The sequence below is a fragment of the Cyanistes caeruleus genome, chromosome 8 (assembly GCF_971803275.1).
Source record: "Cyanistes caeruleus chromosome 8, bCyaCae1.hap1.1, whole genome shotgun sequence".
Lineage (NCBI taxonomy): Eukaryota > Metazoa > Chordata > Aves > Passeriformes > Paridae > Cyanistes > Cyanistes caeruleus.
In genome coordinates, this window is record NC_141708.1 from 14,849,864 (window position 1) to 14,920,454 (window position 70,591).

The 70,591-nt window shown below is 38.1% G+C and overlaps 2 protein-coding genes across 6 annotated transcripts in view; both read left to right on the forward strand.

The window, feature by feature from the left end:
- ADGRA1 (adhesion G protein-coupled receptor A1) overlaps positions 1 to 22,648 on the forward strand; it is a 258,986-nt gene extending 236,338 nt beyond the window's left edge. For all 4 annotated transcript variants that reach the window (XM_086901196.1, XM_086901197.1, XM_086901198.1 and 1 more), the window contains 2 exons: positions 14,788 to 14,883; positions 18,023 to 22,648. In XM_086901196.1, the coding sequence (XP_086757322.1) occupies positions 14,788 to 14,883; positions 18,023 to 19,244 (1,318 nt within the window). In that variant the 3' untranslated portion in view covers positions 19,245 to 22,648. The remainder of the gene's footprint in view (positions 1 to 14,787; positions 14,884 to 18,022) is intronic.
- A 10,022-nt stretch (positions 22,649 to 32,670) lies between these two features.
- LOC147651883 (uncharacterized) lies at positions 32,671 to 57,187 on the forward strand. Of its 2 annotated transcripts, XM_086901199.1 has the most exons (7): positions 32,677 to 32,775; positions 38,251 to 38,443; positions 40,793 to 40,839; positions 40,991 to 41,621; positions 41,991 to 42,081; positions 51,152 to 51,227; positions 54,131 to 57,187. In XM_086901199.1, exons 1-4 carry the CDS (start codon positions 32,753 to 32,755, stop codon positions 41,163 to 41,165), a joined length of 438 nt encoding a protein of 145 aa, XP_086757325.1. In that variant the 5' UTR covers positions 32,677 to 32,752; the 3' UTR covers positions 41,166 to 41,621; positions 41,991 to 42,081; positions 51,152 to 51,227; positions 54,131 to 57,187. The 2 variants fall into 2 exon arrangements, with proteins under 2 accessions (XP_086757326.1, XP_086757325.1); XM_086901200.1 differs by lacking the exon at positions 51,152 to 51,227 and having other exon boundaries at positions 32,671 to 32,775; positions 40,991 to 41,200.
- The last annotated feature ends 13,404 nt before the right edge of the window (positions 57,188 to 70,591 follow it).

The following is a 70,591-nucleotide window of genomic DNA, read 5'->3' on the forward strand; positions in this document are numbered from 1 at the left end:
AGTTGGCAATTTAAACAGCTTACCTGGAAGGCTGTGGGAACCCTGTCCCAGGCAATTTGTTAACATAGATAGGTAAGACCAAGCCAGTCATGACAGGTGTTTAATGTGACCCTGACTCAGAGCTTCTGAGTGGACTAGATGATCTCCTGATGTTCATTCCTGCCCTACAATTCTGTTACTAGTAAACCAAGGATTTTTCCTAACAGTGTTTCCATTTTTCAACCCTTATTTGCTGCTGAATTTCCACAGCCTCGTTGGTCTCATAAGAAACTTGTGTTTCATTATGCAAGCGAATTCTGACAGAAGAGACTTTGAAACTAATGTGTTCCAAATATGCCTTCAGTGTTTGGAAATGTTATGAGTCTTGTAGAAAGTGGCTGCTGATCCTGCAGGTATTTTAATTCAGGTACCACCTAACTATATAAAACATAACTGAAAATTAGGGCACCTTCTGCTCTGAAACACATACCCTCATATTGGATTTTCAGTGGGAGTTGCACATATTTAGTCACAAGAAGATTTTTGCTCATAGGTTGAAAATACTGCTTATTGCTGCTTAAAAATAAATTTTGGTAAATCTTATGTAATTTTAAAGACTCAGATTAAAATAATTTAAATATATAATATCTAATATACTTTAGTAAAATAGAATTTCCAGACTAAACTGTATGCCTGTATTGGCTGAGTACTCATTCAGACAAAGGGGTAATGCCATTATTATTGGATTACACTTAGTACCCAGAGAATCACTTGGGATTTTAAGTTTATCAGAAAATGAACACTGGTGAGGTTTTCTGTGAAAGAAAACTTGAGCACACAAGAGACCTGACTTATTTATCTATTGATAATGAGAGATACCTAATATTGTTTTAGCTATTAATTATGAGGTAAGGGAACTATGATTACAGAAGACCATTTGTGTTTACTTTTCAATATTTTAAGCAAAGTCAAGAAAAAGTCATGAGTGGTTACTCACATGATTTTGCTGCTTCATCATACTGGATGAACTTGTAGACATGTCCAGAAAAAGGAAAGTGCCTCTACATGGAGAGTTCATTTCCAAGAAATATGTGTGCCTACCACTTTGGAATTCTGTATCTGGAATTACTGATGTCTCTAAAACTCTTTCTCATAATTCCAAAAGATAAGGAGCAGGAATTGTGGGCAAATCACAGCCTCTGTTATTTGTGGAGTAGCTGCCCCATGCTGGCTATCATTTATAGCATTTTGGACTGTTTAATGTCAATTATTAGACTCATGTTATTGTTTTATATAAGAATGGTGTTGAACTTGTCTACTTGTGTATCTCAGTCTTCTCAGTTAGAGGTGTTGAAGAAGCACCTCAGTTATCCATATTCCCTCTTCATTCTTCTAAGAGAGTGCTTTCCAGCTACAGAGAACATTTCCTTCTGAGGTTCTGGCATTGCTGAATCTGATAACAGTTATTGTACCTAGCAAAGCTAGGCAGCCTTTTGCCCTGGAAAGCTGAACAATGAGGTGCTCTTAGAGTTTTCTGAAGATGGCTGTTTATTCCTTTTCTAACCTCTTTTTCCATGTTCATAACTTTCTGAAAATGACATATCATTTCTCGCTTTTAATTAATAATTTTCAATTTATTTTTATAAAAATAACTCTATTTCTGCTTTTCCTTTTCTTTCAAAGTTTCATGTTCACTTGTGGTTGAGTGCTCAAAAAAGCCCTATGATTATTTTAAAACTTACCTTTTGACCTTTTTATAAATGACGGAAAAAGTTTCTTTTTGCTTCTGGTTAAAATCTGGGATAGGGATCACCAGAAATAGATTTCTGTGTATGTCAGCTTTTAAACAATAGGAAAAAGCAAATGTTCATGCCATCATCATACATAAAAGACTTTCCATAGCTCAGTTTAGTAATACAAAGACTGACAACAGCAAAACCCCTCAACATTAAAGTTAAAAATCAGGGTTGACATTCATGAACTCATGCAATTGTACCTTTGTTTCTTACTTTTCAATAGGGTGAATTAAGGATAAAATGTCAACCTGAATTTTTGTCAATAAATCTAAATCTCCATGGTTTTGAGGAGTCAAGTCATTAATTGAACAGTACTTTCTATGGGTTAATAGCAGGCTAATCTGTAACATTTTTTCTAATATAAAAAAGAATACTCTTTGCAGATTGAATTACATTCTATGGACTGTGAAAGAGAAAGTGTTCCAGAAAGAAGCCAAAAATCTTAAACCTATCTAAAAAATAAGTTATTTTCAGCATATTTTAATGCTTCCCTGCTGCTTGTTACATTTAATAAAACCTTCTTGCTAAGTTTTAAGTTCTTGGCTACCTGCATATCTGTCAAGATGAAAAATCTGAAGTTGTAGAAATGGGTAATATTACATAAATTCTAATGTAATATTTTCTCCACAAAAAACAAAAAAAGTCATCTTTTTCTTTTTTGCAAACTTTAGGGATGAAACTTCACTCAAGTTCTTTACAGGGTAGATTGGTTTCTGAAAAAGAGTAATGCAGTTGTGTAGTACAAAATCAAGCAAGTCTGCATCTCATTTGGAGTTTGATCAAAGCAAGTGGGGATAAGGCACTTTGATAAGTAATGGGTGCACAACCTATTAAACACATTAATGGTGTTTATACATAGCATAAATTTCTCCTTGGTCTCAACTGTTCTTGGCTGGCTATAGCCACAGGTGTAGGCATTGATGGGATGTGAAGTGGGGTGCCTTTCTGAGTAGGATTGTGTCCTGTCTTGGTTACATTTTGATAATATATTGTACTGTTCTAAAGAGCTCAGACTTTAGAGACATTTATTTGAAAATTTATATTGGAAGTATATTTGAGATTTTAAAGTATTTGAAATACATTTATATTGAAAATTATTCAGAATAAATTTGAAAATGTAGGAATTTTCAAGCTATGCTCACTCACCTGTGAATTAGTCCACTCTGGGTAGTTCATAAGTTTCAATTTGCATATTGATGTATACTAGAAGAGCAGTGGTTGAAAGAAGCCTTCTCTCAGCATTGACATCTGGTGTGGATGGACCTTTACAAGACTGAAAAAATAACAATAAATAAGTTAATCATAATGTCATAAAAGTAATAAGATTGGCAGAATCTTATTTTTTAACTTTAACTTTCCATTCAAATCAGATCCAGCCTGAAAGTGAGCTCAGGTTCTGAACTAGTCCAGTTTTGAAAATCTGCAGGGACTTCTTCCTCTTGTTCTGGCTCTGTATCCTGTCAGCTTTCATATGGAATGGACCACAAACATGAAATGTAAGGCCAGAAATAAATCACAAAAAATCACCCAATCCCACCAAAATTTAGGAATATCTTATAAATTGAAATACATGGAAACAAAGCTGCCATTACTAAGGATTCCTGAGGGGAAAAAAGATAGGAGGTAATGAAAGGTGCTTAAAAATGTTGGAATGACACCAAAAAAAAAGTAAAGGAGAGAAGTTATTCCCAATTAATCAAATTAATAGATTTTCGATTCCTACTATTTTCTTTTTGTTCATTAGGGTGTAAGTAATGGTTGCATGTAGTACTAGTTTCATGTTCCAAATGTTGCCAGCTGTAAAACTGGGTTATCATTCATGGATGATGACAACTTTTTTGCTGTGTCTTCTTATTCTGAGAAGGAAAATAAACTCAAGATTTAGAAGTGATTACATAAGAGAGATGCAGGAAAAAATCTGGTTGAAAAAAACTGAAATGTTTTATCTTTGGATTTTGAATTTTTTACCTGACCTATATTTTGAAGCTTCACATTTTAGATTTCTGGTGCATAAATTTTCAGACTCCATTCTTTGTGGGCTGCAATTTAATTGTTGAGGAAAGCATTCTATTCTGTCCTGCTGCTCTATGTAAGAACAGATATTTTTCTCTCAGCAAGTAATTGTGAACAAAGACAATATGAGGGTAGAAATAAAAACAACCCAAAACCAAGAAGGCACATGTTTAACTTATACAGGCACCTTGTACATAATACTTTATTTGCAATTTTTCATTGTGCAGTCTTAGTAAATAAAGCAAAAATGTAGTGCCTTCAGGATCTATGTGTCAAAGCACTGAGGTTATATTTTAGGATTTTAACATCTGTGCCTTGCTCTGGCTTTACCTGACTGTTTCCAGATGGTTTTCTGTGTGATTGAAAGCAGCTTCAGTGTGAATGAATGTCATGTCTGATATCTAAGGCTACTAATTTTTTCTTAACTTTAAAAGATGCTCCCTCCTTAACTCATGACCTGTGGTAAACCCTAAAAATACTAGAACTATTAAAAAAAAATCAAAATATTTTAAAATAGGAACCAAATTAAAACACAGAGTCCCTTCCTTTACCACAGAGGTCTTTAGAGGAATTCAAAACCTGTATGTATTCTTTTCATGTCTGAAATAATTCCTTTTGGGGAAATGTTTGATCTCTAAAAATGTGGGTTCAATAGCTGAAAGCATGGTAGCTGAAAAGATTCAACAGAAAGGGTTTTGTGGTTTCCATGGATCTTCTGCGTAAAGGCTTTTCAATTTTAAATGGCCCTCTGGGTTTGCCATGGAATACTTCTTGTAGACCAGGAAGATTCAATAATCAAAATGGTATTATTTTTTAGTATGTGGTTTCTTCATGTCTTAAACAAGACTGTTTGTCCTCTCACTTTGCCTGAGGATACATCTTGCTATAGCTGTGTGATTAGATTTTAGATACATGCAGTTGAAAATAAACCAAATTACCTAAATAAATGGAAGGTAGCAGTAAATTGTGATTAGCACATAATTGTAAAACCAGAGATGCAGAAGCTTGAAACACTAAATGTTTAAATTTGGGGATGTAGCACCTAATCATTAACAATACTTTGACAATGAGGCATTTATTACCTTATTAGTAAAATGCTCAGAAACAGTGAGACTGCTTTAATACTTTGTAGTATTAATATTCAAAAGCCAATAGAGATACTTCCATGTATTTTCTATTCACAGTCTAAATACGTCTTGAGTGTGGTGTATGGGTGTCATTTAACAATATGCAGAGGATATGCTGAACAAATCTAGAGGGATGAAATTTACCACTGTTCTGTACACTTCATAAGAAAACACTTTATGAGGACATATCATCCTATCAAACATGACTCAAATATTAAAAATATGTATGCTGCACAGTGGCTGTAATGTGTATAATTTTGAAGTCTTTCTGAGAGGGCTCGAACAGTAACAACCCAGTCACTGCTGTGTGACAGAAACCAGCTGATGCATTCAGCAGTTTTGCATACAGTTATGTCTGAAGCTGTAATTTTCATTTTCGTTGAAAAAAGACAGTTTGGGGTTTTTTTGCAGAAAAGGCAGATTTCATGGGGCAACATTAAATTTCCTAAACTGATTACTTTAATGGCTTATATCAATCAAACAGGCTGTAAAAGATGTTTGAAATGTTTCAGAGCCAGCTGAAGAGATAAATATGCTTTTTAGCTTTCTCACTGCTATATTCTCTCTGTAAGTAGTAACACTAACAGTCATAATTCAGGAATCAATAAACAAAAGTAAGAATTGTGGTATTAATGTAGAAAAGCAGGATATTTTTCAAGACTGAATTTAAGATTCCTATCTGCTAATCTTTGAACCATTAAAGTTCACATTTTCACATTTCGCCTGTAATTGTCTGTAATGGAAAAAATGGGAATTTATTCTTATTTATATTTTGATCTCGTTAAAGAAACAGTTTGTTTAAGGATGTGTCTGTCATTGAGACTTTTCTTGTCTAATAACTCAGCTGCAGTTGGTCTGAGATCGATAGAGATCATTAAACTTCTCTAGGTTCCACATGACTGGCTGGGCAGGTGAGTAACGAAGATAAATACCTCGACATAAGGGAAGGCTGAAGTTAGAGCGATGGCAGAACTGTGGGAAAGATCTCAAAGCAACCTTGTAATGTTTTAGACACCAAAGACAAACATAAAATTTGTAGGAAATCAGATTTTAGTTTTCCCCATGCCCACACAAAAGTTCAGCTGAGAAAGCTGATTCGTTATCTCCTGCCCTCTAGAACAGGGGCTTAATTTTGCATCAGAAGATACAAGGCTTGCCAAACGTGCAAATTAACAATGCAGTTTCTTTGGAGATGCACATCTTTGAAGTGTTTCTCTTATTTTTCACTTTCTTCTAAACAATTTTAGCTCCCTCTGGCACTTTGGGCAAAGATCATGACCTTCGTATAAGATCATGGACTTATATAAGAGAAAAAGGAAAAGAATACATGAATTTAGAAGAATAGAATTAGCATGATCTCTCTAGAGCAATTCCTCACATTTTCCTGTATTCTCTTTTCATTGTCTGTTTGCACACATTTGTCTTAAATGCTCAGCTGAGCAAATCTAAGAACAAGACAGCTGGGTCTACCATTAAAGTCCCCATCTTCATGACGTTAATTGCTTGGTCATTAATATTTTCTGAATGGTTCTCTGCATGTACAGTGGAAGAGTTTAACAGAAAATAAAACTGAGAGTATTATTCCTATTCCTATGTTACCTGCGAATCTCATGCAGTCAAAATAATTTAGCTGTAATTTGGCAGTACAGCTCATAATAAAATTAATGCTTCAAAATATCTTCTTTTAATGCTACAAATACACTTCATACATTCAAATACAATTCAAAAATTTATCAAGTAGTGGATAAATAACCTCTGAATCAGCTCTCGAAAGTTCTTGTTCTGTGAAAGTTAAAAATACTGTATTTTCAGGTGATCTTAGAATTACAGAACTTCAAAGGAAGGTTGAATGTTTTGCTTAAACTTTTTTTAAAATTACTGCAGAAGAAATAACATTCTTCTCAAGAAAAAAATGTTGCCTAAAAAGCAAGTGAGTGTCAAAAACTCAACAATGCATGAAACACAGGGGAATTCAGGAAGTTAAGTTGGTGACTGCCATAGTAAAACATGGGATTGACATAAATTCCTTTTTAAAAGTATGATTTAAAAATTTAGTCATAGGAGAACATTGACCAGAACCCCTTGTCAGTGACTTTCACAGTCAAACCAAATTAAAATATATGTCCTTCTGATAATCATTTTATTTGGTTCCTTTGGCAGCCTTAATGAAATACTAGCTCAAGTAAAACCAAAGAAATCCATATTTTCTGTTTAAAATGCAAGGTACTGACAGTCATAGGACATTGATACTAATATAAAGTGATCTGAGTATTAAATACGTGACAATATAGGAGTACAGCACTTATTATCTTTACATGCTATACTTTTCATTTCACTTTCATATTATATAAAATGCCATTGTCACATATAGGCTCCTATCACAATTTCTTGTCTTGATGAGGGTTGATAGTTAATGGTTCTTTTCTCCCCCTTGAAAGGGAGAAGGACATCCTGGTGGTAATTGACTTTCTAGAGGTGTACTGCAATGCTCACTGAAGCAGTTGTGTTTGATTCAGTAGACTGGAACTGCAAAATGATTTCAGCTAACAGCTCTGCGCCAGAGCAGTCAAATGCCTGGAAAAATGAGGTAGCAATAAATACCTCCAAACAAGAGTATCAGCCATTTTACTGCTAGAAATTAACTGGAAGCAGGATTGAAAGGGCTGTTGTGTTCTCTAGGGATAAAATGATTGTGTAAATAAAAAATACTCAAAGCATGAGTATTATTTCTCCTCCCATGATTTCTCCCCAAGCATTACCATAAACAGTGTTCTCTCTATAAGCATCATATCTTTGAACTTTTTCCAACACTGAATCTTTAAGAAATACTAATAAATATATTTTCTTTCTCATCAAAATAATGCTTAATATTTTACTTACTTTTTCCTTCAGAAGTGCATTCAGGATGGATTCCTACTTACCCTGACTTGAGTTATTTATTCATTAATAACAGGAAGAGAAGTCAATAGAGCTAAACTGCAGCATGGAATACACTGTAAGAATCATCTCTGTCTGATTTCCAGCAGCCCCCAAGGTGTTCTCCAATAAAACAGGGAAAAAAGTCAAGGTGTCTCTTGCTTCTTAGATACAATAGCTCTTCAATTAGTCTAGCTCACCAAGAGACAATACAGTTATCTCTATGTAAATGAATCTCCTTTCTTTTCTACATTTTCTCTGAACATTTTTTGAGTCCCTGAATTCATTTTTTTATCTTTTTGTTACACACGTTTTTATTTTTCTGTCCTCTCTGCAGGCTTAGACTGTCTCACGTGGTCCTGGTAAGGCAAACTGCAACTGTACTATCAGCCTGTAAATTCCTTTTCATCTGCAAAGTTCAGGATAAGATGTAATGGCCACACTCCCCATCAAGGGTGTTAACCGAGGAAGGTGAATATAAATCACTCCAGCACAGCCTCTTGGCTGCCTCCACCAGCAGGAGCTGAAGTCTCACCCTGCTTGAAGCATCACCTGCCCTGGGTGGAGAGGCAGAGACAGAAAGAATGCCCAGGGCAGTGGGAGGGGCATGGAGAGGGTTTGATAGGTGAGGCTTCAGATCTTCTGACCCTGACTAACATTGTCCCTCTTTATTGCCAGATTCCCATGACTCTTTAAGGACAGGTGAAGAAGGGTATTTAAACTCCTTTCTAATGGCCAATTTTAATCAAAAAACAGAGGCTAGTTTTGTCAAAGAGAGGCCTGGACATCTTAAGCTGAGAAAGCAAATCTGCAGACACCTTTCTTAATCAATTTTTTACTTCATCTTTCTGTGGTATAGAGTCTGCCTCTAAATGGAAAAAATTATACATATTCTCACGAGGACATTATGACAATTAGTTAATTAATGTTTGCAAAGCTCTTAAATTGTAATAATATCTAGAAAGAAGGGCTATATATAAAATACATTAATAACTACCTGTCTAGTGACCTTTGTTTCTTCTGTACTGAGTGAAATGTCTTATGGGGAAAAAAAGTGGACTGTGTACAGGCAGTTAAAGAGAGTAACAATATTGACACATAAAAGGTGATAAACAGGGTTTTCACACAACCCTTACTTCTGCTGTTACTTACCATTTAAAGCTTGACTTGCAAAAGTAGAGTTTGTTTTAGTATTATTAGTAGATTATTTTTCTTTTTTAATATGTATCCTCCATATTTAGATCTCCTTTGCAGACAGGAAAAATGCACTGAAGGAAACATAGGTTATTTCTCTTCAAAAAGGTCATTGAGAAAAAAAACTGGTATTTGTAAATATGTTTGTAAGTCAAGACTATCTGAGAATAGGATTTTAAATTGTTGGGCTTTTTCTTAAAGGAAAAGTGTATTCCCAGAATCCCATAATTTCTAAAAGCCTTACTTTTATTTTAACAAAATTCCCAGGAAAAAGGACCACGAAATTACGTGATGCATGAAAAAATCAGGAAGAATAATTTGAAATCAGGCTCATAAATTCAGCTTTCTACAGAGCAGCTACTTATCTGTCTGCCTGCCTCCTGGGTACTTGAACTGTGGCATCTGGTTAGCTCTGAAGTTAATGACCATTTTCTATATGAATTATTTTCACAAAGATGTTAAAACCAAATCCCAGCTCAAGGAAATGGGAAAGTCATCTTGCTGTGACTCTTCTTTTATTTTGATGTTTATTTTGAAAGTAGCTGGTCTTCCTATATGGACTGTGCCCTAAATGTAAGTAGAGCTAGCCTGATAATTTTTTTTTTTTTTTTGTACTTTGGGTAGAAAATGAATTAATGCTTCAGTGGTGTCTTTATATATATCTAACATGTGCCTTTCTAGATTTGTGCATGCAGAGAGGAATAAGGTTAAATATATGTACATTTTAATCAAGTAATATCTGCAATAAATACTATTTCAAGCCTTTTAAATCACTTCCTGATACACTGCCATTTTGTCAGCCTCTGCAGAAAAAATCCCATGTAGTCAGTCTTGCATTCCACCCATAGAGACAAGTCCCTTTCTGGAAAAATTCAGAGTCAAGGTTCTTAGTCTGGAAAAAATTTGGACTAGAGAATAGCCAGACACTCAAGCAAGAAATTTATCACCGGGTAGAACTCTCCTTTTACTTGCTGACTTACTGAGTAACATTTATGAAAATAAACTTAGCAGAATACACTGCATGTTAAGTTATCAGAACGGATGCTGCCCTGCAGGCTATTGCAGTCATTCTTGCTGACATTATCCTGTTTCTATCAGATTGGCTGTGTAGCTCCCAGTGTTTTGTGCTAGAGTTCGCCTTACAAGAGGAGTTCTTGCCAAAAGGAAGCTGGAGAACAGTAAGGCAGGACGTCAACAGAGGGGCATCACCTCCAGCAGTGTCTGCTGCTCTGTTGGGGGGGTTGTGTTTGTGTCAGTGCATGTAATGAAAAAGATTGTACTTGCTGGTCTCAGGCAGCCCCTGCAGCAGAAAATTTGAGGTTCTCTGTAATGTTCAAGGCATGTGATTCCTGCCCTTCAGGTTAGTGCCCATCAGCTGATTGTGTCTGCCCAGCTGTTTTCAAGCTGTAGGTGTTGCTGCACTGCAGCTGAGAGGTGCAGGCACATCCTGCTGAGGCCTACCAGGCTGGTTTTAATCTAATTAGCTTGGATAACAATGTTAGTGAAGATGTGATGGAATGAGCTTCTGTAAATAAATGTATGCTGATGTAAAAGCCTGCTAGGAATCATCAGGACATCCCTGGGTGGCCAGCAACAACAATGTACAAATCTGAAAACCTCTTCCCAAGGGCTATTGAGGCAATGGCTTGGCAGTTGCTTCAAAGCCCCAAATCATCCCACTGATAGTTTATAGTTTTCCCCATAAAACAATTTGAAAATGTTATATAAGTTAACTGCTTGTCAGGAGAACATTTTAGCTGGAAAAAAAATTTTAGTTTTCTCCCTGGGGTTTCCTAGTCTTTAAAGATTTGCATGCATGGCTATCATGACTACAGCCAATCTCTGTGTTGTCTGCCTTCATCATAACAGTCACATCACTGTTCTTACTGCTGCATACAGGGTTCCAGTACTGGTAGTCTGAGTATCACCTGTGTGTGTTCTTGAATGGTAGAAGATGAAATTAGCTCAGGGTTACTGCACGTTCTTTTTTGAAGAGGAGACGGCCCACTGGTGTAAGGAGAAAAATTAGAAAATTAACGCAGAAGTAGGAAAGTTAATTGGAAGACAAAGCTGGTTACTGAACCAAAGGACATAGACTTTTAAAGCTTTAAAACTCCAAGATAGTTGTAAGAGGAAATAGTAAATTAAAAGTAGGCAAACAGTATAGGAAAAAGATTTATCTTTTTAAATAAGAAAGTATTCTTGGGGTGGAGGCAAAGATGGTTGAAAAGCATGTGTTTTCTCAGTCTACAAGGTTCACGCTTCTGGTACAGCTTTATTAGTCCTTTAATCTGTGGATAAGCATTACTGGATAGGAACATCACCCCTTACTTTTCCACTTGTATGGCTGAAAGACCAGAAGTTGGCTGCAGCAGCATAAGAAGCAGAAGCCAGCATCTCTCTGGTTACAACCCTTACACTTTAACTGGGCCAGGATATCTGCTCTGTGGACAAGCCCAGGTGCTGCTATTCCAAACATCAGTGAATATTTTATTAGGGATGCACAGGGAATAGCACTCACAGGCTCCTCCACAAGTCAGGGATTGGCAAGGCTCAGTGAGTACTGGGAAGACACCACCCTGATCAGGGAATCATTCACATAACATTATGTCCATCTTGCCCCTGCTTGAACTGAGAGAGGGGCAGTTGGGTTTCTTGGGCTTGGAGACAAAATCCTGGTTTGCCCAGTCCCTTCATGTACAGTAACAGAGAACAGAGAGGTGCCTTGTGTGCAAACATGGGATGGGAGTTAAGGAGTCTCATTTCCTGCATGGCCTTGAATACCTTATCTCTCCTTGTTTTTTCATCTGTACACCAGGAAACAATATTGTTTATTGACCACACAGGGTGTTGTAAGGCTAAATTCATTCAATTCATTCATGTTTAAAACCCTTTGCTAAAAGGTTTCCTAGAAGTATGAAAAATAGCTATTCATTATCTATATTTTTGTCACTTTTTATTTATGCCCTATCAGTTCTTCTGCAGCTTTTTCTTCAGAATTATTTGCCTTATCTGCATGAAGAAGAAACTGATAGCAAGTAATGATTGCATAAAAAGTAATGTTTGAAAAGTCTGGTCTAAATTTATTCATTTCAAGTGTACTTCCTCACAACTAACATGTATATGAAACTTCTTGATCAATGTATTTTCTTTGGTGACTTAACAATATGGTCTTTCCTTCTTTATATACTGTTTAAGGTATCCACAAGCTAACACAAATGGACAGGAGCATGCACTTCTGCTCTTACAATTAATTTGACTTCTGTATCTTTGATTGTATTTCCTATTTGGTCTATTTCAATCCTATTCCTCTCTTGCTGACTTTTCTTCTATTCGACAGCTTTTATTTCTCTTCACCCTTCAAGAATCCTGAACCCACCAATGAAGAATCATTTGTATACACTGTCATTTCTATTTGCTATTTTCCTTTTTTTTCCTCCCCCAGTGAGACAGGGCAGGCAGTGTGATGTGTGGGTATCAGGACAGTGCACCTCAGGTACACTGGAACATTTGACTTCACCTTATGTCATTTCTAGGATGTATTTTCTTGCCCTTAGCCCTGAGCCACAACAGGAATTTGGGTGGATTTTGCCACATTTCTGCAGCACTGTGTAGCTGAAGTGCTTCCAGAGCATCTGTTGCTACTGTTGTGTTCAGCAGCCTGCTGGAAGTGTGGGCTGTGAAGTAGCTTATCTAACTCCCAAATACTGGCTTGTCTGAAACTTTGGATAAGAATTGATTTATATGTATGTATCCAATCTGTAAAAAGTGGTGTCACTGCAAAAAATGAAATTATAGGTTGCATTTTAGGTAAATTCTATGGTGTAATCACTTCAGATGAGTTCAAAGTGCAGTTTCCTGTACTTGCTTCAGTATTCCCATTTTTTCTGCTCCTCACTGTTTCTTAGATGAATTAGGATTAGCTTTTCTATGCCTCATTGCTGTACCCTAGTAATTTCCTGAATTTCGAAAATACCATTGGAAATGTCTTTGTTAAATATAATAATAAGCTATTAAGATAGATTATTCAACATGCTCAAGTCAAAAGATATTTACAATCATCAAACTGCAGTGAATGAATGGATTTTGTAGGAAGACAGCTTGTTCATTGGAATTTGTTGAGCTCTTCAGAATAAGCCAAGTTGAAGAAAAAATATATACTCAATGACTTTGAATTTATAAAATCTGAAGGGCTTCCTGATGAGTGCAAAATATGATTTTCTCTGGTCTGTTTGCAGTTTAGACCATTAGGACAAAGATTGACTGTAAATGCTAAGAGGAAATTTTCTGAGTCCTGACCCATGATTCTGCTTTGGAAGGAGATGGGAAAATAGATTTAGAAATTCTGACACTAATTCTGGGCTGAAATTAAATGCTGATCTATTCAATCTTACTATTGCTCTGTTTCTCTAAAAATCCTACCCTGAAATGACTGTGAAGTTTCCTAATATTTATAATATGTAATAGAAAACTAGTGGCTAGATTGTGATCAGAATGTGTCCCACACGTTTCCAGGTTCCTCTTAGACCTGAGGGGCGTAGCAGCAGGGACTGGCAAGTGTCTGTGTCCCTGCTTCCACACACCAAAGTGGCTTGAAAAGAAACTCATTTTGTCTGCTGACAGAGGAGCATTGCTTAAGCCAGGAAATGAGTCAGGATTTCAGAGAACCAGCTGAGCTCCTGGGTGCAGTGGAACATTTTCCTTTTGCCACTGAGCACCGTCGCCTCCAGCTGCAGGAATGGGGGCTGGTGCTCTCCAGCCCAGAGTCCGCAGCGGTGGAAGTGCTGTGCTCCAGGCGTCATTTTGTGTTTTGCTTATAGAAATGGAAAATGTGATGATGGCTCATTTTGCTGAATTTGGACATGGGCATGAAGGATGCCAATTCCATGAGATCCCCTGGGATTTCTAGGTAGCCTAATGATGCTGCACTGTAAAGGTGCTGCTTTCAATGGCCTTTAACCAGTGAAAGGCTGAGGAACTCTGTGCTTTCTGTCTTACAATACAAGTCTTTACAGAAAGACCAACACTTTTCAGATCCTGCTGAAGCCTTGGAAGCGCTCACATTTTAATGCAATTGCAAGGCTGGGTATTAAAAGAGTGAAGAAAAGGCATATTCAAAACCCTCCCGATTTCTTCAGATTTTTCCCTGTGGAGAAATAAACCAAAACATTTTACCAAGTGGAATGCCCCTTTTCTCATTGGTTAACTGAGCTTCCTTTCTTTTGTCATGTGGGAGACATGAAAAAGTTTGCCCCTTTTCTCTTTGGTTAACTGAGCTTCCTTTCTTTTGTCATGTGGGAGACATGAAAAAGTTTCTGTGATTTCACTGAATTTCCCTGGTAGCATTTGTATGTTAAAGTCAATAAAGGTGCTTTGCCCGAATATTTTTAATTAATGGTGCTTTCATATTTAATAACTATTAAATATAAATATCAAGGTGAGTGGAATAACTTCATTTAGTATTTAGGTTCTGGCATTAGACAATTCTTTGTTTTTCATATTGCTTCAATATTGTCTACATTTACTGAAATTGTAAACCAAGTGTTTGTTAAAAATGGGTCGATATAAATATTAAATATTAAGCTTTCTGCTCTTTACTTCATAAGTACAGTTCTTATTGTGACAATACTTCATTCTTTGCTTTTATGGTTTTAGGGACTTGTTTAATATTTTAGCAATATTTTATTCCCAAAATACTTCAAGAATGTACAATTATTTAAAAAGTCAGGCAAGTTAAAATATCAGTTATTATCTCTCAACAGATTTTACCTGATTAGTGGTGGAGTTCCATTCATTATATGTGGGATTACAGCAGCAACCAATATCAATAATTATGGGATTGAAGGCAATGCACCATAGTAAGTATAAGCTACTATCATAAAACTTATAAGGAAGACAGATTCTGTTTCTTATCCAAATAAATGTAGCTGACTTTATAAAGGGTACAAGCATGCAATTTGGGATGACATCTGTTACAAAATTTTATTAAATATTAGCTGTGAAAGAGCAATGTCTTAATCTGGAGCTTGCTGCTTCACCTCCACCAATTTGACTCCATTACTGGCGGTACAATCACCTTTCATTTACAGATTTGCTCTCCATTTACATCTGAATAACTGAAAGATATTAAAAATACCTGATGAATATCATATCTAGTGCAGCTATTAATTATTTAAATATTTTCATTTAATTTTCAACCCTGATTTGATATCCTTCTGGCAACTTAGAGCAATTTAAAAGTAATGATGTAAGAAAAGGACAAGTAAAAATCTCTTCCCCACTCCCTCCACTCCCATCCCTCCATAAAAACCCAAATATTTTGGATTTTCACCACCTGGAAATGTTGCAGTTATAATGTCTGTCAGTCCTGTCATAATCCTTTTGTGTCCTTGTGAGTAGATAGGTGTTTCAGTAGACCTCCACAAGCTCACCAGGCATCAGAGTGTCATTAATTCCTAATTCTTGGCATGAAGCATGAGGTATCCATAAGTACAGTAAGTCTTTCCCTAAAAGCCTAGCAGAAAGTGAATTAGACTGCAAAGTTAAATACAGTGTGTGTAACAGATCAGCATGGCAGTGACTGGCACACTAATGGATATTTTAGTACTCTGGCAGCACTAATGCTCTAGAGGACATCACTCTTAGTTACTGCTTTGGGCATCTATTGTAACACATTTGAAACTGGTTGTGTTCTGGGCACGAGAAGTGGCTACCAAGGAGAATGGTTCATAACTGAGCATCTGGCTCCTTAAAGACATTTTTATAGGTAATTGAAATTTAAATTCCAGTAAGAAATCAGTGCATACCATGGCTAACGGTATGCTTTGCCTAGGGCACAGCTCATATTTATATATTTATTCAAATTTATCCAATTAAACAACCAGCTTATAATCAACAGTGTATTATAAAGCTCTATTATTTATGTTCATAGATATAAGACATTTTTCATTTTGGTGCAGTTACTGGGGTTCTACTTCTTTAATCATATTAATGTAGAAAATCAATACCTGCTGCCACCATGTGCACAGAAAACAAGGGACAGATGAGGAATGGTTATAAGAATGAGTAAAAAGCTTCTAATTCAATGGCAGCACAGTGAGTTATGTGCCTTATTCATTTTTTATGGTATTAGTAAAGTAAATATAGATGCACAAACTTGAACTTTTTTTTACAGAATGGATTTTGTAAGTGATCCACAATGAAATTCTACTTGAAATAACAGCATCCCATGAGACTGTTCCACTCGGGAGCATTCCACTCTCCACTTTGCATCAAATATGCAGCATTCAAATGTATTTCAAGTATTCACGTAGCTTTGTGTTCTCTGCTTACCCAATTAAATATAGGTGGTAATTTACCTATGTTTTCACAAATATCTTTCAGGGAACCTTTTCTTGTGCCTGCCTAACAGTAAATTATATAGTCATTGGAGTGTTTCTAAGTTCACGTGGGCATGTTTCTGCTTAAGGTTCAGATTTCAAAAATTCAAAGTCATTATTCTGCAGTTTCTTGCTGTAAAACCCCATGGGACTGTCTCTATTTAGCTGAGAGGTTCTCAGCCTGGGAGAAAAAGTCATTCTACCCTTTTTATAGTAACTTGTAGATAATTCCTGCCTAGACAAAAATCTGATATCAGAAGTTTCCTCACTGGAACTGGAGGAACTGCAACTAATCACACACGCCTAAATGAATATGAAGTGTCACACAGTGTCACTTTTAGAGCTGGAATCATCATGACAGATCACCTGGTCTGTCTTTCTGACCCAGTGGGAAATTAGCTATATCCAAACCATTCCTGACAGTTATTTATCTGAGGTACTTTAAATGTTCCTGTAATGGATAGACCACATTTCATTCCAACAGCTTATTATCCTAATTGTCCTAACAGCTAATAAACTTTTAAAAAAATATAATTTAGATCTTTCTTGCTGCAGTTTAGGCCCATTACTTCTTGTCCAAGTCCAAGAGATAAAGTAACTTATTCCTCTTTCCAGAAATCCATGGAATATTTAGGCTATAAGAACCTAGTAGCAGCTATACTAGGCTATCCTGCCTAGTATACAGTTCTCTGGCTGTAACCATGGCTAAAAGCAGATCATAGAGAAGACTCAAAATGAGGCAAATATTCCTTTTCCCTCTAACCCATGTTTTGCCAGTTTCCATCAAGGATTAGTGTTTTCTTCTCCCATGTTTATTTGATCAGATCATTCGTACTTAAGCAGTCCTCTCATTCTCATGCTGTGAGCTACTTTAAGCTGCTCTAAAACAGTTATGGTTATATTATTTAAAGCCTAGAAAACCATAATCATGCTACAATGGTACTATGCTACTAACATATCACAAAGAGACCATCAGTTTCCCTAATTTTTCTGAGGACATTCAAATTGACATGGATGAGCTCCCAGGAACTTTAGAGACAGTGCAGAATTCAGAAATGGCACATATCTTTGAGGTCTGCTTACTGCTGAAAGCGGTGACAGTTCAACTGGAAGTCTTTTTTCAGCTTCTCTTGGTACTCAGGCTGTTCTCTGGAAAGAAGAGAATTCTACAAGAGAAGTCTCCAGGCTGAAGAATTTGTAGCAATGTTCATTGATACAAACCACTGAAATCTGTACATTTCTATTGCTCACACAGAGTGTATAAACTGTGCCTCATTTGCTTTTTAATCAAAGTATTAGTGCTGACATTTTAATAGTAGAGAAAAGGGTCGACATAAATGGTCTTATACTTCATTGCAATTCCGGAGTCTAAACTGACCTACATTTCTTGGAATTTTTCAGTTTTAATAATCTGAAAATTATACCATATATTCTATTCAATTAAAAAAATTAGGAAGTGATGCCTCAGCTTAATTAATATTAAAGACAGGCTCCCTCCCTCCACAAGTTGAACTTCTGAGATACTGTTGTGTCACGCTAGTCAGACAACAGCCAGTTGCCCATCACATCTAATGTGGGCTCTGAAATGTTCTTGACTCTCTCTTCTTGTTGTTTTCAGTTGCTGGATGGCCTGGGAGCCCAGTCTCGGTGCGTTTTACGGGCCGGTGGCATTCATTGTGCTGGTGACCTGTGTTTACTTTCTCTGCACGTACGTGCAGCTGAAGCGCCATCCTGAACGCAAGTACGAGCTGAAGGAAAAGACAGAAGATCCACAGAGAATGCCAAGTACTGACGTGGGCCATGGTCACATTACAGACCCTGTGTCCGTTCCCCAGGCAACCTGCCCCATGATTTCTTCTTCCTTATTGGAAAATGAGCATTCCTTTAAGGCTCAGCTTCGAGCCGCAGCATTCACTTTGTTCCTGTTTACTGCCACTTGGACCTTTGGAGCGCTCGCAGTATCTCAAGGGCATTTCTTGGATATGATATTTAGCTGTCTTTATGGAGCCTTCTGTGTGACCTTGGGGCTTTTCATCCTGATCCATCACTGTGCAAAGCGAGATGATGTGTGGCATTGCTGGTGGTCCTGCTGCCCATCCAAAAGAAACACCTACTCTGTGCAAGTCAACGTGCGCCCGAAGGTCAACGTCAATGGCGACACTCAAGTTCACGCACCTTGTCTGCAGGAATCGCCGTGCCCCAACAAGTCAGCTGTGTTTAATCACCCAGCAGCGAGCCACTGCAAGCTCACTAACCTGCAAGCGGTTCAGAACCACGTTAACTGCCTGTCGCCCGTGACACCTTGCTGTGCAAAAATGCACTGCGATCAGCTGCTTGATGACGAGGCTCACATTCACGTCCACAACGAGGGAACCTTCAGACCCAACATGCACATTCACAGATGTCTGAAAAGCAGAACTAAGCCACGTTACTTCAGTCGGCACAGGTCAGCAGGGGAGAGAGAGTACGCCTACCACATCCCCTCCAGCATTGACGGCAGCATCCACAGCTCGCACACAGACAGTCCCCACAGCACACACGAGAGCCAGGCAGGGCACAGACGGGCCTGCTGCTCCAAGAGCGATCCGTACCCCACCGTCAACCAGCCCGAAAGCAGCGACGCGAGTACTGTAATATACAGCTGTGCTAAAATGCCAGACAGTGACACTGTGCACCACCCAGCTCACTTTGAAATGCACCCACGGACACAGTCATTGCCATTTAATACAACAAATCACAACGGAATTCTCAAGGGAAACATGCATGAAGCCATGATATACAGCTCAGATAGTACAGGAAATATCAAAACTGGCCCTTGGAAAAATGAAACTACTGTGTAGTTCGTGGGCCATCATAATGTGTGGGGTTTTTTTTCCCTAGACCATCATTATCTTTGTTTTTATTCCAAAATAAGTATGGTGATACGTTTGCATAGCTCATCAGTAAATTGTACAGGTTTTCATTTTCTTTGTAAGTGTCAAAAAGAGAGGGATAGTGACAGTTTTAAAGCGAAATTATTTTTAAAAGGAAGTTATATAATTATTCTGAAAGATAATGAGAAAATGAAGTCTAGACAATTGAATAAGAGAGGCAATATCCTTTTGTTATACAGAATGACATTTCTTTAAAAACATCATTTCCATTCATTGTTTTCACTTTTTTTCTTTAGTAACTTCAGACACTTTTTATAAACATATCAGCATCTTAAACTTTTACTTATTTATTTTTGTAGAAAAATATTATTACTGTGCCATGGATTTTAATCAGAAGTGGCTATGGTAGAAATGATAAACATGATTTTATAAAATTGCAGCTTTTTAGATATACAAAAGTGATACTGCCTCTTAAAACCTTCTGTAGCATATGGCCTGTAAAGTCATAATGTACAGTCTCTGTTCTGTCCTTTTTCTTGTTGGAGAGAAGTGCTAGGTAATGTCTCTGTTACATCCTTGGTGCTGTATTGGTTGTATTTTGCATGACATATGTCAGGATATACCATTTGCTGTTTTCTAGTGTTACATGTGTTTAAAAAAAAGAACAAAAAAAAGTGTGGTACAAGGCTGTGAAAAACCCTATTGATATTAATCTAGAGCATTATAAATCTACAGGAAAAAAAAAAAATCACTCTGCACTAGTTTAAGTGGCACAATCCTTTGTATAAGGTTATATGATAGCTTTGATAAGGGTCCACTCTAATGTCTTTACGGAGCATGCACTACTCATTGTATGTGGCACTGTGCGGTGTAATAGCAATTGTCTCAATAAGTTTTACACTTCTTTGTAAAGTATGCCTTTTAAACGAATCTGTAAGCTGTTCCACAGTAACCTTCCCACATCTGTTAAGGTAGAGCAGTTTTACCATTAACTCTTTGAGGACTACAGTTATTTTCTTAAAGTAGCTTATTCTAGTTCAGAGATACTGTATATATGATATTGTCTATTTAGTTACATGATCAATGTAGTCCAGAGTTGCCAGGAAAGAGGAAGTTCAGTAATTTTCTAAAAACACACCTTCTTAGAATCCATCTATTAATTTCACTACTTGCTTTCTGAAAACCCATTTCCTCCCCTAGCAAAATTCACATTGTCTTAATGCTTTAATGCAAATTTGACCTTCAGACAAGTTCTTTATGTTCATGATTTCTGCTGAATTGTAGGGCATTCCAGGGTCAGTAACATTCTCTATTAACAAGGTTCTTGGCAAGATTTTTTTCATGTTTCCACGAACATCTGGACACAAAGCATCAACTCACTGTACAGAACTGCATCAGAATGATCACTGTAAGAAACAAAACTGCTTTTTACAAGTAGGGAGGGTGCAGAATAATAATAGATTTCAGAAAGTGAATGGGGGCATAGAGCTGTGAGGAAAATGTCTACAGTGGAAAGTGCATGCAGAAATGAGAGAAAAAGCAGAAATTCTGTATGTTCTCTATTCCCATTCAGAGGTTTCCTCCCAGATTTGCCCTAAACAAGGACAGCCACACAAGAAAGTTTGCTATGTTGTCTCCACACAGACTTATGTAATTGCTGCAGGGAGGAAATAGAAAATTCCATTGAGAGACCATCAGTCTGCGATTCTTTGTGTCTATGTGGCAGAAATCTTGACCATACTTCAGCCCCATATTTTTCTGTTATTAGCAGTTTATTAGACTCTACCTTCTTTTTTTTTTTTTTTTTTGAATATGTAGGAATAAATTTCCTAATAGTGTACATAAAGATGACAATTATAATTGTTAGAATGTTATAAAAACATGTAAGTCAGATGAATGTGTTCTGCAGTGTTGCAGGTGGGAATTAGTACTCAAAGGGTTAATGCTCAGTATCTGAGTGCAAGAAATCTTGTTTTTCTGTATTTTTGTAAATTTGAAATATATATTGTAAACTCCAGCAGTGCAATGTATCCATCTCAGATTGTGTATTTTTAAAAGGTGAGCAAGAAGAATGCACTAGGTGGTTGTCAAGTTTTAAGCCAATATTCAAGAGTTTCATGACTGCTTCTTTAGCTAATACAAAAAAAAAAAGACAAAACACTGAGCTTTATTATGTATATGCTGTATATGCTTGAACTGTCTCTAAACTAAAATACAGTATTTTTCTTTGTTTGCATACCAAAATATTTTCTGTTTCATAATTGGTTTCTTTTAATATTACTTTTACTCATTCCACATAGACAGTGAGCCCTAAATAAGCATAGAGATAATGTGAAATCCACTTCTCTGTGTCTCAGCACTATGTATATGTATATTCTGTAAAATTGTAGGAAGTCTGTGGACCATTATGCAAAATATCACACACACACAGAGCCAAGATGAAATACTCACTCTGCAAGAATCCACTCAGTAAGCTCTGTTATTCAGCTTGTGTTTTAATCACCTCTGTTATTTTGTCTGAGAGGCCAATTCCATCTTCATAATGGCTTACAAAAAAGTAAATAGGTGCTGCTTTCCACAGAATATCTTACGTGATAAAACTCTCTGGAATTCAAACGTAAAATATTAAAACACTTTTCTTATTGTGTTAAAAATTAATTTAGTAAATATTTCTGGGCTAAATTGGAAGAGATGTGTTATGCAATAATCTGTTTGCACATTATTTTTTCAGAAAATAGACAGTATATCTACAGAGTAGGAGTCATGATATTAAATAAATATAAAAATGTTTTGTAACATCAAAATTGACCAAAATGCTTTTTATGCTTTTGACTTTTTTTTTTTTCCCCTTAAGATAAATGAGATCATTTCAATGCTTTGGAAGTCTGGTTTTGATTTATTGTGGGGTTTTGGTCAATTATAGTCAGTGAACCATTACTATTTTACCTGATTTTCTTCCCTATAAAAATAAAGCAAATGAAATAACCAGAGTATAAGAGATATATTGTCCTAGTAAATTCCTCACGGACACACCTAACATATTTTAAAATCAGTTTTCATTTTGGTGATTCATTGATAATAAAAAAAAAATGGTTGAACAGATTTTACTGTTCACTTTCTGTCCAAGATTAAGCAATAGGAATTTCACCCAAAAAAAATATAATTTTCGGGGAATGATGCAATCAACAGAAATCTGAATAGCTGCTCCCAGGATAAAACTATGCTCTTGCTGTAGTGTTGTTCTCTGCATATAGAAATTCCAGTTTCCATGACTGAATTTGAAGTCCCATAGGCTGTTTACGAGAAGAATTCCTACCCAGCCTCATATATTGAATTCAGGTGTAAAAATAAAGCATACATTTTTCACATTATGCCTGGTCATATGTGTCATTCCCAAGAAGTCTGGTGATTGTGTCTGCACCGATGTGACCGAGCAGTCGCTGCCAGTGGCCACGAACAGCTGTTCTTCACCACTCAGCTGCCTGCCAGCTTCCCTGTGAGCACTGTGTCCAGATGTTAGCCCACCACGGGAGCTTCACTGGGGCTAGAAAGCATTCATCCCATCTGAACCAAAGCAAAGTCTGTGCTTAAAGCAAAATCAAGGCCACCTCTGATGGACAGCACAGGTAATTGGGCAGCCCCCGCTTGAACACGAAGCGTTGAAGGCAGATAAATGTAATGGAAGTGGATTTAAGCAGTTTTAAGTTCTCCTCCCTCTGTCTCTCTGAAACACCTGCCTGGTCAGTCCACTGCCTACAGATAGCTACCAAATCCAAACAAACCCAGGTGAAATTAGACAGTTGACCTAAAACTCCTGGTTAGCTGAAATGAGTGAAACAGCACAGCCTAGTTAACAATCAGAGAAGCCCAAGGTGGAGAAAACCTCTTTGGATGCTCTGTCACAAAGATGCTTCAGGTTGGTTATGTGTGGAGACATGGAACTAAGTGGCCTGGATGCCTGAAGATCTGAAATTGCTCTTGTGCAGACACTGTTAAGGCTTACAAAACTGATTTCAACTCCACAGAGCCAGAAGTAGCTTCCGCTGTAAATTATATGCCTTTTTAGAATGAGGAGATTATCTGACACTTCACCATTTGGGAAAAAGAAAGTTGTCATCACAATCAGGCTAATAATCTTTTTATCATAGGATCTCCTTTGCATGGAAACAAGAAAAGGGAGACCACCTGTACTCCCACTGAGTTTTTGTTGCCTATGAAAAGGAATGTCAGGCTGATGAAGACATTGGCAGCTCAGCAGCTTCCTTGCCAGAACATAAATTCAAGTTCCTGTAGCAGCATCCTCCAATTCAGAAAGAAGCTGTAGAGCGCAGCTGGATCAATCAGAATTCATTGGCTGAGTTTAAAGGCTGGCTGGCTGAATTCAGTTAAGCAATTTCAGTAGCAACTTGGTGCTGTAGGCAGCTTTTACTTGCTTAGTTAACTCCACAAGGAAAGGAACTCTCGGTTTGGTTGTTTGGGATTTTTTTGCTGTGCCCAGTTGACTATTTTCTAATTAGTAATTGAACACCTAAGAAGAAAACTTACTCTACAAATTACCTTGACTATAAGCCATGGCTTTGTGTTCCCCATTAGGGGGTCTGTGAAGGTGCAAGTGAATCTCTATTCCCTTGCCTGATCAGCCTATTAACCTGAGTGGTTTTGGGAGCCAAACAAGCAAGCATCAGTGAATTCAGGAGAATATTAGAGGGCTCAGTTCTCTGCAGGGAGGGTAGAAATTTGCAAACTCTAAAGCTATTCAACCTCAAATGAATATCCTGCCTTGAAGTTGTGCAGCTGGCCATGCCTCTGAGGTAAGGGGTTCTTTGTAAACACGGTGTCTGCATACCCCATAGGTACTGCTGTCTCTTTACATTTTGATCTGTTTGAATTGTGTAGTGCCTTGCAGTCTGAACAACAAAATGACTGACTGTTCCCATCAGCCCATCACTCTGCTCCAGCTGTTTGCCTTAACCTGCAGCACACTGCTGGGCAAGATTCTCCAGCATAGTCAGTGTTTTCATTCATTCTTGATTTGTTTCCCAGGTACTCAATAACACCTGAGGAAAGCAGCAGGAGGAGTTTATTTTGGGACTAGGGGGAATTTCTGGGAGAAGAGAAAGCAATAAAGCACATTATTCATATTCTTCTCACACTACTTTCTTTTGTTAGACCATTTGTTAGTGAGCTGTAAGCAGTTACAGTCACTTATTCCCTGATTCTTTCCATTGCAAGACCTTGTTCTCTGCTAATTAGAACATAGCTGAAAGTTAAGCATTTAGCATGATTTATGCCCTCAGCAATTACTGCCCTCAGATGGATGATTTTACAGAGTTCAGCCAAAGCAGCTGCAATGTTTTCAACAAAGGCTTGATGAAAGAATGTCTGTCCACAATAACACCTTTCAGTGATTTTCTAATAGTTCTGTCTTCAAGGACCATTATTTGAAAACTTTAAGAAGTATGGCTATTATAAGAAAAGGGCATCTCTTACTGTTTCTATAAAGTAAGTGGTTCAGTACAGATAATTTAGCCACTAAAAATATCACAATCTATTACTGTGAAGTGTCTCCCTTCTTTGGCTGTGTATGCCCTAGCTGGGACCACACTCACTCATCTTGTGCTGCTGCTGCGAGCCCTAGGGGTTCTAAAGGACCAGCCCTATGAATTATTCACTTCAGCTGCCCTCAGCTAGGATTAGGTTTGAAAACAGGGAGCCTTGGTTCTCATCTTCACTGCCAAATGGGCCAGTTTGCCTCCCCTTCATGGGCACCATGATGGAATGGAGGCAAGGACTGACTGGCTTCTGTAAGGGAGACAAATGCTGGGCTAGAAGAAATCAAAAAGACACTGAGGTTCTAACACTGGATCAAGTTGAGTGGAGTAAGTTGATCAGAAGGAGAGAGGTTGGTATGAGTAGGGAGCTGCAACATGGCTTCAGGAGTAATTTGAAGGGAAGGAAAGCAAAGGAACAAAATTTGAAAGAGGAACTTGGAGGCTGGAAACAAACTGGGACCAAACTGGTCACTGGGGGAGAGGAGGAAGAAGGTAAAACAATTATGGGCATAATGTTCCAAGGTGGGTATGCAAGTCAAGCTTTGTGACTCATCTGCATCAGTAAATATCTAAAAACCTACTAGGAAAATGGCTATTCAATTATGATACTGTCCTCATACAAAATGACTGTATTAGTGCTGTCAGCCATTCCAGTAATGTGTCAGAAATCTGGGTATTGAATCACAGGTGCTCAAAGCTGTTGATTAACCAGATATTTCATGTCCCACATGACAGAATATCTGTATTTTTAATGTCTTTTGAAATCCAGGAGCTATCACAAAAAAGACAACCAATTTCAAACTGTGTGAGTGAAGCTGAAAGTCAAACAAACCAAACTGAGGAACTGTTAGAATTAAGGCTGTCTTTGCAACCTCATTCACAGCTTCAGTCTGGCTTTTGATGTTGTTTTTCAGTATTTGAGTTCATGCTGCTTTCTAACACTTTGGCTTTGATGCTGCACATTTAGTGTTCTTTAAATGTGTGCTTTTTGTGTACATCTAGAGCTCATCCAGTCATTTCACTGTAAGCTTTCTTTTCTATCTTTTTTTTTTTTTTCTTGGTTTGTTGGGGTTTTTTTCTTCCTGGAACTTAGAGAGAAGAGGTTCTTAGAAGAATTTTGATGTTGAAACTTCCTGGTAACACAAATTCTGCTTCTCTATCCTTCCCTGTGCTGAGTGCTAGAATGGAAGAAGTGAACTGATGGATTTTCCATTGAGCTTCTGCTTGTTTGTTTTTTGTTTTGTTTTTTTTTCAAAAGTAGTTGTATAATTGTCCCAAGTGTTGTCATTGCTATCAGGAGAAGGAGCAGGCTGAAGTCAGGAAGTGCCTGCCTGACTGTGCAGTCTGCACCTTAATGAAGATAATTTGTGTTGACACATGGGCTGTCTGTAAATCCCATCTTCCCTGCAAAGGAGCCTAGGCTGGATGGAGTAGATCCCTGGGGCTGCTGAGAAGGGCATCACATGCCCTGCCCCTCCAACCTGCAGGATGTGCCTGCTCTGGAAGCTGGGAGATGGACATCTGTCTCTGGCTCTGTGCAGTGGCCTCCTCCAGCCAGCAGCTCACCTTGCACACCGGGAGAGCTTCACTGCAGCTTTAGGTCATTATACATTATATATTCTGCTGTGAGCTCCAGGAAGGTCCCTTTTCTTCAAACTCACACTTCCTTACTAACCCCGAGCCCACTGCCCAACCAGAGGCTGGAAAGTCCCAGTTCCCTTGACAAGATGGCATAAGAATGCAACATCATGGAAGGGTGGTTCCTCTCCATCTGCAATAAAAGATTGTGAAACCTTCCCTGTGTTCCTATATACGAGGAATGAAAAAAGCAAGGAGGAGAGACTTAAATGGCCATCTAATCTCTTCTAGGATAATAAGGGGAATAGTTTAAGTGCTGCAACAAACAAAACAAACCCCCAGCCATTCTGAGTCAGTATGGAAGCCTTAATTCCAGCATTATAACGATGTTGTGTTCCACCTGACAGCACAGCACAAGCAACGTGACACCCAGTCAAGGGCTATAGCACATTCAAAATAACTACACTTCACCCACAGTGCTTTTCCCTGGACAAAAATAAGCTGTACACAGTTGTACCGTGGCAAGATTTTCTGCATCTTTTGATACACTGGTGGGCTGTCTTAGATTAAGGACCCATTTAGTGTGGACATGCACTTAAAATGTTTTTGTAATACTGGAGTGAAAAGAGGGAAAGTTACTTTTTTTTTTTTTTTTTTAATTACACAAAAAGTCAATCATCAGTGTTACACTGAGATGTTATTTTTCTTCAGTATGTAGATCACACTGAGCCAGAGAGCTGCATAACAGAGCACTACACCAAGAGTGAAAAGCAACCACAGGAAGTGGGGAAAAATAATCCTCTTACTATCAGCAGTTCTCAACTTTATCTGTAAGGGAATGATTTTAGATCGTGCAATCTGCTTCATTAGCCTGTTCATCTTCCCAGTGTGTTATTAAGGTTCCACTTGCTTAACAAAACCAGGAAGATCAGAATATGCCAATCAAATCTGGAATGACTTAAACAGTCTGTGGTATAAGTGGCTTACATATTTCATTGTAGGTTGATGCAGGGAAACTGCTGATACAGACAAAACATACAGGTTATAATTTCAAAGGCCCTGGAGCTGTAGGATGAAAAAAATCTTTAGCAAAAGTCCTTTTATTTAGTAAGAAAGAAGTAAGAAGAAAATATCTTATGTAGGAAATAGGAGTTTTGAATTTAAATAAGTTAAACAATGAAAAAGACTGACAAAGAGGCATTTTGAACAGCTGAGCACAGGCTTTCCTTCTTTGTGTAACCGCTGCTGGATGTGAGGAAATGTTTAATTTATGCAGTCCTTAGTCAAACTTTTTTCATTTTAGATGTAGAGCTGGGCAACTTTCCTTTGATTGCCACAGGTTTTAGACTTAAGTGAAGAGCAAAGGCTCAACATATGGTTTAGAACTAATCTGGAGACTGACAAACTGCAGACCTCATTAAATGGAGGCTTTCTGTCATAGCATGGGGTCACACCCTGGCATGCATTCACAAACTGAAGGATCCAGAGGACAAGGGGGTGGAAATGAAGGAGAAATGGAGGATAAAGGGGAGGAGGGTGCTGTGATGGGCTTTTGAAGGGACACAAGGGGCTGCTGAAATGGTGTGATCTTAAAAGTAACCACAATCCCTGGGTGAGTAAAGGAGGGTATTGAGCAGGACCAGTGAGCCTGCTTCTCTTGTGATGGTAACTCAGGAAGGATAACAAAAGATTAGATGATATTTGGACAGTAGCCTTAAAGATGAGCTGAAAACACGCTTCAAGGAAACACGTGTAATGTGTTCACATTATAGAGAGAGAGGGGAAAAATAAATTGAGTGGTTTAATCACTGTCCACAAGTAAGTAAATGGGTAGAAATTACTTTACAGAAGGGTCTTTAATCTAGCAGCTAAGGTATGAAAAGATCCAGTGATTAGGAGCTGAAGGTAGCATTTCTCTTTTAATCTGCAAAAGTAATTAGCTTCATAAAAATTTCTTAGTGATATGGTATGTTGAAATTTTTACCTCAAGAGAGCATATCTTTTAGCAATGCATTTTTCCCTTCAAACACAAATTTTTGACCTTGGTGCTATAAGAACTACAGGGTAAAATTTTCCACGCAGTTTACATTATATTTGATGTTCACTAGATTTAGCCTCAGAAAAAAATATCCTCCTTTCAGATGGGTATTGTCGAGGTGAAGAAGAATAGGAAGGACAACGTCTGCCTGTGGAGAACTTATGAAATTGTGTTTTATTCCAACAACCTTGACTTTGACCTTCATGGCACTTTTCAGTTTAAGTGCTATTTTTTTTTTTATTATTTATGTTACCTGGAATTTATTATTCCAGGTTCTTTGTAAGCTGTACATTTGAACGGAAAATATTTATATTCTGCAACATAATAAAGTTCCTAGCTACTGCTTATAATTAAAAACTCACTTAACTTCTGACAGAAACCACAATGGTGCTTGCTTAACTAGATGTTACCACTCTATCCTCTAACAGTCTGCATTAAATCAAACTCCTCCTTATCTTTTCTCTAGCACATAATGACCAAACTTCGAGCTATATTAAGAATTTGATGTTTCTAATTTATTTCCTTTCTTACAAAGTTCTCAGTGTTGCTGATAGTAGAATACATTCTTTATAGTCTTCCATTTTTCTGTCTTTCCGGTAATTGATAAAATAATTCCAGCTTTCTCATTTACATTGAAGGTCACAAAAGTTTCCCAAAATATTATTCCAATTTCTAAGTCCAAAATTTCATTTTCCTTACTCTATATATGTACTTGATTTTGATGTAAAATTATTGAGTCTTTAGTCTCATGGGAACAAGGTAAAGCAACTCTGTGCCAGGATCCCAAAGTACTGCACAGAGATTGGCATCTTCTGGCCAGACACAGCCCTGGTTTTGCACTTACTGTTTGTGCAAAGTCCCAGAACTTGGACCTGTGGATATCTGCACTCCTCAAACTGTGATGAACAGGATTTCTGTTCCTGGACTGCACTAGGAGATGGTCCTTTATTGTTCCTCTTTCCAGCCTCATGCACAGTATTTTTTCATATCCTGCTTTTCATTACTTTGGTTTGTGCACTGACTGCTCACAGTTTTATTCCACTCGCTTTTTCTTGTCTTTCTAGAAAGGCAGCTCAGCTTCAGTGCTGACCTCAGCTTACCTGGCAGCCCCAGGTCTTCTGCTGACAGGGTAGGTCATAGCTGTGATCTGAAATGCTCCTTGCTTTCTTTTTTCTCTCCTCCCAGATATGAATTTATCCATGGAGATAATTAAGCTGCAGTCCCCACACTCTCTCCTTTTCTCCTGCCTGCTGCAGCATGCTGGGTCCTATGACAGCATCACTTCTGTCCTTTCTCAGGTATGTTGTGTAACTTCAGTGCCAGACATTCAGTGTCTTCTTCTTTATTCCTCCTTTCTGAAAATGCCTTTTCTTTCATGTAGCTCTGCTTGATTTTCTATGTTGTTTTGAAACATCCACATATTGGAAAGGTTGTTCTGATTAAAGACCTGTGGCAAAGTGGATTGAAATGATTCCTGCTCCTTCTTTTAGTAATTATTTTATTTGCTCTGTCACTACTTTTTTATGAGTAGTGCAACATAAGCCCCACAGCCAGTTTGGAAATGTCCTCTGCTGACATTCCCCAAAAGCACCCCATCTACCAGGAAGCATAATTTCTCATTTTTGTACTAAGCCATCTGAATTCTTCATTTTTCACTCGTGTGTTGCCCCTAAAGCTCCTTGCTATATCTTGGATTTCATCCTCCCTCTCCCTCTTTGCTCTGTGTGGCTCAGACAGCATCCAGATGGTCTCTTCCTGAAGTGAGCCTGTTCTGGAAAAAGCCTCACCACTGTCACTCACCAGAGGACGAAGCTGACCTGAAAAGACTGTGCACAGCACAAAAGGTGATTTTTCTTTCAGTGGTACTGAGGAGTCACACAGCTCTGCACTGTATGTGTGTGTCCACATGTGTACAGTTTGTACATGTGGAGATTCACACACACACTCACACACGTAAATTCACATTACAGGGATATCAGCCGAGGGCTTGTGACTGCCTCCCTGTGCTTTGGACAAGCAGATCATGTTTTCAGACTATGCCTTCTAATCTGGAATATTCTGAGTATTTTTAGTATTTCCTGCTGGTTTTAAATGGATCCTGCAATTTTCTAAGTGTTAAAGGTAATCCAACTCTGTATAAAAGGATTGAACAATTTAAAGCACAGAAGGCTTTTTGGTAGCCGTAATTGCTCTTTCACTTGCAAGTATCTCCCCAGAAGTACAGGGAGTTGTAAAATTAGTGATATTTTTAACACAATTTTGCACAGGCTAGACAAAATTAGACCTTTTATATATTTCAGATATACATTAGCAACTTTAAATTCCTTTTAAAAAATTTCTCTTCCTTGAAAATGTCTTGATTTACAAGCAAACAATACTACCATGTGTTATTTTTAGAGAATTGAAGCCATGTGGTTCTAATTCAAATTATTTCAGATGCATGTAGTTTGCAAATGGAAATTCCCCCATAATCCATTAGATATTGATGAGTTGCTCCATTTAAGAGTTAAATGAGTCAGACCACAGACCATCTAGTCATAACAATTAGAGGCAGAAATCATTAATAATTTAATTTAATTATAATCACTCTTTTGGCTGTGGCTGGTGTAGAAGATTGCAAATAGGAAACGCTCACATAATTATTATTCTGGAGATCATTCAGGACAAATAAAAGTCTGAAAAAGATGTTAAATCTCTTAAAGGACTTATTTTAATTATTTTAAAGTCATACATTAATTAAGGTGTTTACTTATTAATCCTTGGAAATTGAATTCTGTACTCAGAATTAAGTGCTGTAATTTTCTTGAGTAACTGAGTGCTGTGTTTCTCATACATGAGAGGTTGAATTGCTCAACTTTAACTTTAGAATTTTCTATAATACCTTGAGGGATGCTGACAATTAACTCACTCAACAACTTCTCTACGCCTCCAGCAAGTTTTGTGGCTCTGACATCTCTCTCTTTAGAAGTCTTGTTGGCCTAGTTTTTTTGGGTCATTTACCAGTCATTGTCTGCTGCTTCATTTCTTACTGGCCTAATTTATCCATCTGGAATTGCAGCAGAATGTAGACAGAATTGATTCTGTGGCTGCCGTTGCATGCCAGCTATCATAACCATCTGAAACTGAAGCACTTTGACATTTGTGGCTACTCTGGAGAATCCCCTTCTCACAGACATAAGGGATGGGGGTGTTGACTGCTCTCACTCATGCTGGCCCTCTGAAGGTAGGAAGGAAGCTTCACAAACCTTCTAATACTCCTCTCCTTGGAGTATCTTTATTGGTCAGAGTTTTAGTTATCATTATGAAAAGCATTTTAACAGCCTAAAACTCAATCTGCAGGTTCATGGTTTTGTTCTTTACCTCTTGTGTGCACCACATTCCCCTCCCTACCCTCTCTTGGGTCACCCATATAAAGCCCACACTAAGCACTTCATCTTCAAGCAGAAGATCATCCCTAGTGGTTGTTTAAAAATACATGATTATGGCCCAAATATTTTTTTTCCTAGAAAAATTCATGTTTTGAGGTACATATTTGTAAGCATATTTTTTATAAGAGGCATGAAAGAAATCAGGTTGGTTAGATTAAGACTGTGCAATGTATTCAAAGGCTTTTTCAGGTTTTTCCATCCTTACAGGTCCTTTATAGCCAAAGGAACTTCACTTTGCTTTCTGTCCTGCAGTGCCCAAGGAAAACTGACAGTGCTGTATCTTCAGCAGAAATGTCATGATCTCCCTGAGAAGGAAACAATGCAAAGCCACAGCTCTGCCACAGCAGCACAGAGCAGCCTGGAAGGGCACCGTGCTGGGAAAAGGAGAGGTGCCTTCCAGATTCAGCTGCAAGCATGCTTGGCTTGGCTTGGCTTTGCTTTTCTCCCTCCCTCCCACACCCTGACAGTCTGTGAGAACTGTCACTGCACCAGCTGGAGCAGATTTAAATTTCACACGGGAAGTAAAATGTTGGTTATGACAACGAGAATCATTTTACCATTGTGCTGTAGCGTAACAGTTACCATTCCCTCTCTCACGTGGCTCCATCTCACAAACAAAGCCCTGCACTGTAGTTGTAAGCAAGAAGCCTGAGTATTGGCAGCTGAAGCCATTTGTCTCCTGCCTGGCTGGTATCTTCCCCCACACTGCTTTCTGGGGGTTATTTGAAGTTTCTCCTCAGAGCTCTTTACCAGCTCAGCGGTGGCTCTGGCCTTGATGGCTTGTCCCTTTCCAGCAGGGAGACGCTGCTCTCTGAGCTACAAACACAGCAGTCAAGACACTGATTGATGGCTGTTCCCTAGCGCTGCAGAGACTGGTGGATGCACCTGGTTTGTTGTGACGTGTAAGTCTGGGCAGATGCTGGCTCTGAAAACAATTTACCTGTATTTGATTGACTCCCCTGTTTATTCATCAAAGCCTTTAGAATAAAGTCCGGACAAAGTGTTTAAGTGCTGAAGTCTGTTCAAGCCGTTCTGAATTTCCCAAGCATACATATGCCACTGATTTAAAGTTAACAGATCTGTTGTCTGCAGCATCTTCTCAAACTGTCTCTGTCATAAGGAGCAATCATGTGTTTGTGAAATTCAGTTGCCAAATAGAAGATTAAAGCTCCAGGCTTGATTGTGGCTGTTAGCACCCTTTCAAAGGCAGTAAGTCAATGGTCTAAGGTAATTTACCTTTTCATATTGTTGGATATAGAATACATAGAATTTCTCTGAATGCCCATCTGAAATAGCTCTTCTTAGCTAGAGAGTCATTTATTGCACCTGTGATTATTGGAGTAATTGAGAAGGTCTATTTTTTGCACATTAGACCAAAAATGAAACATTTATTTTGACACATTGGGCTACAGCCATCTGTGCCCCAGCATCAAAACAGTTTTTTAATGTTCCATTTCAGCTGTTCCAGTTGGCCTCAAAAGAGCTTAAAACCTGGCAAAAATAGCACCAATGTTTAACTGTGCACAGAAGGTATTATTTATATGTCAGTAGCACATTGTTCACTTTCTAGGTCTTTAACAGCTGTATTTAATGACATGATCCTTTACACATGTTAGTTTTCATGGAACGTGTCACGTGGCTCCTCAGCACAAAGCTGGGGTCAGAAAGTCATTTTGTGTTTTTCTCTTGTATACAAGACAGCACACAGGGGCTGCCTGGATTTTCATCATAAGCCAGATACAATATTATTTCATCAAAAGTAATAATGCACTTTCCTGGCATTTGTAGAAAAACTGATTTCTGTTAACCTGAATCTTTTCTTCAGATATTGGGTGACCAGTTCCATTTAGATCTCTCTGTATAGACAGAGAGGGTACGTAATATCCCCACGGGCAAGAAGTAGGACTTGGCTCCCGGATGACCTAATTTTGAGAGAGACAATAAGATTACTGAACTGAGGTGCAGCTGATATCAGAGCCCAAGGCCACCCCTAAGCTTCATTGCAGTTTATGTGATGGAAGGTCACCTCACTTTAGAGTCTGTAAATTGTAAAACAAACAAAAATATCAGTGGTGCAAAAGGCCTCACAGAAGCCTCTGTTTTAGACAGAGGCCAGTTCTTTATTTCATAGTTCTTATTGTAATTTTTAATTTAATATAAAAGAGTACTGGATACAACATGTTTTTCTAAACTCTAAAAATAATTGTAACAGTATATGTAAAAATAAAAACACAACAATCATTTTGGCTGAATATTAGAGGAATACGAGAGAAGTCATCTCAGAAGTAATAACAAAATTAATGTGATAGACCAAATACTTAAATTTTTTTTGGTCTCACATACTGATAAAATCTTCCAATTCATAAACAATAAATTCCAGATGCTGCCTGATATGACTTTTTTTCCATAAAACTAAGGATGGACATCAATCTGTAGACACATTGCTTATGAGTTACAGGGAAAATAAAATATCTTCAGCCTGATTTTTAAAGGAAAGTCATGAATTGGTCTCCTGGACAAACTGTGAAAGTTTATGCACAGTTGTAGGTGCTGAAATGAAATCATTAGAGAAACAAATATCATTCAGTTCAAACTCCTGACATTCCATTGGGACAGTAGAGTGAGAGGAAAATAGATATTTCAGAGTTGCCCAGCTGCTGTGTCCTTCCGTACTCTACTGCCCTGTAAAACCCTGAAAGCGTTCAGCGTCCCTCTTCCCACTGGCCAATGCTCAAGCACCTCATTTCAATTAAAAAAAAATATTATTCAGGGAAAAGGGTAAAATTTATTAAAGGGGTTTAAGACAAAAGGAAACATTCTGCATTTTTTTAGTGCATGTGAGGTATTCTAAATGGGAAGTAAATACTACAAATTTGAATTCATGTGATTCTATGAGCGGTGAGCTGGGCATCAAAACAGCAGCAGTGAGAATCAAAGGATGATCTGTTCAACTGCAAGGTGAAAGCCATAACTGGCTTAAAAAATAGACAGGTGAGCTCCTGTTTGTGTTAAACCTTATTCCCTTCCCTATTGTAATGTCTCCTCCCGTGGTCTCAGCACACAACACATATTATGACACTATTATTTTCCCACACCTCAATATTGTTCAGGAAGCTTGGGGTTAACAGAAGTGAGCAAAGAAGTCTATTTTTGAGACTGTCTAGGACTTCACTTTGATTATTCATGGATGAATCAGCATGTCGTCATCTCCGCAGGTCTAGACGTAAGGAAGGTATAAAAAGCCAGCCCCATGCAAGTCACGACTGCAGTGCAAGCCCTTTATCTGAGCAGTGTGAAAGCACAGTCACTCTGCAATCAGATGCAGGCTCTGAGGCAGTCAAGCAAGAGCAGTTCAGCTAAAGCTCTGGGGAAGAAAAGAAAATCCTGGCCTGAAATATTGTGAAATATAAATAACAAGACCAGTTTTGGTTGGATAAGCATATGCTGAATGATATGTGAAAGAAATAATATTCTATAAAACAGAGAAGTCTCTCTTTCCCCAAAGGTAAAGCCATTCATTGCAGTTTAAGACCTTTCTTGTTCTTGTGACTCTGCCATACCTGCAAATGCCATCTGCAGTGACGAATTTTCATTGCATCAGTATCATCGAGAGAAAGGTGCATGGGAATCTAGCTATGTTTCTTTAGTCAGCAGCTTCAATATTTTCCTTTCTCCATGAAACTCATCTGACATCAGAGGTAAAGGCTCACTAGGGATTTCAGAGCAATGCAAATTTTATAGATGAGATCAGGTATTATCTAAAACTTACTTGTTAACAATTCTTTAAAGTCCTGTAGGGCAGTTGGTGCACATTAAAAGATGTTTCCACAGAAATCTGGGGATTTTCAAGCCCATCCTTTAGTATTTTCCAGCAGCAAACCATGGTTTAGCCACTGCACCTGTAATGGGATTCCCTGCAATGTTCCCTAAGCTACAATCTTCGTTGAGATTTATATCTCAGGAGCAAAATTTTCTGACATGGGTCAGAAAAGATGCTGGGATAATATGCAGAGGAAAAGCTTATATTATTTAAAAATTAAACTAAATTTGTGTAAGAGACTAAAATATTGCTTCTGCCTAGAAAATATAGCTCTCTGATATGTGTTATAAAATGTGAAGGCACGGGAAATGTTAATGAAGGCCAGGGAAGACTGTGTCACTAGAGGATACGAAGTAGAAGCAATGAGTTCAGTATCACAGCAGCAGAGGTTTTATTTCCAAGGAGGCAAAAGCCTTTATTTCAGGGTTTTCAGTCCTTTTTATAAGGTGTTCCAATACAGGTTAACCTGATTGGTACAAGGAACAACACCTCTCTCATCCCTTCGGTGGGACAAGGGAAAAAACTCTCGGAACATCTGTGTCATTGTTTTGAGAACTAAAATCTTACACAACAGTCCTTGAGAGAGAAAAGTTCCCCAAAAGACTTTCCCTTGGGAAACAGATCAGCCACTGACAGGCTGAAAACTCTCTAAGGTTCAGAAAATCATGTCCACAAGTGGATATGTCAGAGTGACTGTACAGAGCAAGTTGAACACTCTGATTTGTTCACCCAACCCCTGCACTGCACAATGACCCTGCTGGCTTCTAACCCCGTGAAAAGTCCTCAAGTGCCTTGTACAAGGTCTCTTTCTTATTCAGGTAGATTTAATCCATTGATCTGTGTGTGCCAGGTATGAAAAGTGCTCTGTGTTTGAACTAAAAATTCATTGCACCTTGTCTATGATTATAATGAGGTAAAACAGTCAGTGGCCCAATACCACCAAGCTGGCAGATGCAAGTTGTCCATCCAGATGAAATTAATGTGATAATATCTGTCCAGTCTGGCCCACATCAGCACAGGATGCCTGAAATATATAAACAGAGAGAGATATTAGTGAGTAAATGATAGTCAGTGTAGATATTTTTTAAATTTTCATGAAAACAGAGAGAGATGAGAGAATATCTGGAGAGGGACCAATTACAAATAACCCACACGCGCATGCATAATTAACAGGATTCAAGAAGCACTAATGATCATTCTTTTAACACAGCATAAGTCTGCCTAGAGAGGTGAACACATCAAAAAAACTCAGCATGAAATTTTTAAAAAATCTTTGACTAGTTGGGCTTTGGGGAGCTTGTCAGTTTATTAACATTATTTTAACCTAATTTTAATTTTGTTTAATGTGATTTCTTTTTCTGTGAAGCTCTTTGAAAAAACTGTTGTTTATGCAAATAAACTACATGGAAAATTGGTTTTGTAACTAAATGACAGCTGACAGACTAGGCTGTAATAGTCAGCTGGGAACTTCTAAAGCATGATTTGTTTACTCTAGTACAAATTGCATAGCTATGATTATTAGGGACAGTAAATACCTTAATAGTGGCTATTTTAATTAACAGAGTCCTACAGCTGGATCTCAGTCCCCACTAAGACTGTTTTGTGCTGCTCCAGTGACAGCAAAAACAGCCTTAATCCTTATTTCTGTTCTTGCCCTATTTAATATTTCAGAGGATCTGGCATAATGAAGGTCAGATTTGTCCCATTCATTTCCTACCAAAACGTTGTTTCTTGCTTGAATGTTTGCACAAAGAATATATCCTACCATTTTTATCCTCACTGGCAGCTCTGACTTCACTATTTGCCTTCATCTGACTCCACAGAATTTTTTTCTGCCTGGGATGCAAGCCCTTTAAGAAATCTCTCTTGTCTAAATAATTATATTCTATTCCAGTGTCAGATCTTTTTAATTTTTAGAATTTATTTCTTCATTTGAATGACAAGGTATTTTTGCCACGGGGTTCTAGAGAATTTTAAAAAAAGCATAATCAGCAGCAACAAGCATAAAAAACCCCAAATACCTTCCTCTATAGCTGATGCATGATCTGTAAGTAATATAACAATTTTCTCACATTTTCAAATGTAGAAATATGGATGCTAAGTAGGCAAAAAGCTGTTGCACATGTTGCGACTTTCCTGCCAGAACAAGGTTTTGCCTGCTGACAACAATTTAAAATAGCACTTTATTATGGAATTATGCAGCATCATAGGCAGCAGCTTCATTTCTGAGAGCCTGATAATCTCAGAGATATCTTTATTAACTGATTGATATTTGATCATTTCGTTCAAGCAATTTGTGCAAACATCTAAGTCTCTATTCTTCCTTACATCAAAGCCAGTGCTCCTTCAAACCCACATCATCCTAGCTCCTCTACAGAGGAGGATGAAGGGAGACCAATTGCAGAGACCATGGAAACCCTCAGCAGGTGAATTACCAGGGGGTGAAGGATGCCACCAGCTCTCTCCTCACATGAGTGCTCTGATGAACAAGAGAACCCGCTTTCAAAATTACTGACTTTGAATTTCAACATATTTTCTTCTTGTCCTCTTTTCTTAGGGTCTTTTCACACCTGTGGATTTCCCTTATTAGGAGGGACTGGGCATTTGCTTTCTATTCTGCTTTGCTCCACCCCTGGCTGCTCAGAATGCCACAGGCAGTGGCACAAATCAGTGAAGGTGCTGCAGGGAAAGAGTCATTTGAGGCATTTGAAGGAGAAAAATTTGAAGGAGATGGTGACAGCAGTAGTCAGGTGAGCAGTGCCTTAAATGAAATATTCCTAATCTAGCTAGGTGACCACCTGAGACTACTGAGAAGCAGTAGAAATATTAGTATAGGAATTAAAATTGTCTGAGCAACAAAAGAGATGAAACTGAATTATGATGCAAGGTGTCAAGCCAGATATAATTAGGGTAGCCCAGCTGAGGTAGAGTAATAATGATAGGGTGCAACATAGGAAGAATACACATTGTTCAGGCAAGATAGAAATAAAAGGCAGGGTAGTGAAAGAGTATTATAATGTATAATGTTCTAGGCTTAAAAAAATAAAAATAAAAATAAAGATGTGATAAAATGGATAAGTTTGACTAAAAAACAATTTAGGGAAGGATCGGAAAAAGGTTTGGATAATGTTGTCTGCTTTAGCCCCCTAGAGTTTAATTTGCACAGGATAAAGATCTCCATAATGTTATTAGAAAGAGAAATATTAGCATTAGGGAAGATTTACTGTCTTTATGGAAGATTTTGACCTTCCAGAAACAGGCTTTAGAACAAATATTACTAATAATGGCACAGTGGAGGAATATCTAGCCATAGTAAGTAAAAGATTTTTTCACTGAACAAAGGAGGTATGAGAAAGCCATGCATTTAGGAAGGAAAGTAATAATGATGCATTTGGAGTTCAACATTTGAACAGTCTCAACATATTTGTGAGTCACTAATGTAATAGGGAAGAAAAAAAGTAAAAACTGTTCTCAGATGCATGAGGCAAACTTAAAAAAAAAGCAAAACCAGAATACTAGACACTATTTAAAGTTTATCTGCAGCACAATAAACAGCTCTGGTTAGCTATTTTTTTTAAAAAAAAAAGCATTCTGATATCAATTTGATGTTAGACCTCTTCTATTTGACCTGAAGAGTACAAAAGGACAATATAGAACAACTTTTGAAGGCAGAATAAAGTTTGATAAAATATGATCTTGGCTTGTTTAGAGAAAATAAATCAGGGCTGCAGGGGGTAGTAACACAAGGAAAGGAAAAGAATTATTGAAGCATAAATGATACCATTGGCTTAAAACCAACTGGACCTATGCTAATTCAAATATAGACTAAGAGATCGTTAATCACTGGAAGATTTAATTTTGCAGACACACCAAGACAAAGACAAATAACACAGTGAAGTTATAAAGCTGAGATTTAATAATTGAGGTGGTCACTTCAGGTGATCCTTTCATCCAGGAGAGATGAGGTGATTTTGATTCTTGGTGCCAATGAACAACTGAGATATTTTATCCTGAGATTTTGCATACTTTACAGAAAAGAGTGATTTCCAATTTGTTTATGAGGTGACTGCCTTTCATTACTCCCTGATCTTATAACTTGTCACTTACTTGGATAGTGCCACAATATATGCTCTTACATTAACTAAGTCACAAGGCTTTCTTTTTATACTTATCTGAATGCATTTAGAAGAAAAATGCAAAATGAGAAAAAATTATTATATTATATACTATAATTCTATTGTAAAAACATAATTTCATAAATTAAATGGTTTTATTTATATTGTGTTACTATGGAGATAAAGTACGTTATATTGAGAGAAAAAAGGCATTTGGTTAGATAGATTCCTACTCTCATATAATAAAAGGGAGTTAAATGAACACACACCCCTCCTGAGGGGAAGTTGTATGGAAACTTGAGGAAATGGCCTGACATTGTGTCAGGGGAGGTTTAGGATGGATATCAGGACGAGGTGCTTCCCCCAGAGGGTGGCTGGGCACTAGAAGAGGCTCCCCAGGGAAGGGGTCACAGCAGCAGCCTGACAGAGTTGGAGAAGCTTTTGGACAAAGCACATGGGGTGTGCTCTCAGGCACTTGGTGTGACTCTTGGGGATGTTCCTGTGCAGGGCCAGTGGTTGGGCTCAATGGTCCTTGTGGGTCCCTTCCAACTCAGCATATGCTGTGATTCTGTGATTATATGATTTCCCTTTCAAGTTCAAGAAACGTGATTCTTACTGGCTGAAGATTCAAGTGGACATCTCTGACTTACTTTGTTAGCAATGGTAACTACAGCTAGCTTTTCCTCTAGAAGTCAGTATTTTTCCATGAGAACTAAATACTATGGCACAACTGTCTGGCAAACTGCAAAAGCCAGAAATAAAGTTACCAGATATATGGTATGGTCAGTATTTCAAACATCAGGTGCAAGAGCCTTAAAGTTTCATAAAGCACCCTGGGACTTGTTACATAAATAACACGATACAAAAAAATAACTTCCACTATGGTATATGACAAAGTGGCTAAAGCTATTGCCTGTTTAGATCATAGTAAACCCTAATGACCTGTGTGATGGAGACTTGCTTATAGAACTGTTTATGTTGCAGATATATGATGAAATGGAGCAGAGTCTCTGCTATTCAAGCCTCTTAAGGTAATGTTAGAGATGGGGGAAACAACCTGAGTATCAAGATAACCAGCCTGGTCCTTCTTAGCTGGCTTTGTTTTATCGAAGTGTAAGTTCCTTGTTATATAATGCAATGTCATACACTCTGTCTTCACTAAAAAGCATCTCACACTATTAGTTCCAGGTGTTCCCAGGCAGTGATCAGGATTGATGACCTTACAGCATGCTCTGGCTCATCACCCCAGGAGCTCCTCCATACTTTTATTGAAGCCACCACCTTACTGCTGAAACTCAGGGCTAAATGCATCAGCTATAGCTGTCAGGGCCCTCTCAGCATCACCTTGCAGAAGTGAAGCATTCAGGCACATTTGGAGGGCTACAAAAATAAGTGAGTTGGTGACTAGAGAGAAGCAATAACCCATAGAGAGCCACCTGCAGACTGTCAATTAAAGCTGCCATCCCACAGCTGAACCTGTTTTTAGCTCCATACTATAGGACTGCTTTCTGTTAATGCATTAAGTGCAGTCAGGATATGTGTCCTTAATTTTGTACCCTGCTTACAAAACCTAGCTATGCATTGCTTTGGCTTGCCATGCAGTAGAAGAAATAATTTTATGACCTTGGGGACTAAAGTCCTTCCTCTGTCATTCACTAAGAATTAATTTGCCAAAAAAAATCAATCTATGTGCTGTTCTTGTAGCACACAAAAAGAATATGTCTGAGCTAAGTTGCCCCAGATGAATCATAAAATATAACTTAATAGGCACATGCATCTGTTTCATGGAAACTACAGGGGAGAAGAAAATTATGTGAGTATTTTAAAGGTTCCTTAGTAATGATGAGTTCAATTTTATATTGATAATGCAAAATTGAAGTTATAAAGAGGAAATTACACCAAAAAAAATAGCTTCTTTTTCTCTTTTGATTCCCCTTCCTTTCTTATTTTATGTGTATTTTAATAGGTTGCTATTATGAGAGAGATTCTTTTTTGTGTGCTGCCCCTGACATACAGATTTGTTTGTATTTATTTGTCTCCTGAAGCTAAATTCAGAACTGCAGAAGCACTTCTGGCAGATTCTCTCCTTATGGTTGGTTTAAACTACCTAGACCACTGTAATACTGCTGTGGTTTACAGGAATGATGCAAAGAGACAATTGACCTTTATTTTCTGCCCTCAGATAGCTGACAAAAGCTCATGGTCCTCTTACATGGCAGAGGTCAGAATTTACCAAGACCAGCATTAACTGCTATAGAGAACAAATCACTAAGGTAAGAAATGTGATGAGTAGAGTATGGAAAAATATCATATATATCTATTTTGTGATACTGAAGGGTGAATATTGGCTTGTTTTGTGCCTTGTATTATCCAGACAAGATTTCTTCAGTCTGTCACCAACACAGCATCTTGTCAGCTGTGCTGTCTTGCAGGCGCAGAAATGTCATTTCTGCTTTCATCCTTTCTTTCCTGGCAATACAGTGGGGACGAAAAAAAGTTGCTAATGTTAAAGAGAACATTGCTGCAAAACTCAACAAGGATGAAAGCAGGCATCTGAGAGTCATAGAATGGTTTGGGCTCCAAGGGACTTTTAAAGGCCAGCTAGCCCAAACCCTTGCAGGGAGCAGGGAGAACTTCAAGATCAGGTTGCTCAGAGCCCCATCCAACCTGACCTTGAATGTCTCCAGGATGGGGCACCATCTTTCTGGGAAATCTGTTCCGATGCTTCACCACCCTCACTGTAAGTAATTTCTTCCTTATATGTAGTCTGCATCTACCTTCTTTGAATTTAAAACCATTAGCCCTTGTTTTATTGCAACAGGCCCTCCTTGTACACCCCCTTAAAGCACTGAAATTCTGCAGTAAGATCTCCCTGGAGCTTTTCCTTCTCCAGGCTGAACAAACCCAGCCTTCTCTGGCTTTTCTCATAGCAGAGGCGTCCCAGCCCTCTGATCATTTATCCAGCCCTCCTGTAGACTTGCTCCAACAGGTCCCTGTCCTTCTTGTGCCAAAAATCCCAGAGCTGGACACTGCACTCCAGGTGAGGTCTCATAAGAGTGGAGCAGAGGGACAGAATCCACTCCCTCACCCTGCTGGCCACACTGCTTGTGATGCAGCCCAGGACATGTTTGGCTTTCTGGACTGCAAGTGCACACTGCCAGTTCATGTCCAGCCCCTCCAAGAGATCCACCAGCACCCCCAAGTCCTTCTCTGTGGGGCTGCTCTTAATGATTTCTTCTCCCAATCTGTACTCATGTCTGGGATTATCCTGATCCAAGTGCACTTGGCTTTGTTGAAGCCCATGAGGCCCAGGTCCCTCTGACGGCATCCCATCCTTCAGGTGTGTCAAACCACCACTCAGCTTGGTGATCCCTGCAAATTTGCTGAGGGTGCACTAAATCCCAACAGCTTTGTCACTGATGAAGATTTTAAACAAATTTTATCCCAGTATGGATCTCTGAGGGGCACCACTTGTCACTGGTGTCAGTCAGGTCTCTGAGCCATTGACCTCGACACTCTGGATGTGACTGTACAACAATTCCTCATGCGCTGAACAATCCAATTATCAAACCACTCTCTCTCCAGTTCAGAGAGAAGGGTGTTGTGGGGGACTGTGCCAAAGGCTTTACAGAAATACAGACAAATGTCACCTGGAGCCTTTCCCTTGCCCACTGACGAATCTCTCCATCACAGAAGGCCCCTGGGCTGGGCAGGCAGGTGAAGCCGTGCTGGCTGTCCCAAATCTCCTCCATGTGCCTTAGCAGAGCTTCTGAGAGGATCTGTTCCATGATCTTCCCAGGCACACAGGGAAGGCTGACAGGTTTCTGGGGTCCTCCCTTCTACCCTCTTTAATAATTGGTGCAGTGTTTGCCTTTTTTCTTGTCTGTAAAGAGTGATGCAGCTGCCCAGTGATGTAAAGCCAGTTACTCTGTTGTGAGGTCACATTGATGGCAATACAGAGGAAGTCTGAAATTTGAACATGAGGTTACAGCACACTGCCTTTTTGGAGATTCCTGACAGGGACAGATATAGTCACTTCTTGACTCCTGGCTGAGTTATCCAAAGGTTACTTGAATTTCATAAACTTCACTGGACTGCAAGAGACTCCATTCTACACAGGGAAAAATTCATTCCTAAATGCTATCAGTCTGTGTGAGGTTTTTTAAGCTTAATCTTGATAGATTCCAGCATGAGGGCTGACTGCAAAAATTTGATTTGAATAATAGAGTTACTGTAACTGTGAAATTTGGGGCTTTCACCTGTTGTATTTTGTTACTGGACTAAGAAATTTTCCAACAATAATAGTAAAAGCTCTTTGCTCTATCCTTTCCCCTCTCTTTCCCCAGTGCACACTAATAGCACTGACAGTTGTCAGCATCCCCTTTGTTGTCAGTGCTGGAAGGCAAGAGGATGGACAGAGAAATGTGTTTATTTCACCAAAATAAAAGCTTGTGATGATCATAACTCTAATGCCTCTGAACTGTAAGTCATTCTCCCTGAAATGTCAAACAATGTAAGCTGAACTGTGAGACAAACAACTTGGTCACAAAGAGAGGATATCTCTCCTTCAAAATAAAAGAAAACTAAGCCACCATAAACACACAAAAGAACACGAGCTACAGGCACTGCTATTATAGCTAGAGCTTCCCAAAGGATTCCTCTTCTCACAGGATTCCTTTTTCACAATTAAAAATTTTGAACAAGATAGACATTTTCCTCACAAATACTGTGGGCAAATAAAATCTAGAAAACATTCAATTTCTGTTTTTATAAACATGGGAGAAAAATCACCATATATTGAGAAGCAAATTTTCACTGTCAGTCTTTGAAGGACAAAAACATTTTCTTTCAGCTCTAGGTTATAAACTATGACACTAAAATTAGCTCTTGGGAGGATGCAGGGTCTCTTGTACTAAGCCCCAGGTACACTGATGGTTTCATACTTTCAAAGATTTTAGGAAGGCCCCCATATTTGACATGTCATGGCTATATAAAAATTTTACAGTCGTATATTAAAAATCTGATGAGAAACATTGTACCAAATGACTCTGAAATTCCAGGTCTCTGATTGCCTACTGTTATGTGAAGCTCTCATTTTGTTTCATGGATAAAGTGAGTGTAATTTTTCTCATTTTAGCCATGAGTAAAATTGTTTTGATAAACCAGAAATAGCTTGATATAATGAAGGTCAATACAAATCTATTTTATATAATAAAATTAATATAAAATAAGGTTAGAATTTAAATGCACAAACTTGTCAAAGAGATAATGTAGCCATTTCTCCTCTTTGCTGCTCGTGGCATTTCAAAACTCTGACCATTTTTAGTGAGGAGTGAAATTCTGGTTTTGCTGCATCATGCATTCCTGAGAGCAGCCACTTGTAACTCATCTTCTTAGGGTTTGGAGGCCAGAAGTGACCACCTACTCTGACTGATATGTCAGAGACCAGTGATCATTTTTGATTAACAAATATTCTCCAGAAAGCAAATTGAGACTTATTCAGTACTGTTCATTTCAATAGTTTATGTTAAAACTTGTACTGTCTGTACAATATAAACCCTGTCTTCCACTTCCAGGGGGTATTTCTGATGCCCACCAAGACTGTTCTTGGTGAGCAGGTGTTCTCCTCTTTAGAGATAAATGTATTACAATCCAGCCTTTTGGATAAGCTAGGCAAATTTGTTTTGCTAAGTTGTTGTTTGGTATTTCTCAGGGTTCTACCATCATTGCTGTGATGCTGGTTTTGCAGTTTCCTGGCAGATATATATATATATATAAAAATATAAATATATATATATATATAATTTTTTTTCTTTTTTATTTTTTTGCTGGGCACCAGGGCTCTAAAGCATTTTGTGTCGCTTTCCTATGGCAGTTACTGGTTCAAAAATCCCACGTTTCTATGCACTAAATAACTTGTATTTATAGGGTCAGTTCCCACCAATCTTCAAGACAATTTTAAAGAGAACAGCACAGATGTCTGGGCTTTTTTGTTTTTGTTTTTTCCCTTGTGAAAGCCATTTAAGTTAAACAACAGTTCTGAAATGAGAAATTACATGGTCATGCATATGTCCACCCTGCATAAGCCCACGGAGTGAACTGCACAGTCTATTACCCCAGGCAAAGCAAATTGACAGCTTGTCTGGGGAGATTTCATTTGCTTCCCACTGGCTTGGCAAAGCCACCTAATATCTGCCTGTAACTGAGCGTGTAGATGTGTGCTGAGCATGGCCTGGGACCCCTGCAGGCTGCAATCACTTGTCTGTGACACCAGGAGAGGTACTGGTAGCCAGAATTTCAGAAGAGCACTGTAGGGATGATATCCAGAGTGAAATGTGAGACTCTGTTTTACACAGGAGTATTAGAACATACCTTACACAGCAAACCTCATCCATCAACAGATACAAATCCCACCAGTCATATTCTGGAAAGCTTTATTGTTGCTTTCTAATTTAAATATGGCCTGGATGGTATTTGGTGGGGCTCTCTTTAATCTCTACTTTTATAATATTCAGATATACAAGAAAAAAATAATCTTTTCCGAGATTTAACTTGGAATTTGATTTGGTCTTTGTTGCATTTTGTCAATATAATCCCTTTACAGTATTTTTTTCTCCCAGGAGAAATCAGGCATAGATACACTATAATCTATTTTTAAAGTTCTTCTGGAGTTCTTCTGCAATCTATAATTTGATCTTGTATCTGAGATATTGCATTTTGAGTTCAGGAACTTTTATACAAAAAAGTGCAGTGTTTCAGTCCATTAGTTGCTCATTTCAGTTTGACTCAGCTTTAACTGGATTGAACATTGTGCTAATGAGATAGATTGGAAATGGCCTTCAGTAGAATGAATTATTTGATGATCTCTACTAATTTGCTATAGGACAATGACCACATTAAGGAGATGCATTTTTTCTGGCCTAGAAAAGACTTCAGGCTATGTACTAATGGGGAGGGGAAAAAAGGAACTGGCTCCTATGCTTTTTTGATATCCCTTGTCCAAATATGTTTCTAAAACACACAAAGAAAATTCTTTACAAGTACAATGTGCAGATTTACATTACATATATATGTCCCAGCTTTCTTTCACTTGTCCAAACTGTTGCTCTCATTATAGCAGAACCTGCAGCTTATGTTTCATTTCAAACCACTGTTTGTAGAATTGAGTTTCAAATCATCTGAAGTGTCTTACCTCTCTGGCTCTGTAGTATTCAACAAGAAAAATTCTGCCTTGCTAGAAGGCTGGATCAAATATATCCTTTTTTTACCTTTTCACCAGCAGAAAGATTAGAATGAAATGACCCTGATTAAAATGCCAGTAGCTCCCCTATCAGCAATGAAGTTGCACCACCAATGAAAATAGCTAGCAGTAGGACAAAACCTGGCAGGGACAGTGTTCAGCTCTAACAAGAGAATTCCCAGTGTGTTTCCAGGCCAGCTTCCCCAGAGCAAGCATTCAGCACTGCACTGCTGTGCAGTGAAGGCTTCTAGCAAGCTCCTTCCCTGACAGATTGCACCAGCAAGCCAAGCACAGGGGTCCCTCAAACAAACTGCTGTGGAGGTCAGCAAGGAGGCACAAGAAAGGCTGAGGCGTGCTCGTCCTGAATTTAGAGCCAGTGTATTTGAAGACGTGACTTGCAAGAGTGCTGAAAAATTCTCCTGTGTGTTAAAACATGCACAATTTCTGGTGGGAGTTGTTCACAGCCCAGAACATTATATTCAATAAAACCTGGCATGGGGTTGGAAGGAGAAGAAGATAATGTGAAGAGGGTATTTCAAAATTTCTATTGTTAACTAGTCTTTATTTGAACATCAATTTGATCATTTTAAATTACATTTTCTATGTGTGAATCATGAAGTGGCTTTTAGGTCAAGCTAATCAGAACAGCTAAAACCACCTTCTTGCTGTCCTACAGGGTCTCATTAACCTACACAGAAGAGGAAACCTGCCACTTCTCACTGTGTTTCATTTAATTTCTGCTCAAATAACCAGCCTATTTCCACTTGTCTAAGCTGTCACAAGAAAAAAAATTGAGCCTGAAACATTAGGTTTATAAATATTCAATGTGACATGCTTCTTTTTTTTTTCTTTTGATACATAAGGCTGTGTCACAAGGAAGTCCCATCTTATCTCCAGAAATGACCAATAGAGGAGGAGTCAGGATTTACCAGTATTCTGGAGCTCAACATGCCCTTGTGCCTAAACTTGGTCTCACATTGAACAGGCAGTGTTGGATGTTGGCCTTTTTTCACCATCAGCTGAAATCTGCACTAACTACTTTCACTGACAAACTTGGCTTTCAGAAGAGGAATCTGTATTTCATTAAGCAGTTGGAGCATTTAAAGTACTAATCTTTACTAATTACAGCTATTTAAATGTTAGCCATCTAAATTAAGCTAATCACAGAGACAACAACTGACCTTACAGGCAAAAGACTTTAAATCAAAAAATTTTCCATTGAGATAGGCAGGACATATCAACTTCTTTGGAAGCCTTGTTCTCTCCACTGTCTCTAAACACAACCTAGCAAATGGCTCATACTGTCTGCCTGACTTCCAGAGCTGAAGCAGACAGAGGTAGTGCCTACCTGGTCCCAGCCCTGCTTATCAGCTACTCCAGTTTACTCAAAAGACATTTCACTGGCTCTTCCCTCTTTTACTGGCAAATCACAGTTTGAGTCATAACTGGACCCATCAAAAATGGGTTTCTGTGACCTCATTTTAGCTTGTCTATTCTCATTTCAATATTAAATAAATAAGCAAGAAGCTGTTTTTTTCAGCCTGTCTTCACAGACTCTGAAAGCTCATCTGCAAGTTTGACTAGGGCTGAATGGATTATTCAAAGCAGGCATATTTGCCACTTGGAAGGGAATTGTTTTGGTTCTATTCATCAGAACAATAGTGAAGTGAGAATCCAAATGTGCTCACTGTGGGTGCCTGTAATGCCTTTATCCATATGCATTGCTGTAGTCAACGTTTTGTCACATGGACCCTTCATGTCAAGTCTGAATCATCTTGCACCCACTAGATAAGGTATTGTCAGAACACTTTCTCAGTTCATAACTTTTTACCTTGTTATCAACTTAAACATTTACAGGCAAATCATCTTTTGCCATCTTCCTGTAATACATAGTAGTATATAAACAACAGCATATTTGAAGTCTGTAAACTTTCATACTTATTTAATATTTTTGTCAAAGTAAATGATTCTGCTGGCCATTTTGAACAAAATGAGCTCTCTCATGGCTAATTTCAGTTTACTGTTTCTCACCAGGTTTACTGAAGCTGGATTGTCATTTCAGAATAATATTTTTTTTTTTTTTTAATAACAGATTTGTAATAGAAAACACTTCTGGAACTAAAGCAACTAAATTATTTAAATTATTTACTTTTTTTTAATAGCATCACACATTAAAGTTCCCTATTGCTCCTGTATGTTCCCCCAGCTATGATATAGAAGACAGGGTGAGAGATATACAGGAACAAGTGATTTTTCCCCATGGTTTCATGGAAGTTCTTATGTGAATGGTTCAAAATTATCGCGAGGTAAATGGTGCAAGGCAGAGAAAGGCTGGACAGTCTGGAGAGATCTCCAGAATCTCACATTTATTTCTAAGGGATAGCTGTGCTGTTTGTCTCTCTGAGGCGTGATGAGTGGGTTCCTGGAGGGAGCAGGTACATCCCACTTCCAAAGGCAATTGTGCTGCCATGGGCACGTCTTCATGCCACCTTCTTGTTGAAATGCACGAGAAATTTAGACGCAGGCACACGGACTATTTCTCTATGCTGAGGGCAAGGCCCTGAGCTCTCAGCTTCTTTAGCAGAAGATCACAGCAGACTGGTGTGCATGCTTGGATCAAGGCCCAGTCTCAGATGGCAGTTTAGTATAAATTATTTTAACCTTGGTCAGGAAGCAGCAGACAGACTCACATGGTCACCTATCCTCCGTCCTGCTGGCGCACAGCTGCTCTCCGTGCCGTGCCATCCAGACACACGTTCAATGTCTGGCTGCACAGCAAACCCTGGGGAACACTTACACAGACCTTGAGTGCTGAATTTTGTCCTGAGGAGTTTCTTTTAAAGTAGGTGAAAATTAATGAAGATTAAAATGTCATACTGAAGTGGGAACGCTTCCTGGTTCCATCACAGTCACACAGTGACACAGGCTTGTCCATTCCTGTGTGTTTGAGAAGATGGGAAATGGTGTAAGAGGCAAGGGTGACCTCAGAGCGAAGCCAGAAAAAGGTATTTAATATCCCTGCACACTGTCTAGCAAAATATCTTGTCCTAAGACTGCTGTAAACTCAGAATAATGTGCTTAATGAAAATAATTTTATTTTCATGAAATATATTTCTGTGATGAATAGGATCCCTTTTATTGGTTTGTTCATGTGGGGACTTTTTTCTAGTTTGTTTTTCTTGTAAAAATTTTGGCTGGATGGGAGAGAAGGGGGAGCTGCCACCCTGCCTCATCCTGGCTGCTGCTGCTTTTTGGTTGGGGAATGGTAGAACCTAGAGTAAGACACTGTGGCCCTTAGTATAACAGAGTCTTAAGGTTGGAAAAGACCTCCAAGATCATCAGGTCCAGCTCTTAACCCAGCACCATCATATTACCACCAAAACCATGTCCTCAAGTTTGTTTTATGAACACTTCCAGTAGTGGTGATTCCACGCCTTCCCTGGGCAGCCTGCTCCAGTGCCTGGACACCCTTCCAGTGAAGAAATATTTCCTAATCTCTAATCTAAACCTCCTCTGCTGCAACTGGAGGCCATTTCCTCTTCTCCTGTCACCTGTAACCTTCGAGAAGGGCCCTTGCTACAACCTCCCCTTCAGAGAGCTGTAGAGAGTGATAAGATCTCAAAAGCACCAGATTCTCTAATTGCACCAAATTTTTACAGGATACAATCTGGAGCTGGCACAGATTGGTTTGGATAATTTTAAACATTGTTTTAAAATACTCAAGAATTATTTTTATAAGCATATTCCACATGGCTATGCAAGGGAAAAATATTCAGGCTTCTGTAAAGACAGTAAATTAAAAGGAGCAAGTAGGTATCTTCATGTACCAAACCTTCATCATCCCTATAACTGAAAACATTTCTAGTGTGTTAGGGTTAAAGAAACTGAATTTATCCTTCTGCAAAGGCTAGCTTAAGGTTCATGCATTATTTAAGTCATACTTACACCCTATTTTAAGGTTCTAGGTGAGATTTAAATTACTTACCAGCTTTAAGCTGAATTTTCCCCTTAGAGAAGCAATCTATATGCAAAGAGTAAATCATAGATACATTAATTTCTTTGGTACACAACTTCAGTAAGAAACAGGGGGTTTTATGTTTTAGGACTTGAACCACCTAGAAAGCACTGAAAAAAGCCCAGTGCATCACTGAGATGCCATCTCTGCTCCTAAGGATGAAGGTAATGCTCTGTGACACTAATGTATCCTTGTACCATCTGCTTTTTCAGTCAATAACACTCAAAGCTGTTCCTTTCAGAATTCATTCATTTTAAATGTTTGAATTTTCTGTGGAAAGTATATAGATCATGGAGATCTTTTTATATATGTTTTCATTTATGTTGCCTTTATGTGTTTTAAAATCAAAAAGGACAAAACCATACATTAACAAGCAAGAACTTAGTTGTGCAAAGTTCTAAAAATAATCTTTTCTGTTTTATGAGCTATTGCTGATACAGAGATACAAATCCTCTAGGAGGAATGCATATTATCCAGTAAGTTTTTGTGTACATTTAAAAGATCTGGAAGGGGAAAAAAAGTGCTCAATATTTCTTTTCTGATAAATTTCATAATGAAGTAAAAACTGAGGATGGGCTGACAAACATAATCATGTGTTTCATGATTTTTAGGTCTGGGAAGCTGATGTGTAAACTGTAACCTAGCACTGAATAGAGCTGTTCAAACACACAACTGTGGGTGTCAGCTCAAATCACATCCAAAATCATCTGGGGAAAGGGGAGGAGCACTAAAGAGTTATTCAGGGATATGTTAACTTCCCAGTCGCAAAACTCGCATGTCCTCATATCAAACCTTACCTGCTAATTCTCTGTGGAGATTAAGAGATCCACCAATTCTTTATGGATGTAGCAATATAACCTGTAGTACTAGGGGGAATGTTTTCTTTGTCTGCCCCTGCCTGAGGACAGGTATGGTCTTTTCTCACAAATCAGAATCTATTTCCTTAGCAAAGCCTTTGTCACCACTGCTTTGTGTTGCTGGAGGTTCCTCTGCATGCTGACACAAACACTGAAACCAGTTCAGCCATGGAAGAATTCAGTGGTCCTCCACGGGGAAATTTTATCCTAACAGTCTATTAAGACCTATATGGTGAAAATCAACTTTTGCAGATGTTCCTGATATATTGGCCAGATATTTACTAATCAGTATATTTTTTATTATTAAGTATTTATTAATAATAGTAGGTGTGGCAAAGCAACAGTGAGCCTAAGGAAATCTTCTGTGCGCAAATTTTAATGTATGACAGGGAATGCATTTGCATGGAAAAAATTGAAAGAGACACCAGAGGAGTTACTGTGTAATGTGAACAGACAGAGCAAAAGGGCTACATGACAATCCAAGGAGAGAAAGAGAACTGTCAGATAAAATATAAAGGTGGAGCAATCACAGCACTTGGGACTGTGTTTAACTCCATCAGTGCCATGCTGGGGTGAGTTCCCAGGATTTATTACACAGTCTGCATTCATCTTCCGGTATGTGCCAAATTGCTACAACCTAGATAATTGTGGTTAGAGGCAGACCTCCTCTCCAGGCTTTTCTAACATGCAGCACAGTCATACACAAGCAAAGGATTAAAGCAGACAAAGAGCAGGGAATATTTGAGAATGTGTACTTTGCCAGCTCCTTCAGAAGACAGATTAAGAATTCATGGGAAAGGAATGTTAGACATTGCACTCCGTTTCTGCACTGGTCAGTACTCACAAGCCATATTCAAAGGTCTTGTTGAGATTCATCAATGCAAAGAGCAAGTTAATAAGAAATAGATCCTGGGTTTCTTGTTCTCATGTGTAGCTGATGTTCTGGCAGATCTTTCTCAAACTATGATGTGAACTGGCAAGTGGGCTGTCAAGAGTGAGATGAAAGAGCATGACAGAGACTCCAGAGTATGGTAACAGTATTCTAATCCCAGCCACGCTTACACTGCTATTTTATTTATTGTCTGTTACATACCTGGGGTATGCTTAACATGTTGCAAGACTAAAGGAGAGATATTTCTCTTGTGCCTTAATGCACTTTGCAGTGAAACACACAGCTGTGTGTTTTGTAAAAGAGGGAGGCAACCTTCCATATTTCTGAGACATGAGCCCTTCAAAAGCAGGAATTCTAGGAATTCAAGAAATTCTACCCGCAACTTCTGTGAGATTGACTGAATAAAATATTTCAATTAGATTGTTTTTCATGTAAAGTTGGGGGTTTTATATTTTTATTTTCCTCAGAAAGATCACTCTAGATTTTTCACACAAATGCCATTAATGAGAGATCCTTCAACATCCCACTCACAGCTCTGGAAATTTGTATCCCTTGTCTGGCCTACAGAGATGGGATGCAATTGATGTCTCAGATGTATTTTATAAACTTGTTTCTCTCTGATATGTCATAACCATAAGGAAACCTGTTGAATCATGATTTTCAGATCTTAGCAAGCCCTTTCTTGAAGGAAATTGGGAGTTTTACTTATTTAGTAACTTTCTTACTAATTAACAAAGGTGGGCCAGATAGATCAGATTCTAAAATAAGGTCATTTTATTACTCTAATTCTCTTAATGGTACTTAGAAAAGGAACACTTCATGTTTTCAAGGAGTTGTGTGCCTTGAATTACAGCATTTTGTAATTCTCTCTAGTATTGTACCTCCAAAGCTGAAATTTTCCTGTGTATTTACTAATAGACCTTTGAACCAATGCAAAAACAGTCTTCTGGTAAATCACACCTTTCCCAAGTGATTTCCTGACTGGAATCATTCCCAACGGCTGAAATAGCCACAGGCATGACACACACATTCTCTGTCGATGGATAAATCAAATTCAGACTTCAGAACTGACCTGAGGGATAGCATGTATAGCTTAGTCCATTTAAATTACCAATAGATGTATTTACAACTTTGTATATATGTATGAATAGATTATTTCTGTCTTTTTACTCCCAGCATTTGGGGCTCTATATAAATATAGATGGACAACTGCTACATGAGTAATATAAATTGGCTGAAGCCAAGGTCAAGGGTGATGAGGGATACATACTAATGGAATAATTTTGGTTTTTTCAACCTCTTGGATATATTTTTTCAGCTTTCAGGATAGAAAAAGTCTCTTCCTTTAGCTTCTCCAGACAGATTGAGAAGATTGTCGTATTTACCATGAATAGTAAAGATTTCTGCAAGACAAGCCTGGATGTTATGGCAGTGAAGAGAGTTTGCTGTCCTGCTTACCAAAGCCTAAATGCTGCCCAGCTCTGAACTACAAGGTTTTCACAACGTCTGTGGTCTCTTTAAAATGTATCATTGCAAAAATAGCACAAAAATATCTAGCAGCTCTTATTCAAATCTGATCTGAGTTTAGTAAAAAGGGAATAATCTAATGGTGCTGTAATTTGAGTGAAATGTATGCAGCTATACACAATTTTATCTTGGTTCATTTGCACCATTCCTGGCACCTGAATGTGTGTGTTGGTAATTACATAATACAGTAAAAGTGAGTGATACCCTGGTATTTCATTGGCCTAAGGACATGAGGTCTTTCATTGACATAAAGACATGCCTCTTGTTTTATTTGAGCAACATCTTTGTGAACAAGTACAGATAAACAGGGAGGGAAGCAAAGATAAAGCACAAAATAATCCAGTATAAAGTAGAAAATGTTCATATAACAAAACTTTAAAGAAAATTGAGGACAGAGAATCTTTGGTACTGCCAGAAAGCATCTTAGAACTGGAAGAGGAGAATCCCCAATTTTAGTGTAACTTAATTACTGCCCTGTTCCAGGAAACGTGACTTCTTCACCATTCTTAATAAATAAACATGATAGCACAAAGGAATAATTTCACTGATGTTTCCTAATCAAATTTATATGAAGGTTCCAAATAATGACTGACTGGTTCAAAAGAGGATCATGAGGAGTATTTGTTGAACAAAATCTTAACTACTAGTTCTCCAGAACTTTTATGCAAATTGTCTTTGAAAATAATAATAATAATAATAATTAATTAATTTTCATTCCTTAGTATCTTACTTGGAGGCAGGCAGGTCAATATTACATATTTATATTAAAGCCTCAACTGAGAATATAGTTACATTTCCCAATCCTGTTATAACATGGTAATAGTTGGGATCTTTCAGAGAAAACTTAATTAAATAGTTCCCTAGATGCACTAAGTTAAGCATTAAAACAACTAGCATGACATAAATCATTTAACAACCTTTATAAATGCATTTTCCCCTTACATTTCCACGTGTCTGCATCTTGCTTTTACTCAGAATCATCTGATTAAGTTCCAGGAAATTCAGAGCCCAGCCATGCATTCTGGGTTCAGAACATACAGATGGCTGAACTTAGAGATTTGATGAGGACTGAGTGGCAATTTGCTTATTATCCCAGGCTGCAGCTGTGGTGGGCAGGTAAATGTCAGCAGGAAGAGCAGGATTGGGGTTTCGGGGTACCTGTGCACAACAAAACTCAGGTCAAACAATACACTCACACCCCTTTAACACAAAAATCCTATTTGATCCTTTCATTATTGTGGTGATTGATATTACTTCATTATGTCTTGGTAATTTGTCATCATTGGCAATGCACGGCACTTTGGCCACTCTGAAATGCAACCCCTCTTCTGTGTTTGGGGAACAGCCAGGGCTTGAAGGAAGTGGGGCTGTCTTACCACCTTTGGCCAGGGAGGAGATGATGTGTGAAATGGTGTCCTTTACTGCAGGAGATAATGCTCTGGCACTGGGCTGCCCTGGGAGGGAGGGAGCCTGGAGTGGGAAAGCTTCTTCCCTTTAAGTGAAGAAATTAAGCTGCAGTTTTTCTGCTCAGGTTGGTTGCTGGATGCTGTCCAGGACTTCTGCTTCACCAGGACTGAAATGTTAAATTCTTCTCTTGTGGAGGTGCTTTATTGTGAAAGGTTTCCCTTGCAAATTCTGTCTTACTGTTCTGCAATTCCTCACTTGTGATGTTCTCAAAACCTGGTCTAGAGGTAACATTTTACATATCACTAGGACTATGATTTATCTTAACATGTAAAAAGATTGAAAACTCTTAAGGGGCAGCAGGGTCTATTATAGAGTTCTGTGACAATTATTGACATTGTTGCTCCATAAAGATGAAGAAGCAACTTCAAATGCAGCACACACTCTTTGTTCTTTGATGGAAACACTACTGTATTTAAGTCACTCCTAAGCACCTGAACAGTATCAGGAAACTCAACTCTGGCTTTAAGTAACCCACTGGGTATCTAAGGAGGCTGGCAGCCCTGATGTTCTGAGGAGTAATTCAGCTTAGTTTCACTGACCACATTATGGTTACATAACTCATGACAGCTGAGCGTAGCACCCACTGCAATTAATTTAGTTAGATGTTAATGAAAGGGATGTTTCAATGCTCTTGGCCATTTGCCATAGTATGAAGAAATGCAATATATAATGTAATGATATAATTCAACCCAAGAGCACTTCTTCTGTCCCGTAATCCCTGAATCACAGAATCAGCTAGGCTGGAAAAGACCTTTGAGATCATCAAGACCAACCAAATGTTCAGTTTGATTCCCAGATACACAGACCTGTGCAGGTGAGCAGTTATGTGCACAATAAAACAAGAATTACTTTTGGAACATTATTCAAAATGAAATGTAATATTTATCTGGCTTTTTTACATCTCAGAGAGCCGTGGGAATGATGAGTAGACATTCTTAATCCCCTACCACATACTGGAATAAAGAAGGATAGTTTTTGGCATAAGCATAATTTAGAAAAGTATCTCTGTCAAACTCTCTGCAGTGTGCCTAGGTCTGTTCCTACTCTAAGTAAATTCATAGCTTTGGGAAGACAGGTTTGAGTCTGTGAAGTAAATTTAAGAAATTTATCTAGAATTGGGTTTGTTGTTTGTTTGTTTGTTTTTTGGGGTTTGGTATTTTAAATTAAAAAATGAATGTATTGATAATCCACTATTAGTGCAGATGTTGGCATGAAACAGCTGGCAACTGCAGAGTTTATACAGCTATAGTATGTCAGACATTCTTGCTATACCCTCTGGATTTTTAACCAGTTATGCTGATGTTGTGTTAGAGCATTCTTCTGGTGTATTGGTTTTTTGCTTTTAGAGACCCAGTAATAAAATAGTTTGACTGACACAGCAGAATTTATTTTCTGAGTTTGTTTACTCATGGTCTGCACCACTTTTCTGACAACCATAAAAACATTCTCTTTAACTTGACTGTTACTATTTCCCTTGCACAAAGCAAACTATAATGAAATTACACTTAATGGATTTGCAGGTGGAATTCCCTAGTTTCTAATATATAACCAAAGGCATCCGAGTCTGTTGAGCTAAGAAAGAATATTCTGGTAACTATCTGTTATGACTATGCAATGTGGTGACTTGATGATTTACTGTGGATGGAGGCAGATCACATGCCACAGCTGCTTGTGATCCCAGCCTTTCATTTTGGAACTTTCATGATGCTCTTACAAGACTCAGGCAAAGAGCAAATTTCATGTCTTGCTCTTCACAGAGAAATTTGTGCAAAACAAAGTTGATTGGAATGCATTCCCTCTAACACTCCATTCAAAAAGCAAACTATTACTTTGGAAAATAGCATTTTTAGAAAAAATATATTTTAGAAAAGAACTTTTCTGGTCAGCTTTTCTGTTCAGGAAAACCCATCTGATGAGGTTGTTGCATACAGTAACACTTTGGTTTTGATAGGAAGCAATTTCCTTTCTGCTGATCAAGCAATGTTTTGCAAAAAAACCTTGCATATACCTTTATATGGCAGATGATGTTGAAGGGGAACCTTTATAAAAAATAAATTTTTACTATTAATTCTTGCATTTTCTGAGCAGTGGTTATAAGCTTTGATCATGACACTAAAGAACAAGGGAAACATACCAGTCTACACATGTATTAAGGGTTGTGTGACAATTTGTCACTAGGTAAATTACAGTTTTATAGTGAACAAAATACATTTTTCATAATCTGAAAGATGCTTGGAAGTTTTTAGAGGAAAATTTATCACCATATTAAGTAGCAGACAAAGCAGAAGAGGAGAGCCTATCAAATGAAGCAAGACAGAACTCCATTATGTAAGATAGCTAAAATCTCTGTTCTATCTGACATAGTGAAGAAAATGATTTGACTTTTCTGACTGACCTTTTTCTCACTGAAGTTGTAAGACTTTTTTAAGTATAAAAGAAAAATTTGATGAAATTCATGGAGCGCAGCCAACCTATTATTTAATATTCCACATGACTGGATAATATTATTGATGGATAATATGCAATTTGTTGGAATATAGTAAGGAAACACATGCATATTTTTTCCACTTAAATGTGCAATTCTGTGCATAAATTAATTTTCTTCATTTTTATTAGTTTTTCAGTAGATGGAAGAATAAATAGAAATTAAGAGAGAGAGCATGAGGTACAGTTTTTTTCTGTAGGACTATATTTCTCTTTTCTAATTTTGTAAAATTCTTTCCAAAATATGTTGGAAAACAACTGTGAAACAAGAGGGCATACTGATGGATTCACAATAGCATCTTCAAAATAGAAAAATGATAAATAATGTTCCCAAAACCTGTGGTATACCTTAGAGGTTTTTGAAATCAATTTTCAAATAAAGAAAAACACATAAATCTTGTAACTTTTGTAAGAAAGAATTTATAGCATATTCCCCTTAGAAGCTGTAAAGACTGTTGGACAGAACAAGTCCAGAGAAAAACGTTTGTCTTTCAAATGAAGCGAAACTAGTTTTTCTGTCTATGTAATGGGATTGCTAATTTTTGTTGACCATTTTTTTGAAAGGTACTTAATTCTATTGTTCTCTGCCCATTAGCACTTCTGTTCTTTTTATTAAAATATATACAAAAGAAGATACTTTAATATGACTACATAGCTCTAATTTGTCATTTCTCTTCTCTGCAAATTTCTCTGGATCTAAGTTTACAACCTCATTTGTCTATTTGGTTTTCAAGATGTGAAGAGCATTTCTAAGGCACATTGCTCCCTTACTGGCCGTAGCAGATTTCACAGCTGTTGTCTCACAAGCTTTGCTGCAGTGACACACAGCTTTAGAAGGGCACTGAGACCCTACCAGCTTGCAAAGTCTGACGAATATTTTCATACTGACTTGGTAAATGAGTCACAACCTTTGTGAATTGCCTGAAGGCACAAAGCAATTCAAGGGAAGAGTCAGTCAGAGAACTCATCTTTCCAGACCCCTGTTCTCCCTTCACTAGTTAACAAGGGTCTTTTTGTAATCACAGTAAAATGCTGATTTCTAAAAGTGAGGAAGGATCACTCTGCAAATGCTGTGTTCACAGTCTTGTTTAAGCATATGCTATTGACCAGTGGCAGAGACAGAATAACTGAACTAATTGGATCTCTGATTTGAGATGGTCATCAGTTTCTATATTTAGGCAAGAGACCTCATATTCCTCCTCAAGCAGGTGGAGATAAAATATTATTTTATTAATATGATTAATATGCATTCATTGGATATAGGGAGGATCTGCACTAACCCAGTCCTGAGGAGGCCTGGCAAGACCTTGTTGAGCTACAAGAACAACCATCTCCTACATCCCCAACAAATGTCTTTGGGAAAAGAGGGTAGGAGAGTAAGGGAGGCTGGAGGAGTTCAATATTACTTTTTGAAACTTTCAAGAGCAAGATACAAGAGCTCTCTCAGTTTCAGTCTTGCATCTCTTCTGTCATGGTCTGGAGTCACAAAAGTGTAATTTAGATTAGACTGGAAATGTGGAAACAATTTGGCTAGTGATGCATAAGGAACATAAACCAGTTCTCCCTTTCTGGTCCTCTTCTGTCAAGGAATAAGAATAAAGAGCAAATCATCTCTACTTCCCTTATTAAAATATGATTCGTAATATTCAAAGGGAAGTATTCCATAGAATACAAAGGCACTGTTAGAACATAGGTAATTTAGAGGGTAGCAGAATATCTCATGTAAGACTAGTGGAAATGCAATACAACAAGGGATATGTTGAAAAACAGGGAAATTTTAAAGTAGACTTTTTTAGGTGCTCTTTTCACACACTGCCTGTTGCAACTGTGTGTTACAATAACATCAAATTGCTGTCAGTAACAGTATGGACCTATTTTGCCTGCAGAATTAGGCTCAGCAGGATGGATCTTTACTAAATTGCAGAAAATATTAAAATAAATTCTGGGTACTGAGGTAACTTGGATAAAGTTTTAGAACCATGAGGCAATGTTGAAGATAATGCAACACTGGAAAGTAGAGAACCTAGAGCAGACACGACAGAAGAAATTGAAGTCTGTCCTCTAGTTACCAAACAAACAAACAAAAACCCCAGCCAGTCACTGAGACTGTTATGAAAATGCTGTCAAATCAATTAAAGCTGCTTTTCCTGTGTATTTTTTCATGCTGGCTGAGGCCCAAACGAAAGACTTGTGATATCCCAGCCCAATTTCTTTTTGACTTTCTGTAACTTGCAGAAAAGTAGATGAGTGAACATCCTATTTTTATATTATTTCACCACAAGTCTTTGGAACTGGGATGTCTATGTTTGCAGTGCTGTCTAGCTGACACCAGTGTGCACAGCCAGTATGTTCTTGCTGTCGGTGCTGCTGGTGGACCTGGCATTCAGATCTATTGGCAGCTGCCCTTACCCTGATTTGGCACATGGGAGGAACAAGACACCTTGGGTTCTTTCTCTGAGCTGCCAACAACCTCTGTCCCCAGGCAGCCAGGATTCACACACAGCTTGACCATGGCAATAGTAAGGTGTTCTGTGCCATGCTTTGAGAATGCTCTGGTTGCTCTTTAGAAACCAACTGCTCGTGGTGCCCCAAAACAGGGCGCTGCCACGGGTGTCATGATGATGGTTTCTAACCAGATTTGGTAAATCTCACATGTACGCAAAGAAATTATACTGATGTCATCACCTGAGTAAACAAATATGGAATTTCACTGAACTGATAAATAGGTTCTGTATTTTTATTGGAATAAAGGATGATAGATGATGAAAGCAGAGGCATCCAAGAGGCAGATATATCTCAATGCAGAAGGCTCCAATAGAAGAAAATAGCACACTGTGCTCAACTTCATGGTAATTCTTTCTTTGTGAAAGGCAAATGCTATTATTCTCAGGGTTAGAACATATTTTCTCAAACTGAACTTTTAGGGAATTTCATTCCTTTGATGTCACTGTCCATTTTTATTTCATGATTACCCAAAAAGCCATGATTAGACTGTAGGCAGAAGGAGGACGGGGAGCAAAGAGAGGGACTGAAAACAGATCAAATTAGGAAATGTGAATCAAGTTTGTTGAGTGAATATTTGTTTTGCTCCAGTCTTGCTGATGTTGACAGGGAACAGCAACACTGCATCTCTCGCAGGGCAGTCAGTGCATGTTCTGTAGCTGCAGCCAGAGGGTTGGCTCCCAAGGAGCTTTGTTAGCAGGATGGCACCAAGAGCAGGTGTTACAAACTCCGCCAAACACTGCTTTCTCAGATAATGAGAAAAAAAATGGTGAGAGATCTTCCCAGATATTTCTTACCCACAAACTCACCTTCTCCCCTCCTTCAAATAGAGAAGCAAGGTTCATTTTTTCCTTAATGCATTGTATAGTAGGGGCTGAAACCTGCAGATGGAAGGCATAGTGCTTTTATTATTACTTACTCTTATAAAAGACAACACAGGGATTGCTGTAAGTGAATCTGTCTCTCAGAGTTGGGTTTGAAATTTGCAGTCCTCAGCTATCTGGGTAGGTTTAAGGAATAATTTCTGTTATTTGTAATATATGAACCAATAAAATGCTACTAAGAATGATTAATAGCCAAAGTGAAGCTCAGACATTTCATCGATCTCAAAAACCATTTATTGCAAGTATATGAAAGCAAAAGAGATTATTGCTATTATACAACAAACTATAAAATCAGAAAGGAGCAAAATGCATCTTTTTCTTCTTGCAGATGATGAAAGGTATTCTGCACTTTTCCTCTCTGCTGGATTTTCCATTGGAAACACATGCTGGAGGCATGAGTGGGATCAATAACATCACAGAGCCTTAAATACTGCTTAAATGATCAAGGACAGATACATTTGAAGATAAGCTGTAGAACTATTCACAGAAGCAGCTGGTGCAGAGCAGAAGTGACCAGACTGGACAATGAGGGTTTTGTGTGCAGATACGTTTCAATTTTTCTGCCTGGAATTCTGTGCTTGTTATATAACCTCTCTTGATTAATTGAGCCCCTGTGCCAGGTTGTCGGCTGTAGCTGAGGTGCGTCTGGCACAGCCAAGGGGAACTGGCACAGCAGCCTGCTGCTAGCTTTTACCCTGTTCCACTCCACGCCTAGGACAGAATAAGCCACAGGAATACCTGATGGCCTGGATGTTCCACCTGTACCACCTGAAGGATCTCCTTCACACCAAATAAAATGTCCAGTCCTTTGGCTTCACACTGGTCAGAGCAGTCCCACAGAAATTCCAACTTCAAGAGAATTCCTAGAGAACACATCCTCTGGTTATGAGCAGACAGCATTTTGTACAAAAAAATAAAGCTATTCCACTGGTCATGTGCCACTCTGACAACTACTGATGTCTGGGGGCCTAGAAGACATTAGGTGCATTAGGACAACTGGAATTTGTTAAATTGAATATGTGATTCTGGTTTTGTGTTTTTAGGTCCCAAGTGGAAGAGATCTTAAGAGAAAATTCAGAGAGAAGTCATGGTGAGAAGAGTTTTCCCTTTTTTCCATGCATCTGTAAGGAGTGACCAGAACTAGAGAAGTCCAGCTAGGGAAGGTTGCATGCATGGGAACTATTTTTGGTTAAACCATTTTTCCTGGCTATGCTCCTACAAATAATATGGGTTTATTTCAGTAAGTTGAATTTAAATAATTTACCTGTCCTTGTGAGGCAAATGAAAATTGGGTGTATTGCTACTGAGAGAAAAGTACCTGGCTCTTTCCTGCCTCTTGAAAGGTGTGTCCATGCAGACATCAATGCAGAGACCAAAAATTTCATTAAATCAATGAAATCCTATGCAATACTGGATGGAAGCACTACCTTGTATGCTTTCTGCTTCTCCCTGTGTGCTAAGAGACTTTCTTTATTGGATATTCTTCTGCCTAACTGCTTGCTATACACAGTCTTTCTCTTTTTTTTCTCCTTAATATAAATCAACTATCTTTACTAAGAATGAAAATTTAATAACATGTTATAGATTCAGATGAATCAATAGCTCTAATGGTTTGGAAGAGAGTTTTACCCAGTTGATTAATTTGGATTATCAAATTCTGGAGACATAGACTGCAGTTCATGGATTTTATGACGCCCAAGATGCCTTTGCCTTCATCCAGGAGGTAACTGACGATACCTAATTAATGACAAATGTTTCAAACACATACTTGCTGTAGCTACTATAGTCTTTTAGCTGAACTCAGCAATTTATCTTTCTTCCTGGCTCATTAAACTCTATTTTGAGCTCCACTAATATACACCTAATGATCATGTCTTTAAGAGTATTTGCAAATCAGTCACCTCTGCCCTGGAATTAGTTCTTTAAAAGTCTAAAAATCTACAACCATGTAAAACAGAGTGCATATCAATCCTTCAGGGCCTGTATCATTTGAAGGTTGGGGGGATATTTTCTCTTTTCTCCTGATGAGATCTCTTCATAAGAGGAGCTCTTCTGGTAAAATCTTCTCTTCTACTACTAATCTGCATGTGCAGTATACAAAATTCAGTTCCAAATATGTTTTCATGTTGTATTTATAAATTTTATGGCTAGATTCTGGGTATCAACTATTTCTCCTCAGATAAGCATTTCCCAGTATAAAGGAGTCCTCAATAGGACAACACATAGGTATTACTAATGTATCCATTACAAAATTATCTAGGCAGCAGTCACAAAATTGAGATTTGGTAGTAAAAACAATTGATTTTTTCACTACAGTAGCTGAGTTGAGAAGTTAGAAAAGAGTCTTAATTTAGTGTGACTGGAAATAGAAGTGTTGGGGTTTTTTCCCAGAATGCAAAAAGGGCATTGAGCAGTGTGTGGCATCAGGGGTCAAATCCAAAGCAGGCCTGCATGAAGGACTACTTCTTCCATCTGCCAGAAGCATACCCTACTCACAGCATTTGAAAGCTATCTTAGCAGAGGTCACCCTTAGCAAATGCCCTTTTCCTCTTCAGTTGTGGCTACGTGAAAAACAAAAGTCTCCCCGGAACTATTTTGGAAATTAAATTTGCATTTTTAATAGCATCAGTATGGCTCCTGCTGTGCTCTTCAACAAACATTTTCTGATACCCTGAATGAGATTTGCCTCAGTTTGTATGCAAAAAACCTCTGCTCTTCTGAGGTCAAGTGACTTTATGGGATGATCTGTACCTTTGAAAGTTTCTCTGATTATCTTTGTTACCTATTGAAGGGCTCGGCAGAAAGATCACGTTCAGCATTGTGATCTGAAGTTGATTGGGATCAGACTCATTCTAATCAGCTCTGGCACAAAGTAACATAATATAGGGCTCTCTGCCAAGAACAGTCTGATCTCAACTCCTGAGTGCTTCACAGTGAAGTACTGCAGCCCCTGGGCTTCCATGGAGAGCAGTTTTTTTCCTAGGGTAAGAATAGAGAACAGGTTGCTGGATTAGCAATGCTTTTATTTTGGAGGGCCTGTAAGGAATATGGGAACAGCACCTGGTATGTTCCCAGGAGATTTGTGTTGTTTTGTCTTGCACAGGTGGAATTTCTGAATGCCCTTCCAATTCAGCATCAGAAAGAAAGAACTGCATTGACCCAAGTGTGAAACACAGTAGCTAAATCCTCACTGGAGACAAGTAGTCACAGCAAATCAAAAAGATTAAATTGTAAATATTTTATATTACCTCTATCACTAGCAGAAAGAGTTATCTATGTTCCAGTTTATGTTTAATTGAGAAAGAATCCCAGGACAGCCATGGTCATGTCTTTGGGGGAAGGAATAGAACACAGACACTCATGGATTTGGTATCAGCTGTTGGGGACACCAAGTGATTGTTTTGGAGACTATAGGTCTTCAGGATGGGCTTTTCCTGCTGGCTTATTAACTTCAAGAAGAACTTAAATAGTTCCGTTTGATTCACTGCCCCATAGACGGGAGACTACTTTGTCCTGTTAATGTTCTTCCTTCCCTCATGAGCTGCTGATAATGATCTCATAAATCTCTAGAGGAAAGCTTAAGTAAATAGCTAAATGACAAATATATAAACAATCTCAGGGTTAGAATGTGGCATGCACTTAGCTAATTTTTATGTTTCTTTCATATGAATTTAAGCCTTAGTTAATCATCATGAGATGTTTCTCTGAAGGATGGTTGGTACTATGCTGTATCTTATTTTCCAATATGAAATTGCCACAGACACCATATTAGATTTTATTATGCACATTTTCTTTTAAAATTATCTTATGTACAACTTTTTCTTGTGTTTTCAAATAAACACCACTAAAATGAATTAAAAGAGTAAGGGGACCAATAGGTGTTATAAAGACAATATTGTGTTATGAAGACAATGTTATAGAGTCAAAACTAAAGCAGTTCAGAATCAATTGCAGAATATTTTGCAATTATTGTATAAATTTGGCTTTCCAGGTTTATGGCTTAAATTTCCATTTGGTATGAGACTCCTGAGTAATGCTGGAAGTCATTTTCATGATGCCTTGCTTTACCATATGAAATAAGCAAAGTGGACTCTATGTTGCAACACAAGCTCCTTGTAAGATACTGAGACAAAGGAAGTCATGTAACACTTCAGAGTAATAACAATAGGAAGAACCCCATTGTCAGTCTTTCCATGTGTGTAAAAACACACATGTGTATTTCTGGATAGACACAACCAAAGACAAACCTAAGGATCTAATTGAATTAATGAGACAACAACTCGGAAATTCTGAAATACCAGACTTAGCACTGGATTCACTTTGGACACATACCTCCTCTAGTCCTAATTTTCCAGTAGTGAAGAAAAAAAGGTGTGTTTGCATGTCAAATAACTACTAGGTTATTTGTCCATTTGCATACAAATAAAAACAATTCCAGTCTTTGATCTTGCATATCAATGAGCTCTCTTCAAAGGAAATTATGCCATGACAATTTTGCTTTGGCTTCAATTTGAGCCAAATTATGTTCTTTACTCTGCTGTCTATCTCTGCATTTCAGCTGGTAGAGGAGGGTAATATCCAACTGCAACAGCAGGATATTTAAAGAATGACAAAGTGGAGATGCCTTAATGCAAAGCACATTATTCTAAAGTAGCTCCTGATGGGAGCTAGCTATGCCTGGAGTGCCACCTAGTAGAGTTCCTGTGAAAAGAATACAGGAATTGGAGATGCTGCTGCAGTTCATTTGAAAATGTATTAGATGGCTGAAAGATGCCCTGAGGAGAAGGGTCAAGAATCCTTTTATCATCTTTCATATGAAAACAAATGAAACTACTATTGAAAGATGCAGTGAAATCAAAGTCTTTAGACAGTGGACATGTGAGAAATTATGAAGATGATAAAAGGTACATACCTAAAGAAATACACCAAGGGGAGAGATAGAAGAGGAAAAGATCAGATCTCCTAAACACCTAAGGAAATTATAAAATTAAAATTTATCAATACTATAAATACAACCAAAGTGTAGTGTAGTAGAAAAGCATTCATGACTAGAATGGGGATTTAAGAAAATGCACTGTTAGGAAAAGATGAAAACGAAGTCAAAGGCAACAGAACATGTACACACAAAGTGGTAATCGGTAAAGAAATAGAACTGAGATTACAAAATAAAAGACAATGTTGGGGCTAAAGTAAATGAATGTAAGTAAAGACTTGAAGTTAAAAAGTTCCTAACATGTAGGAACAGGTGGAGTTTGATTATTTCTTTGAAAAGAATGATGTGATATGTGTCTGTAATGACTGAAGACTGTGCTTCATTACTGTGAACTCTTCTACCATTGAACCCCATGAAAAGAGTAGGCTTCTATATGGGTTTCCCCATACAGTAAGCAGTCTATGCATATACTTTTCTGATCTTCTTCATGAATGCATGGCTAACTCACCCCTATTGCTTCTGTAAGATTCTGAAGTACCTGGAATACAAACTAACCTACCACTGCAGGCAAAGCAGAGTTATGCTCCTCTATGAGTCATAGCAGTAATGGGGCCAGTTTAAGAATTGTAGTTCCTTACCTTTGAATTCTTTCAGGTTTTTCAGTAGCAACAACACAATTTGCTTTTTATTGCAATGCTTTCTCACTGCTGCCACAAAGGCAGCAGCAGTTGGCAACTGGCAGAAAGCTTGTCTCTGTCTTAAAATTCAAATAACTGCTAAAAGAAGAATGGTAGTTTTGTAGACTGTGAAAGCATTAAAACCCATGGCAATAAAGAGATCTCTGATTAACAAAACCCAAACAATTGAAAAGGATACAAGTCACACACATAAAAACCCCAGTTCTTAACACAGCAATCCTTCAGTTTCCTCAGTTTCACCCAAACGAAATTAAAATGAGAACCTTCGGGCAAATTGCCATTAAACGAAAACTCTTAAAAGGAGAATGTACAATCTAATTATAGTGTAACAAATGTGTACCTTTCATCTACAAGGCTGGTACTCCAAATTATAATAGTCAATTATGATTATATAATCTATTAAAAAGAATAACCAAAGTGCTATAATGAAAAGGAAAAACCTACAAAAGAACATGAAAGACATCTCCAGTGGCTCAGTGGCGTAACAGTAGTACCCTATACAATTTCCTTTCTCATGTGGCCTGTATTTAGACTATGTTGCAGAGGCAGGGGTGCTGGCAGTCAGTTCCTGAATTCTCAGGAATGCATCCTCTATTGCCAGTGCCCACTGAAGATTTTTTTTTTGATATTCCATGAATGCAGGTACCTGGAATTAAAAGGCATGCAGCTCAGAACGAAATCAATAAATCATATTTAAAAGAAAATTTGAATTTACTTTTATTTTTCAGGTCATTCATACATCTTCCTTCCTCCCTTCCTCCCTTCCTCCCTTCCCCCCTCCCTCCCTCCCCCCCCTCCCTCCCCCCCCCTCCCTCCCTCCCTCCCTCCCTCCCTCCCTCCCTCTCTTCAGATTTTTTTAATGACAATAGAAAAAATACTAGTGCTAAAGCATGACTGAGGTTGTTGAATAGTTTCTATTGGACACAAATGAACAACTAGACCAGGGCCTTTCAACCTGAAAAGATAAAACTAGGGAAGATATGAAACCTCTATAGTATGTTAGAAAGATGACAAATAAAGAATCTATCCACCACCTTTTTAAGTACAAGAAGTTAGGGGGCTCACATGAACAAAGAATTTACTTTATGTGTGGGTCAGCAGAGCAGTTTTGTAATAGGATATGGTAGATAGTAAACCCATTCAGACTCAAAAAGTGAATGAGCAAATTCACTAAAGAAAAATAATCCAGTGTCTCTTGAACCAACAGACACTACCACTGCCTTAAGGACTATCTGAACTGTGATGCCCTGGAGGCTCTGGGAACATTGTATGTTACTACCTCATTCCTGTACTCTTCTCTAGACATCTGCTATCAGCTGCTGTCAGAGACAGAAATCAAATCAGCTGCTTCACTGCAAATGTTCCTTATGTGAAAATTACAAACTTCCTTAACTGTAGTGCATTTCCTATAAATTTGATACAGTTTAAGGGGAGCATGCTAAAACTGGGACAGCTAAAATCAGGTGTATTTGATCCATTTGCTCCACATTGTCCGTGATCATACAGTCTAAACCACAAAGCTCCATGTGGATTTAATGACCTTTTGGTCAAGAGTTTTCCAATGCATAATATCTACGCTGTATCTGGAGTTTGTCTTTGCTTAGCTTTCCATCTCTAATCTAGTATTAAGAAGTCAAAATCTCTAATCATTGTGATTCCTGGTGTAATTATTGCTAAAGACATCTCAGTTCATATTCAAAACCTGGTCACAGCTAAGTGAAACCTCTCTCTGGTACTTTCATAGTAAAACCTGTCCCAAATATCCTTTAACAAAACAATTTTAATCACAGTATATCAATTTATTCTATGCTAAAATTTCTTACTTCTTTTCCAGCTATAGACTATTATTAGTGCAAAATACTGTTTTTATTTTTGAGAACACTCACCTATAAGAAGCTGATTTGTCTTCTATATATTTGTGTTTAATATGATACTCACCTGCATATGCAGTCAAGCTTAGACTCAGAAGCAAATTTCAGTGGACATATATCCATCAAAATGCCTTTCAAAAAATGCCTACCATTAAAGATCTCCTAGGAACTTACACTTCCTTAAGCAATATTGCGGGAAAAAAGAATGGAAAATATGATTTCAGACAGACTGACAGCTTCGTCTACATGTGGGGTATTTTTATAATGCTGAACTGTGTAGTGTAGCATGTCCTCCAACAACTCCCATGGGACTAATTGCAGAAATTAATAAGAATAAATATTCAAGCCTGAGAATTGACAAGTGAATGTATCAAACAAGTTGCAATGTTTTTCCTGACAGTTGCCTCAGCTGTGAGGAAAGCAAAACAACACTATTATTGTTGAGAGCAAAGGCTTAGCTATTTCTGGAAAAAAATATACCAAACCATGTCAGTTCCAGGGTCTGTTCTGTCCAGCCATCATGGCATTTGCATTAAGGCTAAGTCCACTACAAATTTTTGTTTACAGAGCAATGCTGGTTTTGTTTCATTTGTTTTCCATTTTGTACATATTCCACTTGATATAAATAGCTCTTCAGTAGAACGAATAAGTTAACCAGAGCAACCACGAGATAGGTCTGAAGCATCCTGAATCACTTGGAGACAGTCAGTCAGGCACTTCGTCTGACAAAATCTACCTAAGCCTAGATTCAATAAATAAATAATGCAGGTCCAAATAATGCATGCTAGGTGTCTGAACCCGAGCCTGCTAACCTCGCAGGGGAAATGCTCCATAACTCAATTACTAGAAAGGGAGTTTTTTAGTCAACAAAAAAACCTGATGCTTTCAAAATTAGCATGTGAATTTCTGTGCAACTTCCACAGGTTTACCTTAAACAATCTTTTTTCAGAAATACTTGTGAATGCTCAAGTGGTGATTGCAGTGGAGTGCTATCTAAGATATATTGATGGGTGAATGTAGGTATTAGGCCTGGTTTAGCCACCAGAAAAACTTTTCCTGTTTTTTGGGGGGGGTTTTGGTGGTTTTTTTGGTAATGTTCTTGAGTACAGTCCACAAAAGTCCAGAATTCTTGGGTTCTTCTTCTTGGGCAGATAGTGCTGCCTGAGGAAAATATTTTGCCAAAAATGCTGGTAAACAACAAGTTAAGAAACATTTTATAATGACTCTTACTGGATTCGTGTTGGACTTTTTTTTCAGAAGTACCAGGCACTCACTGTTTCCCATGCTTCAACACTTGTTCACAAAAGCCTGAGTTACCAGATTGTAAGTACATATATTTTTTATATCATTTTGGTTCAGAAATGTTAGTAAGAAGACAGCGTGTATATGAAAGACTGCAATCTGTCTGAGTTT

Bases quoted from the DNA above. Each gene is read 5' to 3' on its own strand.
- LOC147651883 (XM_086901200.1), top strand. From the start codon at position 32,753: ATGCACCTGGTTTGTTGTGACGT. The intron at 32,776-38,250 runs GTAAGTCTGGGC...CTCTTTTCTTAG, and splicing joins CACCTGGTTTGTTGTGACGT to GGTCTTTTCACACCTGTGGA. The intron at 40,840-40,990 runs GTAATGTTAGAG...TCACACTATTAG, and splicing joins TGCTATTCAAGCCTCTTAAG to TTCCAGGTGTTCCCAGGCAG.